Source organism: Haliotis cracherodii, unplaced genomic scaffold (assembly GCF_022045235.1).
Source record: "Haliotis cracherodii isolate W230 unplaced genomic scaffold, xgHalCrac1.p SCAF_19, whole genome shotgun sequence".
Taxonomy (NCBI): Eukaryota; Metazoa; Mollusca; class Gastropoda; order Lepetellida; family Haliotidae; genus Haliotis; species Haliotis cracherodii.
In genome coordinates this window covers 8,712,423-8,772,062 of record NW_027266274.1, presented here as the reverse complement: position 1 = coordinate 8,772,062, position 59,640 = coordinate 8,712,423, and the positions used below count along the sequence as shown (strand labels likewise).

Here is a 59,640-nt window from a genome sequence, read left to right as displayed (position 1 = left end):
GCATCAATCTACGCAATTTAGATAACATGTATCAACCAAGTCGGCGAGCCTGACTACCCAAACCCGTTAGTCGCCTCTTACGACAAGCATGGGTTGCTGAAGACCTATTCTACCCCGGATCTTCACGGGTCGGCAACTTTCTAACTGGGCAAGTAACGTTTTATGAGTTGCCAGTCCCGCTGTCTGGATAGATTTTTTAAATGAATATTCAACACTGATAACTGTCATGATTGCTGTTTAGTTTAAAGACAACAGAGATGAACATCAGTGAGTTAATATTGAACCACTCGTCGGCAATAGCTCAGCCATTATATAGCACGAGAGCACATTTTGTTTGATTAAAGCATGTACATTTAAATAGTTACGTAAAAATCACAGGTAAAATATAATACAAACAATACGGTTAAACGCAACACATATATCTAAGATCAACCACGTGACCGACTCTTAATGTATGTCGTGAGGGGGTCAACCGCCATCCTCCGACTCTAGGCATCCGGCATATCACTTAATTTGTCTTGGCATCTAGTTTAAGAACTCTGGAGTCATATCACTGATACAGCTGTACAAGTAAATTAGACTGGGATTTCCACATGGCACGAGGCCCAAGAAGACGCCGGGGTAGAATAGGTCTTCAGCAACCCATGCTTGCAGTAAAAGGTGACTATGCTTGTCGTGAAAGGCGACTAACGGGATCGGGTGGTCAAGCTCCCTGAATTGGTTGATACATGTCATCAATCCCAATTGCGTGGATCGATGCTCATGATATTAATCACTGGATTGTCTGGTCCAGACTGGATTATTTACAGACCGCCGTCATATAGCTGGAATATTGCTGAGTGCGGCGTTAAACAACAAACAATCCAACAAACATGGCACGAATGACAATGTGTGCTCATAAGAGATAAATATTTTGTTGATTTGCCACTCTTTGGAAGAAAAAAAAACGAAAAACAAATTTCAACATTGAAGTATTGGCATCCGCGAACCAGAAAAAAACCCCCATTTCATCCAGCGTACCGCAGCGCTTCATCCGGAGGACCATTTAACAGGGCTCGGCATCCGACCGCATATACCATGCAAAAGTTCCTAGAGGCTTCGGGAGAATTGATATATTTCTCTTTGCTGCTTATATCTAGTTTAAACTTGCAAAAGCTCGTCATACATTAAGGACGGGTATTGCCCAATTAACTCTTATATTATTGGGGGGGGGGGGGGGGGGGGGGGGGGGGGGGGGGGGGAAGCACGGGTGGCCCAGTCGTCTAAGGCGCCGCGATTCGCTGTGCAGAGTTGCGTCCCTTGGGCACGCCAGAAACCTATGATTGTGGGTTCGAATCCCGATTCGCCCCAGTTATGTTTCTAGGTTTGTCAGCACCATACCCGTGCTCGTGGGTTTCACCGAAGTGGTCAACGTCTGAGACCTGCATCACTTCGGGCTTTCCTCCCACATTAAGCTGACACGCCGTGATATAACTGGAATACTGTTAAAAGCGGCGTTAAACCCAACTCACTCACTCACTCTTATATTATGCCGTATTCGTATGATAATCATCTTTATATATCTTTTTACGATATGCACAATAACAAAATACAACATATGTTTTAATTTGTTTTGAAAATTCCTATTTGTCATTGAAACTATATATTACGTTTCTTCTTCTACAGATGTTGCGCCACTGATATTTATTATAAATATGCTATTTTATAGATGGGCCTGTCTGTGTAGGGCAATTTTGGCCTAAGACCAGTTGTTGCTTAGCGGCCCAAGCCAAAGTCAAGGTATCAGACTGAGTGAGTAACATTTAACGCTGCGGTCAGTTATATCACGGCGTCCCGTAAATGATAAAGTGTGGACCAGGTACACCGGTGACTGAAAACATGCACAGGGATGCACGCCGTCTATTATAAGACACCCATGCATAGTTCTATGGTTACTTAATTGGTACGACGATAGCCGTGGACATCTTCCCGAGGCAAGGGAGTTAGCTAACAGTAAAAGTCCAGTTTCCACGTGGAAACTGGACTTTTGTAGTCAGTTTATTCTCTTGCCTCGGGAAGATGGTTGTGCCTTTTTCCTGAAACAATTGGGGAAAGGTCGGATTTTCCACATGAATATTACTGCTTTGGTAAAAATATTTTATAGCAAGTATGGTAGGTTTACAACCACCAGTACCTAGAGTGATGACGTAAATTCTGCTCTGGCACACCAGGCCAGTAGAAGCAGGTTCAAACCTCCTACTTTTTCCCACCGAATTTTTTTTCAACACATTTTCAACCACTTCATCAACTACACACATACAGAGTATTTGCTGCGAAACCGAATTCACTTTGGGCTTTCCCCCATCAAGATGACACGCCGTCATATAACTGGAATACTGGTCAAAGCGGCATGAAACCCAAGTCACTCACTCACCCGAGGCAAGGGCGTTAACTGACTATAAAAGTGGTGGGAACTGGTCCCACTTGCACAAAGCGATCTTAGCGCTAAGATGATCGTTACTCCTATACTTTAACACAGGCTTACAATAGTCGTAGCGCTAGGATCGCTTTGTGCAAGTGCGCCCTGGACTTATATAGTCAGTGGACGCCCTTGATTCGGGAAGATGCTTGTCGTTAGACTCAGGCCGGTTCAGCTACAACTCGAAGTAATATATGTAATATAAATACAAACATCTCAGGAATAAATACTGTAAACCTCTTACATTTGACGGAGTCATAAACAAACTGTTATTTGCATAAACCGGCTAATCTTGATGAAATTGACGATGTACTGGATCATCGTAAGTAATGGGTCTTCATGGCTTAGTACGCCTACTCCAGCTTTATTTTGCAACATTTCACGTATTAGTATTTACTGCATTATGAAAAATTGTACCACGTTGTAAAAAATGTGTTCGGATCCTAAACACAAACCTAAACACATTCTTTGTCCCATTATTTTGACACGTTGCCAGGATTGTAAAAACAGTATGTTTGTTTGTTTGTTTTTAACGCCGCACTCAGCAATATTCCAGCTATATGACGGCGGTCTGTTACATAATCGAGTCTGGACCAGACAATCCAGTAATTGACATAATGAGCATCGATCCACGCAACTGGTATCGATGACATGTATCAACCAAGTCAACGAGCCTGACCACCCGATCCCGTTAGTCGCCTTTTTCGACAAGCATAGTCGCCTTTTACAGCAAGTATGGGTTGCTAAAGACCTATTCTAACCTGGAATCTTTACGGGTCTAAAAGCAGTATGAATGAATTGGTTTGTGGGTGGGTGGGTAACTAACAAAAAGAGTCTATCGTTGTAATCACATATACTTTCATCTTTCTGTAGAAGAGAATTACTAATGGTGATACAGCAACAACACATTTATGAATAGATACATTTATGATTCTCGGCGGGGTATGAATTTTAACATACAATCCCTTGATTTGTAGTGCTTCACGATACCACCTGTGCCACGGAGATTTGTTTGTACATTATTATGTTAATTGTACCAAGTTCGTTGTAAATCCTGGTGGTATATGTTGCTATGCAAGTGCCTGTGAATCTGGTTTGCACATCTAATTTCAATATATATTATGCATTTTATCCATATTTGACTTATTGCCTAATAATATGCACTTTAATTAAATAAGTAAAATTCTAGACATGTTTAAACATGGGCTATACTGCACAAATTCTGAACATGTCTAGACGTTTAAATTCAAAATGTTTAGATTACAGGGATGTTGTCATTAGGCTGTGAACGATTTCATGTGTTTATAGACCCTAAAGTGATAAGACAGAACACACCAAAATGTGTATTCCGTTTAGAATTTAAACATACCTAATATTTTACCCTGTTGTACTTATTCTACCTCTAACATGCATGGGATGCAACGGTTGGCACGTATAACAGCTTACAGCTTCAGTCCACTATAGATGGTTGGCGTTGCACCCCAATTTGCGATACTGAATAAATAACTTTATTTTGAACCTCTCTTAGTTGTTTTTACAAGTATTAATCATGATGTGTTGGAAAGTTCTATTAACATGAAAAGAATTGGTGAATCAATATCATATAATGCTTAAACGATGCAACAAGAACAAAACTTTCCGACTCTTTTTGTAAATGCAGTCTGCTTTAATTGTATGTTAAACATTTAGTTTATCATCTTCGTTTTGTTTCTTTGTTTGTTTTTTAACGCCGCACTCAGCAATATTCCAGCTATATGACGGCGGTCTGTAAATAATTGAGTCTGAACCAGACAATCCATCATTGACATGCATCGGCCAAGTCAGCGAGCCTGACCACCCGATCCTGTTAATCGCCTCTTACGACAAGCATAGTCGCCTTTTATGGCAAGCATGGGTTGCTGAAGACCCGTTCTACCCCGGATCTTCACGGGAAATCAATGATAGAACATGCACCATTACCACAGCAACCCATGCTTATCGTAAAAGGCGATTTACTTGTCGTAAAAGGCGACTGACGGGATCGGGTGGTCAGGCTCGCTGACTTTTTTTGGAGCACCTTTAGAATACAGGGTACCACAAGTTCTCGCGAGGACGATCTCTGCCGTAGGTCACATGTCTCAAGACAAGGAACCAGTTTTTGTGAGAATCCGTCGAACGCGAACCCGCGACCTTCGGATTGTTAGCCTGACAGCTAACCGACTGAGCTACGTCACAGGCTTCGCCGGTGTGACTGGCAACAAAATACTACATATTACGTCACAGGGTATGATCACGTGTTTGAAAAGTTTGTGATACTGTATTCTAAAGGTAGGCCTTTTTTAAAGTTCATGTTATCGTATCCCAATGCGCAGATCGATGCGCATGGTGTCAATCACAGGAATGTCTGGTCCAGACGACTAGATTCTATTTGCAGACCGCCGTCACATTATTGCCGAGTTCGGCATAGGCCAACGGGATTATCTCTCCAAGACCGTTCCCAAACGTGATCAGCTGGTTAGGCTTGCTGACTTGGTTGATTCTTGTCATCGTATCGCTTCTACGTAGATCGATGCTCATGGTGTCAATCGCTGGATTGTTCCCGATTCGAAATTCACTGACCGCCGTCACATTTATTGCCGAGAGCGGTAAAGGCCAACGGGATTATCTGCCAAAGACCGTTCCCTAAATTACAAATATACATGTTGAAATACAACTACAACCACCAGGACAGTTACGTCAATTAATAAAGGAGAACCACTCCCCTCCACACACCCTTGGCCGTGGCCTCAGCCTCCATATGTTGCAAAGGCTCATGGGATACAATAGTCCATCCAATCAAAACGCGTATCGCCAGCGGCGTTCCCTAGCGACGCCATTCTATCCCCCTGGGGCGTCAAAGGAAGGAGTCAGAAAGTCGTACTGGCGGAAAAATCAAACATGGCTCAGGTTAATCAAGACATGGAACCGCCTAAATGGTGTCAGGCGTCGACAGCAGCTTCACTTCAAAGATTTACACGTGGACCTGGGTGAGTAGAAGCATATGTTTGATGTTTTCACTCTTTTCATATTTGCAAAGTGAGCCATGACTTCCGCCCAACTCTCAACTTGCTACGAAAGCAGGAATCGGAAGTTTCGTGTGTTTGTTGAGCTTAAACATTGTTAATTGCTGCAATATAGCTCATCTCGAACTTAAAACGTCATATTCATTTGCCATGACAAGCAGATTTAACCAAATATGCACTTTATAAATATAAAATAATGGAGGTTTTCATTCGATGAGAGACCATATTGTCTCTTACTAGTCTTAGGCTGTCGTTTGTTCACTGAAGCGCTCTCTTGGCGAAAACAGTTTTCGGTTAGAGCTAAATCGCCTTTTAGTTCAAGTAAGCGCTCATAAAATATCTCACGCATATGCTGTAATTATTGCTTCTATTTAGTAGATCTAGTAAGCAACGATGCATAACTTCTTTTTTTATAGTAATTATGTGCAGTATAGCCCATGCACTATTAAGCTGTGTCATACATTTTTATAAAACAACTTGGTGGTCAGGTGTAGTTAGCAACAAGCCGAAAAACCAAGTAGACACATTAATTTATGGATAACAACTTCTTTAATACTGTGAAGTCTGTTATCCATAAATTGTGTCTGCTTTGTCACCTGTCAACTTCTGAGTGATGCCTGTCAAACAAATCAACCTTAAAGCTATGAGCAGCTGCTGAGAGGATCCAACAGTCCTCAGAAGGGATTTTTCTTTACAGTTTGACATGTCTCTATGGTTGGCCTGATGTTCAAAGAGTTGTCTGAAGAACAACAGGGCCTTATTACCAATTATGTATTCTTACTGGAACTGTTGGTTTGTTTAACAATGAATGCCAGATTATGTAGATATGAATATTAATCAGCAGATATTAAGAAACATTAAAGTATGTGTGACTATATAGACTATCAACTAACTCAGTAGTCCTAGCAGAGTCTTCGGAAGGCCCAATGGTAGTTTGGATCAAGAGTATGGTTTGTCTATCGATCTAAAATATTTGTCTTTATATATTTGTCCCAATCCTAATATACATAGTTAGCTGGTGAATAGTAACTGTGTGATTATTAAATTATTTAAAATTCATTAACAATCATGTTTGAAATTTAAGGGCGCCTGTGGTCTTTTGTTTGTTAGTTTGCTGCAATGGTATTTGAATCTGGGGACCCCCTAAATATTTGACTTTGAACATTGGGGTTCAATTTTATGCTTGATCTTTAACACTTATTAAGAATGTTTAACAATCATCCAAAATTGCTTGTGTCAAAGGCCCCTCAAGTATATGTACTGGTATTATACAGTCTTTGAACTGAACCATTTGGGAAGAAATTGCCAATGCTCTCTACACCAGCTACTTCAGTGAAGCAAATAAGGCAATGTCTTTTTCGAAGAGTGTCAGACTTAAGAGTAAGTTATGGGTTCGAGAACCCCCTGGTTTTTCTAGACTACACACATGGTTGTATTCACACAGGTGATTTATGCATGTTTATTGAAGTATTCAATCAGGTGCAGAAATGTCATTAGAACTATTACTTATTTATTTTGTAATACTGCCAATTTGTTGACTTGATATTACAAGTTGAATTAGTAATATTTATCCCAATTACTGTCCATTACTGTCCAATCAACTGACTTTTGTTAGGTCTTAATTTCATGTTAATGAAGTTGTAGTTGACAACATTTATCTTTGTGATCATGACAGCCTTTTAAATGCATGTCCCTGTTGGGATTCTGTTTCAAAACAGGTCACAGACAGTAGCCTGTGCTTAAATGTGTAGAACCTTACTATTGTGTAGCCTGGTTGATTTTATGTCACAGTACAGCATCAAACAGTCAGGCCTCAAAGTTGCAACTAAAACGGTAGCCAATGCGACCTAACTTTCAGTCTGTCTACTGTCTAAAATTCAGAGGTAGCCAAATGACTACCTTGAAAAATATCTTGTGGCAACTAAATTCTATTGCTACATGTCTGTAGACACAAAAATTAATAACAGCTGATATTGGAAAACACGTCTACTAATAATTGTACTCGCAAATAATTCCTTCTTAAGTCAGCAGTGAACCAAAATACAAAAAAATTAATGTAATTAGTAATTTATTTTGGTTGACAATGCTCATTGGATAAGCCAGGATATACCTCGCTATATAATCTAGTAACATAAATTGCATCATTGTTCAAGTCACAAGTAACAAAATTCAAGTTCAGTTTCCATTAAGATACAATTTCAAGACTAGGGCTGTAACCTGTACATATTATAATAGTTATTTGATAAAGATAATTTCAAATGCTTTTGGCTACCTACAATATTGGCTTGACTTCTTGATTTTACCACTGGCTACCTGGAAAAAATATACTTGTAGCCATAGGGCTACTTGGTAAAAATTTAAACTTTGAGTGAGTGAGTGAGTTGGGTTTAACATTGCTTTTAACAGTATTCCAGTTATATCGCGGCGTGTCAGCTTAATGTGGGAGGAAACCCCGAAGTGATGCAGGTCTCAGACGTTTACCACTTCGGTGAAACCCATGGGCATGGGTATGGTGCTGACAAACCTAGAAACATAATTGGGGCGAACCGGGATTCGAACCCACAATCATAGGTTTCTGGCTTGCCCAAGGGATGCAACTATGCACAACGAATCGGGGAGCCTTAGAGGACTGGGCCACCTGTGCCCCCTAAACTTTGAGGCCTGAAACAATGGTCATCCAGTTAGTTACCAGGCTGATACTTACATAGATGTAGGTGGATTTAGATATCGGACAAACCTCTCAGGATCTCAGGATCTCAGGACAATAGTTAACCTTGAATGTTGACTTCCTCACTCTCTCGAGCAATGTTCTGCAGTTTGGGATCAATTACTTTGCAGTGTATGAACTTAAAGATAAAAGTTTGTTTTTATCAGAGCTCCAGATAAGGTGCGTATCTGCGTGAAATAGGCATCAGAAATGCGGAAATGCGCAGTAAAATAAAATCCAAGCGTATCAAATACGCAATGAACATTACATTAACGCTACAAAAATAAAAATTGTGCGTATCATCAAAATATTGTGAAGTAACCCTGTGTATTCGATTAGCAAATCAGCAACTTATTTTGAAATTATAAACAGACATTCCGTCAACCTTGCCAAACTCCACGATGACACTTACATTATGATCATTTGCCATAACACTTTCTTGTGGAAGTATCGTGGTATACTTGAGTCCTATAAAGCTCTCGAACCCAGACGACACCAGTTTGCAGGGACTAGATGAATAGTGTTTTTAAATATTTAACTTAAATACCCGCATGTGTCAAAACTAGTGAGTAACAGAAATTTGAATACCCAGATAGAATTACTGATACCCAATAATTTTAAAATGCATGGGTAAAATACCCACAACACCAAAAGCCTATCCGGAGCTCTGTTTTATGTTTGAATACGTGTTTGCTTACATTAATGGAACATATTGTCAGTTCAATTTCAACTTTTCTTTTTCAGCTCAGTGGTCACTCTTCTGAACCTGCTCACAGACAGTGCAAAACTGGAGAAGAGAATCAGCAGAATTTACAAGGACTTTGATAACAAATGGAGACAGAGTGTCATGACCAAAATTGGTAAGTTTGTGAAACACAGGCATGCTGCCATGTGAATGCTGTCATGAGAATCTATATGATTGTTTCTGTGTACATTAAGGTGGGCAGGATTACCTGTATATCAGTGATTTCAAATAGCGATTTTTGTCATGTGTTTAATGTTAGACACTTGCCAAATACCTTCGAAATTCCCTATGTGTAATTCCCAAGTGCAAGTTCGCCAAGATAGAGGTTAATTCTCGGAGCATGCACATTTCCCACACTTCCCTCATCAACATCCGGGGCCCCAAGATGGCGGTGTGGTCAGTTGTTTCAAATGTGAAAGGCAAAGCCAAAGTGTGGAAGCACTTCCGTCTAAAACAATATATGGCAAAATTGATGAACGAAATATTGTAGTCTGTCGCGTGTGAGCCTCTGAATTTATGGTTTTATAATTACACAATATATTGTGATATGTATCGCTATACACACTTATGCATTACAATATATTGTGATTCACTGTTCAGCTCCTATACTAATCCATAGTGTACACTACAGGTTGCATACAACCACTTGAATGCTGGCATGAGAATCTATATGTTTGTTATCTATGTACATACAGGTAGCAACTTAGCATACGACCAGGTGAATTCTATCATGAAAGTCTGGCTGGAAACTGTAAAGCAGAAGGAGGATCTACATGCTAAATGCCTTAATGCAATGTATGCTCCAAGAGGCCCAATTGAGACACTTCATATGTAAGTATTTAGCCAGATAGAGTGAGTGAGAGAGTATGGTTTTATGCTGCTTTTAGCAATATTCCATCAAAACCACAGTGGGGGACATCAGAAATGGGCTTGATATCAATGTGGGGAATCGAACCAGGGTCCTCAGCCTGACGAGCAAATACTTTAACCACTAGGCTACTCTACTGCCCCTCCAGCCAGATAGAAATACATGTAATCATTTACTTGCAACAACCTAGAGCGTTTTAATTGCATATGATGTTGTATTCAGATTGGCTGACTGAAGTACAAATCACATGGCTATATATGTGTGCATTGTGTGACCTATCAACCACTGGTGTGTCAGGTAGTCAGTAGTGTACACAGCTGTCCTTGATAACTGACAAACAGACATTAAACAACTTTCACTCAATGATACTCTGTGTACTGAATACAAGCACCAGTATTCCTTTGAGTCAACTGCAACAGGATGACACAATGGCCTTTCAGTTCTTTTTGTGGCGACTGAATGAAGTCAATTAATGTTATTGAGTTGAAATATGAACTTTGTATGCTTTTGTTCTGATTACTATATAGTTTACCTATATGTTAATAAATGTGTATCAATAAGCAACTTGTGGAATACGAGGGCTTTACCAGTTAATGTTGCCAATGTGGCCTCATTGTTGGTTGGAAGTGAACAAGTGAAAAAAATCATGAAATTTGGACTTGGGAATTTTAATATGATTTGTTGATCCAATGATATATCTGCTGGGAGATGTTGTGAATATAGAATATTATCACTTTGGATAGTGGTAACTAATCATTTTTCTAATAAGGATACTCAAATAAACCAGTTTTGATACTTGAAATACACAGGGTAAACCATCAGGCCAGTGCTCATTTCTATCCCTGGTAACACGAAAATTTCATTTAAAGTTTGGGCTATTCAGAAACTTTCTCTGGCAAGTCTTGATGAAAATGTACCTGTAGTTTAGTTTTTGTTTCTTGAAATAACAACAGAAATTTTCTGTCTTTGGTGATGACTCTTGTATGGGGAAAACACAAGAGAGAATGGACTTGCCAGGACATTCTTTCCATTAGCCTTTTCCAAATTTTCCTAGCTGTAAATTGGTAATATTTCTAATGCCAGCCTGGGGCACGGGTGGCCCAGTCGTCTAAGGAGCCGCGATTCACTGTGCAGAGTTGCGTCACTTGGGCACGCCAGAAACCTATGATTGTGGGTTCGAATCCTGGTTCGCCCCGTTTATGTTTCTAGCTTTGTCAGCACCATACACACGCTTGTGGATTTTACCACGGTGGTAAACGTCTTAGACCTGCATCACTTCAGGCTTTCCTCCCACATTAAGTTGACACGCCGCGATAATACTGGAATACTGTTAAATGCAGCGTTAAACCCAACTCACACACTCACTCTTATGCCAGCTCCTCATCTTCATCTTAGGTACATCCACTCAGAAGATGTCAATGCTTCAAGGAAGGCCACTCAGTCACTCTATGAAAGGACAAAGAAGAAACAGCTTAAGCTGGAGAAGGAGATTGACCAGCTGAAAGAGGTGATTGCTTATGATCTGACAGTCTGCCAAAAACTACCCTAAAGTTTCTTTCAGCATCAATTACAGTAGATTTTAGTCATAACATGGAATATTACTAGTACTGGACTGATTTCTAAGTGAAACCAATAACCATACAATAGGATTGGGTATATTGGCTCTTTGATGTTGCAGTTCCTTCCTTTTTGTTGTAATTTCTTTCTGTGGCCATCAGGCACTCAATTCATGAATGGCTTTGATGTAGGCTTTCCATTACAAAATCACAGGGAAGTACCTTATTTTTTTTAATAAAGTGGTTGTTTTGCAATTACAGTCAATGTTGAACTGCTGATGTGTGCAGAAAGGCGATTCCTTTGCAGTGCATTTAGGCCATGTGACTTGAGGTCCTCCAGCCTTTTGGTGTGACTTGATGACTACCTTTAAGAAGGTTAACATTCATCATCACGGATAATGGTCTGGATAACAAGTCTCTGTTCTAGTCTGTCAATAAAACAGACCATGAAAACAAAACAAGCCTGTCACTGGGCTTATTCCTCCATTCTATTCCAGGACTTTTACCTGTCAAAGGACAAGGCAGTTGACTTCAAGCCACAGCTGGATGAAGCATTCAGAGAGAGGGAGGATAATCCTACCAAATTCCAGGTTCTCTTGGGTCACTGGCAGAAACTGGAGGCTGAATCTAAGGAGGCCAAGACATCCTACAAACAAAAACTGCATGAGGAAAAATCTCAACGAATGACGTTCATAGAAGTAGGGACAAAAAGATATAAACATATTTTCATTCGTGACTTTGAAAAATTTATATTGTATTATCCGAGTACCTGTTTATGATACTATCACCTTTGTATCAGAGTCACGATTCTTATGTAGTCATGATTGATTGCTTCACTTAATAAGGCAGATCTGTCATGCATTACAGGGGTAGAAACTAACAGTTTCAGTCCACTAGTCCTTATAATGATAACATATAGCAAAACCCTTAAAAATGGCAAATTTCTACTAGTCCTTAGGATACCTTAACTATTTGGCAGTTTGGCAAGGACTACAGGACTAGTGCCAATTTCTAACGCTGCATTAATGAATGCACTTTTTCATGAAATATTTGCCTGTAAAATGAAGAATGTATGGTAGATATAACTTATGAAAATTTTTAATGATGGATACAAGTTAATGTGTGTGGTTGATGGTTTTGGGATAAGACACACTAGCAGATGGGAGATCGTGTTTATAGGACACAGCCAAAATGGTCTCAGGCTTTTACCTCAATTTGTGTTTGACTATGGTTTTGGAATTCTATCAGAATCATGAGTGATAATTGTTTCAGGAAATGAAAAGATTCCAGAAGGATTCTGACGCCTATGAGATGGTTCGTCTTGAAAACCTCCAGTCTGTTTTGGGCTTGATGTTGAAGTGCAACAAATCAGTAGAGATTCAGAGGTGAGGCTTTACAGTATTGTGTTTTCTGGTATGCTTCTGGTATGCCTGAAACAGTAATTATAACTGGCATGAATAGTGTTATAGTGTCACATAAAATAACAGTTTCTATAATCCATAATCTTGGTTTTTAACTCTCTGATTGACTTTCCTAAAATGACTCCTTTGAAGGTCATGATGGGTCTTTTCTTTTGGAAATGGCAAGACTCTGAACACAGTATTTACATATCAACTCACTGGGTTTTCAATCACTGTCATCAATCACTTTGGGAGGGTGGTGGGATTTTGTATGAAGACCAGATATTTGTTCAGCTACAGCTGCAAAACCTGATTTATTTATTAGTTAAAACAAGTAACCTAAATATTCTTCTTTCCTTGTAACAATGTAATTTTTTGTGGCATTATTATTTTTTTCGAGCGCTTTCTGGTACAATAAATTGTTTTCGATAAAATCCCAGACCCACCCCACAAGAATATGAAATGGCCTGTCCCTACAACTTTGAGCATGTTGAGGCATTATGTAAGTACCATTTACATTTCTTATTTCAGGAAAGAGACACTGCAGCCAGTATTTGATGAAGGTATCTCCGATCTTGACAGGTTAAACATTGAGAGAGAAATTGCCCTCTTCAACCAGTTCTATGTGTATGAGCACAAGTTTCCACAGGACGAGGTGAGTTTAGCATCCCAGACACCCTTGTGAATACCAGCTTGAAAAATGATAGGGGTGGAGGTGGTAGGTGGGGGTAGTGGGCGGATCTTGTCACACATACTGTATGTTGCCTGTGTAAACTCTGTGTAAAGTCTGAACCAGATGCGCTAAATTGTTCAGATTTATTGTTGTGATTCCCTTTATTGTAGCATCATGTTAGGCAAGTAAAAAATGATCAGGGCAAGTGATATTGTTTTTTCAAGTTTGTTCACCCCTGCAGTGAATTATTAATTTAGTACTGATATCGGTGATTTTGTATCGATATAGCGTCGATATTACAAATATATCGATACATCAGTACATCAATCTAAAATAACATCCCTCATATATAGTATAACTTGGATTGTACTGATACAGCTTCACCCATCTGAAATCAAGGCAGAGAAGAAATCTGGCAAGGAATCATCTATGAAGGCATCCAAATCCAAGGACAATGATATTGTGTAAGTCTCAGTAGCTTTAAGTAATGGATGTTTCCAAGATGTTTTTTGGCAGTAGTTTACATTTGTGAAGGGGTCCATTTCCATAATACTAAAGTTAGAAATTAAAGGCTGGTATTCCTCAGATTAACATACCATAGTAGAAAATCTCAAGGACCCCAGAACCCTGTATATTGTACTTATGTACAATTCTATGTGTAACACAAACTCTTGTATTCCTACTGAAGACTATTTACAATTCATACATATGCATCATTTGTTATATTTTTATGAAAAAATTCTTACAAGATCATCAGTGCTATTCTTCTATAAGCATTGGTAAAATAAAAAAGAAGAAATTTCATTTAATGTTACGTTTACCCGAAATGTGGATATGGTTATGATACCGTCTGAGCTGTTTTGTCATTTGTGTGTGTTTGTTGCAGCCAAGTCTTGCCAGCCAAAGACAACACGACTGTGTTTGTACAGACCAGGGTAGACTCGGATGATGACATGGGTGAGTATTTTAGCCTTAAGCAATGCAAGTGGGTATTGACTTGTTTTGTGTCTTTGTACCCTGATGGGTACCTGGTAACCTTTCAAGGAGAAAAACTCTTGACATGGATGTGTCAGCTGTTGTGTATGGGGTGTGGCAAGGTGTATGGGGTGTGGCAGGGTGTATGGGGTGGGAGGGTGTACGACATGTGGGAGGATGTATGGGGTGTGGCAGGGTGTATGGGGTGGGAGGGTGTATGGGGTGTGGCAGGGTGTATGGGGTGTGGCAGGGTGTATAGGGTGTGGCAGGGTGTATTGGGTGTGGCAGGCTGTATGGGGTTAGGCAGGTTGTATGGGGTGTGGCAGGCTGTATGGGGTGTGGCAGGCTGTATTGGGTGTGGCAGGCTGTATGGGGTGTGGCAGGTTGTATGGGGTGTGGCAGGCTGTATGGGGTGTGGCAGGCTGTATGGGGTGTGGCGGGGTGTATGGGTCAGACAAACCAGTGGTTGATACCATGAGCAGCTAACATGTATGGTGACACGCTATCAGCCAAGTGACTGGACCAGACCACCAGATCCAATTTGGTCATCTCTTTATAACAAGCAATACTGCTAGGGACATATTCTCAATGTCGTTGGTGTTTTATATGTCACGGTGCTCTAATGGGAGACCACCTTTGGTAGACACACATCAATGTCCCTGTGTCATGGTGCTCTAATGGGAGACCACCTTCGGTAGACACACATCAATGTCCTGGATGTTGTGTGTGTCATGGTGCTCTAATGGGAGACCACCTTTGCTAGACCCGCACCAATGTCCGTGGTGATTTGTGTGTCATGGTGCTCTAATGCGAGACCGCCTTTGGTAGACGCACACCAATGTCCTGGATGTTGTGTGTGCCATGGTGCTCTAATGTGTGATCACCTTCGGTAGACACACATCAATGTCTGTGGTGATATGTGTGTCATGGTGCTCTAATGGGAGACCGCCTTTGGTAGACCCGCACCAATGTCGTTGGTGATTTGTGTGTCATGGTGCTCTAATGGGAGACCGCCTTTGGTAGACCCGCACCAATGTCGTTGGTGATTTGTGTGTCATGGTGCTCTAATGGGAGACCGCCTTTGGTAGACCCGCACCAATGTCGTTGGTGATTTGTGTGTCATGGTGCTCTAATGGGAGACCGCCTTTGGTAGACCCGCACCAATGTCCTTGGTGTTTTATATGTCACGGTCCTCTAATGGGAGACCGCCTTTGCTAGACCCGCACCAATGTCCTGGATGTTGTGTGTGTCATGGTGCTCTAATGGGAGACCGCCTTTGGTAGACGCACACCAATGTCCTGGATGTTGTGTGTGTCATGGTGCTCTAATGGGAGACCACCTTTGCTAGACCCGCACCAATGTCGTTGGTGATTTGTGTGTCATGGTGCTCTAATGGGAGACCGCCTTTGGTAGACGCACACCAATGTCCTGGATGTTGTGTGTGCCATGGTGCTCTAATGTGTGATCACCTTCGGTAGACACACATCAATGTCGTTGGTGATTTGTGTGTCATGGTGCTCTAATGGGAGACAACCTTTGCTAGACCCGCACCAATGTCGTTGGTGATTTGTGTGTCATGGTGCCCTAATGGGAGACCACCATTGGTAGACACACATCAATGTCCCTGTGTCACGGTGCTCTAATGGGAGACCATCCACAATCTGCCTTGGTTGCATTGTATGTCATTGTACTTTGTAGCTTTAGAATGAAATTGTCATTTTTGTAGCCATAACACTAAATGCAGCAACCTCCATGAAATTTCAGTATCAGTGAATCAGATAAAAAATATCAGGATATAGAGGTTAGAAAATCAGTGTTAACATATATGTTAGGTTTATGCATAAATCAGTGTGGATGTTGATCATATTTCTTAGTCCTACTCTCCTGTGGTGATTAAAGGGATTGGGTGGTCAGGCTCTGTGACTTGGTTGATTACGTGTCATCGATCACACTGTCAGGGGATGAGGCTCATAGTATCAATCACTGGTTTGTTTGGGCCTGACAACTGCTTAGTCAGTGTTACTTTTTAGATTTTCTATTGAATTACAAAACACTTAAACACAATTTTGTCAATGTTTAATAATTGGATCAGTGGTTTCAGTTTGTGTTTCAATTACAATTTTAAGGAGACATACGATTTTCGACAGAAGTTTTTTAAATTATGTTTTTTCACAAGCAGGTAATCAACCTGTAACAATGTGCTTTGGTTCATATTGCAGATCCTAAGAGCTGGTAGAGCTTATGCACAGTTTTAATGCAACTTTATTTCTTCAGACTCATGGAAGCATTCGCATCCCGTGACTCTCACTACCCCGAGGCCGGTGATTACACGCTACCTTCCTGATGTTGAGATTCCAAACATTGTGTCAGAGACTATACCAGACACAGCTCCCATCAGAAAGGAGACCATTGTGGAAAATTATATGAGCCTCTGTAAGTACTATATGTTGTTCTAGTTAGTTGGAGTCTGATTTCACTGATCAAAATTCACTTATAACATGGTTAACTGCAGTGCATAACACAACTCTGCTACCATTACTCTTCCTATTAGATAGAATATGAGTTGTTTGTTAGGAAAGACACCGAATCTGTAAGTACGTTATCCTTATCACCTAAGGCTGTTTAAGGTGCACATCATTGTGCAGATCTTGAAAAATCAGTGTGCATACACACATAACAAAGCTGTGTCATGTTCAGGGAATGACAGTGTTACATTGACCACTTGTCTGTTACGCTGAGTGAAAATCTGGAGGGACTATTTGTTCTCTCCAGAATCTACCAGTGGTTGTTTTCCATGGACTATGGTTCTAAATTGGCGTGGACTAGCTGACTATTGATGCAGCAATAGAAACTAACTGTTCTCGTCCTTATAATGATATACAGGGCTCACTCTAGGAATTTTCTGACATGGACCCTTTATGTGAAAATTTCATGTATATTCCAGAGGTACACCCACACTTGCCCACACAGCACAATGTTAAAATGCCCCGTTGTATTTGAAAATGTGGGCCTTTTTTCAAATTTAGGGGTTAAAAGCACAAGGCCCCACCCTAGAATTATCCTTGCAAAAAGCAAACCCTAAATAATGGTAAATTTCTACTAATCCACATGATACCTTAACTGTTGGGTACTTAATTTGGCAAGGACTATAGGACTAGTGCCAATTTCTAATGCTGTTGATGTCTACTCTTGAATGAGGCTGCGTTAGGTTTGAGTTCAATATGGAAATTAAATCTACAAGATGAAAACCTACACTTGAACACAAACACAATTGTCATGAAATGTGTTGATTCCTGTTTCAGCGGAGTCTGACTCTGATGATGAGGCAGTGTCTCCATCATTTCCAATGACACAATCCACTGACCCCAGATGCGTCATGAAACCTGTGGCAGGCCAGAAGATCAAAGTGTATGCTCTGAAGGACTTCACTGCTCGCTCAAAGGATGAACTGACATTCAAAGCAGGTAGGTTGATATAATTAAGGTGTTTGTCATTGTCATAAATACATTTGGCTTTGTTACATATGTTGACTTCCTTAAGAGACTATTCTAAAACAGAACTATGTATTGAGCCAATGATAATTAATAATTGAAACATTATTAGCATATTTGACAAAAGGTTTTATCAAAATGTATATTAGCATTAGAAACTAACATTTTTAATCCACTAGTCCTTATAATGATACCTTAAAGGGGCAAATTTCTACTTGTACTTATGATACCTTAACTATTGGGCAGTTTGGCAAGGACTATAAACTAGTGACAATTTCTAACACTGTATATATGTCAACCAAGGGAATGCTGTGACTCAACAATAGCTTTGTACTGTTTCTCAGTGGACTGTTTCAAATCCTAAGTCAGTAATACCCTTTGAGTTCAGATAATACCGTCCATCTCTGAAACAGAAATAAGACCATTTATGATAATGGACATTAAGTTTTTCAACTTGTTGATTTATTGAGTATGATTTTACGCCCCTTTTAGCAATATTCGCGCAATATTCCAGCAATATCACGGCGGGGGACACCAGAAATGGGCTTCACACATTCTACACATATGGGGAATCGAACCCAGGCCTTTGGCGTGACAAGCGAACGCTCCAACCACTAGGCTACCCCACCGCCCCTTGTTTAAAATCACATTCTGAACATTTGTCACTCACTACTGATCCAGTGGCTGTATTTTTGCTGACAGGTGTATTACACTCTCACTCACTTTCTCCACCCTCAAACCAGCTCAGCCATCCCATGTTCATTACCTTTGCCCTGAAATTATATTGTAATATCATTATTGTAATGTGATCTGCAAATATTTCAAATTCCAACTGACCTGAAGAGTCCCATTGTTTTATTTGTCATCGTTTTGAATTTTACAGGACAAAAGATTTACATCTGTGATCACGAATCAGCTGCTGATGGCCGTGCCTATGGATACATCAAGAAGGGGAAGCTGATCAAGAAAAAGAAATATGGCTTCTTTCCTGAACAGCTGATCACCACAACTAAGTTAAAAGTCAAGCATTCAATCCTGAAGAAGAAATCCTCCAAGAAGGGTACTGAGGATAGTAAGAAATCTTAGATATATTTACAGATGGTTTTTCCTGATGGACCTGGCTATGAACTCGATAACGACTTGGAACTGTGAAATATTTTTTTTTATATTTGTTGATTTGTTTTTACATGGATATATTGTTGACTGTTCTTATATGAACAGTGTATTTGATCTGTGATATTTCTTTGATAGTATTTAATGATATACAGATTATTGTATGGAGGGATGGTTTGAGATGTGATTTATTTGAGTATTTTATAAGAATACACAATCATTTTCTGATGCTGATTGATTATGTGATTAACAAGGCTCAGTCATAAGGAATGACGTTTTTGAATGATATGTTTTGGATCAATATATAATATACTATGATGATGAAGTTTTAATTTGAAAGATACCTGGGTGTGGATATATATATGGCACAGAACATTCTATTTTAAGCGATAACTTTTGTATTGTTATGACCACATGTTGAACCTTAAAGCATCAGTGGGTATTTACTCGATAGTTGGTAAATTTATTGTTTCTAGACTGTGTACTTTTGTGAAAGTTAAAGTTTTCATCTGAATTTCAAATTCATTAAATGTATATTTTAAAATTGAATACAATTGTGTTCAATAATATGTAACTAATATTACAAAGTATCAATATTTCTGATGTTATCATCTTTCTTTCTGATGTTGTTCACAAAATCTCTATCACTCAAGAAGTTTGTAGATGATTGAAGAAATGTTCATTCAATTCCAATTCAGACAGAAAATCTAAGATGGGACTGTATTTGTTATTGAGTTAAAGGGGGGGCTTGTCTCCATCAATAGACTGGAAGGCCAGTGACTATTTAAGGCTGTCATTGCAGCCTGAATTGCCTGTGGTGGGAAGCAAAGTACCTCCAGGTGGAGTAGGGTCAACGACCTGAATTGCCTGTGGTGGGAAGCAAAGTACCTCCAGGTGGAGTAGGGTCAACGACCTGAAATGCCTGTGGTGGGAAGCAAAGTACCTCCAGGTGGAGTAGGGTCAACGACCTGAAATGCCTGTGGTGGGAAGCAAAGTACCTCCAGGTGGAGTAGGGTCAACGACCTGAAATGCCTGTGGTGGGAAGCAAAGTACCTCCAGGTGGAATAGGGTCAACGACCTGAAATGCCTGTGGTGGGAAGCAAAGTACCTCCAGGTACCTTGGGCCGCCAGTCTAATTGGGACAGGCCCCCATGTAGGAAATGACAGACTCTTCACATCCAGAGATGAGTCAATGAGTTCTTACAGCAAAAGGATGTACTAACATGTGAGATTGATGAGAGATGTCAAGTTCCTCCTTTGAACTGAATGTGGTTAGTGCAGATTTGTAGTTAGGTGTAGGAAGGGGTTCTACGGACAGACTTCTTGACAGACATCCTTTTTTTAGCCCCAACCCCCCTCTTCTGAAACCTTCTACGATTTGCTTGAGCGATGATGAATGGTCATCGGCAGGAACTTGATGTTGATCGGAGGTCACACATGTTTAGAGGATTCGTTTGCAGTGAGCATTCCGATTGATATGTCTTTGTGACGAGAAGTTTCAGTTGTTCCGACATATTTATAAATTTTTTCATTCTGGTCTATTCAGGTAAATACAATTTCCAATTGAAGTCCCACCTTCTTTTCTTGTCTACAGATTTCTTGAAATTGTTTATCAAATACGTGCATCACCTTGTATGAGAGCCATGAACGACATGAGATGTGTTTATTGTTTGGTATTGTACACCTCAAGTTTAACAGAAGGACCCACTGTCATAACCATTCCCAGGTATCTAAAAACATTCATATAGGGTATAACCCCCAAAAGGATGTTTTCACCAAGATATGTAATATTTTGGATAATATGTCTTGTTCATTCCAGTATGTTGTTGGTATTATTAAAATGTTTGAAAAAAATGTGATAACATAAACTTTATCAAAACATTTTCTGTTGATTGTCTGTGATATATTGCCGTTTACATGTATATTTCTGCTGGATCAATCTCTTGCTTTTTTGAAGATTGTGCTGCCTCAATGTGCTTTACACAACCTGTGCATAATATGTCTTCTCTGTCCAGTATGATAGTATAAAAATATTTGAAAAAAATGTTATAACATTAACTTTATCAAAACATTTTCTGTTGATTGTTTGTGATATTGTCATTTACATGTATATCATGTATATTTTTGCCAGAGCAATCCCTTGCTATTTTGAAAGATTTTACTGCCTCAATGTGCTTTTACACTACTGGGGATGTATATATAGATGGATAATCATATTGGTGAACAATGGTGATGATCTTACTGATGATGATGATATGCAAGGTTGCATAGATATATGGATATAGTTGTGCTATAGCAGTGTGTTGATATTAATGAACAGGTTGCTGTGTCTGTCAAGAGGACAGTATGATGCCTTACACTCCATATGGTGCTGCTTCAGATGGCTTACAATATTGGTATACAATGATGATGATGGAATGATAATGATGCATCTTTGCATATTGTTGATGGATATATATAAAATGTACATGCCAATGAAACTTGGCATATGCATTGCTCAGCATAACTGGTGCCTTGTGCTATTTATATATTTTTCTAAATTATATTTTCTCATGCTTCCATGGAAACAATTTATACTTAGTCTGAAATGAGGGTCGGGTTTGTGGAAAACATTTAACATATTTCAATGAAACTTAGCGTATACATTGCTCATCAGCTTAACTGGTGCCTTTTGCTATTTTGATTTTTTTTCTAAATTTCATTTTTTATGTTTACATGGAAACAATTTGGACTTAGTCTCAAACAACTCTAATGAATGTTTTTGCGTGAAACATGTGCAATAACTCAATTCTAAAATATTGCTTTAAATGCTAAGAATTATCTGTTGATAGAAATGTTTTTGGTTTTATGTCTGGATGGTATTGGCTAAACCTCCTTTGTAGGTCTCTTGCAGAGAGTTTCATGATGTGCAATATAGAAAGGATGATATTTTTGTCTCAAACTGGTATTTAAACTTGCAATGTACTATATTCATGAACATCATATAATACTCATTATCTCTCTCAAGAGGATGTCATGTAACGTTATACGGTGCTCAATTTTGTTATATCTTGAAATACGAGATTTTCTGTGCTATTGTGTTTCACATTAGCAACAATAAAACTATGAAACTATCATCTTGTTCTTTTTTATTTATCGGACTCTTGGCTTAATAGGTTGTAGATAAAATCTAAAGAATAATTACTGGATCTTAGCCAAAGTTTGTTTTGTTTGTTTGTTTGTTGTTTAACGCCGCACAGAGTAATGTATGCCAGTGGTTTGTAAATAATCAAATCTGGACCAGACAATCCAGTGATTGACATCATGAGCATCGATCTATGCATTTGGGTAACGATCTCATGCATCAACCATGTCACCGAGTCTGACCACCTGATCCCATTAGTCCCGTCTTTTACGACAAGCATGGATTGCTGAAGATCAGTACTAAACTGATTCTTTATCTGTATTTGGCATGCCGTCCATACAATATGCCAGTCCAGAGGCAAGCCGAATATACACATATTTGGAGGGCATGCCATACAGAAATACTGCAAGCAATACAGTATGCCATCACCATGGCAAACGGATCAGTGAGGAGGAGTGGTGTATCAATGCCTATCACATTAGACCCATTCCTTATATCATCTTAGAATTTGAACCAGTACCAAATAATTCATATGACCAATATATGCCATGATAGTGAACGTGCCAAATGTGACCACACCAGCATTCATGAGTTCATGGGGAACATATTCCAGCTATATGACATCTTCCCGAGGCAAAGGAGTTAACTGACTCTAAAAGTCTTTTACAGTCAGTTATCTACCTTGCCTTCGGAAGATGGCTACGTGACAGCGGTCTGTAAATAATCGAGTCTGAACCAGACAATTCAGTCACTGACATGAGCATCGATCCACGCAATTGGGATACGATGACATGCATCAACTAAGACAGTGAGGCTGACTACCCGATCCTGTTATTAGTCGCCGCTTACGACAAGCATAGTCGCCTTTTACGGCAAGCTTTGGTTGCTGAAGACCTATTCTACCCCGGATCTTCAGGGGTCCCATTGAATGTAAAAAATGAAAAGTAACACCACCCATGGTCCTGAATTCATAAAAATAAAATAAAAACCCTACCCCCATCCCACCTACTGTCAGCTCCTCAAAGCCCAAAATTCAAATTCTACTATCTCTCTCTGGCCCTTCTTAGACTACTGGCCGCCTCCGTGGTCTAGTGGTAGAGCTTCCGCCCGTAGAGCGGAAGGTCCGGGGCTCGATCCCTGGCCGCGTCATACCATAAGACATTAAAAGATGGTACTAGTTGTTACCCTGTCTGGCGCTTAGCATAATGGGGCTAAAACAAGGACTGGTCGGCTCGGAGTCAGTATACTGTATCTGAGTGGAGTGTTCATGTTAAACTGCGGCATGGTATCTCAGTGTGCTAGCTCTATAAATCGACATCAGTCCGGACTAGTACAAGCAACCACACACACACACACAGACACACACGTGCATGCACGTCGCTATATAAGTGCAATAATATTGGAAACGACGTTAAACCCCATTCCACTTACCTCCCCTCTAAGACTACTACCCTTTCCCTGCCCCCTCTGACAGCACACAGCTCGCTTCTCTACATTCATGTGTAGGCCATTGTCATCTGGGACAATGCCATTGTCCGACAGCATCTGTTTCTGGTCAGAAGCTGGAGACGAAATTCATGGCAAAAACTGTTATACCCCATCATTACTTTTTGAAACCTGGTTTTCACGTTAACTTTTATTGTTTGGCATTCTTCTGAAAGCGTCTACTGGGACAAGTTCGACTCAAATTTACTCATGATATCAATCACTGGATTATCTGGTTATTTACAGACCGCCGTCAAACGTTAAACAAAAGACAAACACACACATATTGTGATGGGTCAGATGGATTGTGTAAGTACACGCTTCCTAGTAACACGTGACAATTCATTTTTCAAACTTTATTTTTGAAAGATGAAAATCTTGTTAGCACGCCTCCGTCTTCCAACGTCTTACTTCCGTAGTTTTGTAAGGATGGGAAGCTCTACTTCGCGTCTGGCTTCTCACTTCCGTAAGTATGTTTTAGGAAATGGAAACCTTTAATTAAAGGTATAAACTTTCTATTTCAGGGGTATTGGAAGCTAATATGACGGTGGCCACTTTCCCGTTATTTAACCCCCTTCAAAAATAACATTTTATGCTCGTTTTATATATATGTACTTGCGGTATTAGTAATACATTTGTTACCCCTTATGTATATGACTATCCCATGTTCTAAAATATGTAAACAGAATATTTATTTTTGAAATAGCAAGTGTCAAATATTTTACGTGCGCTTCAAATCGCAACAATAAATTTCCACCCTTGCCAAACTTGGCTGGAATTCCTGGGCTCGATCGTAGCGCCACCAGTGGCTATTACCAGTTATGTTCCTTCTAAGCCGGTGCACATGCTTTCCAAATCTTGCAATCGGCCGAAATCTGCACGGCAGTTTACGAACCGGATTTCGATTTCGTTGCGCGATTTTGATTGGACTATGCACAGACTCGTTAGTCAAACTATAATGTAACTCCATAATACCAGCCTAGTTTGGCAAGGGTGGAAACAGGACTTTTATAGTCTTGCCTCGGGAAGATGTGTGCCGACCACGGGAATAGAACTAGGGACCCGTTGCACACGAGGCCGACAATTTATTAATAGTCCAAATATGTTAAAATTATGTTCTTACTCACATGAACAGTATATGATAATTCTGCAACGCGTAATAAATATGTATATCCGTTAAAATATGTACGCGTAATTCACACATGACGAGAAATAATAGATTGGGTTCCTGTTATATAGTTTGACCATAAATTATTAGAATGAGAAAATTGTAAATTATACAATTATTAAGTCATAGTGAAGCGATAAGTTTGGTCCACCAATCACCGCTTTCATTAAGCTACAAAACAGTAACTGTTCAATAGTTGATCAGACCACCTCTTTTCCTAATACGTGCCTTAATGCGGCCAGGCATCCCGTCTGTCATGTTTTGGTTTGTTTGTTGTTTAACGCCGCACTCAGAAATACTACAGCTATATGACGAGTCTGAACCAGACAATCCAGTGATTGACACGATCCCGTCAGTCGCCTCCTACGACATGTATAGTTGCCTTTAACTGCTGCCTTTCAAGGAAGTTAGAAAATTATGAGTCATACTATCCCAACACTTCACCACATCTGCTTTCATATCACATATATTTATGATATTTTTGTTATTGATATTGTCTTTCATGACTCCCAAAATATTTTCAGATGGGTTCATGAGTGTAACATTTTGCTCTTGAAATAATTCCTGAGAATGCTTTGCTCTATTTCTTGAATCATTGTATCGTTGGATTACCCACCCGTCACCAGGCTAGCACTCCAAACCACACACACACGCATGCACGCACGCACGCACGCACGCGCACGCGCCGGTATGGAAGTGCAATAATCTTCTACGCGATATTAAAAACCCATTTCACTCACCTCACCTTTAGTAATTGTGAATTTGGCAACAACACAAGAAAATGATAATTGCAATAATTTTATTAGAGAGATATTCTTCAATCACATAGGTAATTCCGCAAACACGCACAATCCAACAAAAATTATAACTTGGACATATTGACTGATCTGCTGGCAAAGTGTCTAAAGGGTTGATGACATTTTCTATTCGTCAGTGTTCCTCTTGGTGAGGCTCACGTCATCAGGAAACGTCATCAGCTGGGCCTAAATGTACGTTGGAGATTTTCCCCCGTTAGTCAGTTTGCAGCAGCTTTATTTTCAAATTAAAAATATTTATAAATCACATCCGATATGAAAATAATGATAACAAATTACTTGTTCTATCTAACTGACACTGCACACATCATTAAACATATCAGTATATTTTTCACCAAAATACATTTAATTCTTGCAATGACGATTAAAGCAAAACTGCTAAGATTTCTTAACAATTTGTTGTTGTCATCTATCAGGAGTTTTAAGAATGGTAATTATACAGATTAATTCATTTGACAATATGACATTTGGCTCATTTGACATAAGCGACGACACACGATGGACGTTTGGACAGCAGGCATTCGGTGCGATTCCTGGGTCGGTCAAAATCGGAATGCAGTAAGGACGAAGGGAAGAAAGGAAGCAATGGTACTGTACATTCTCAGTGAAGAAGCTCCGGAATCTATACAGAATGAACACAAAACATGATACAGGGAATAACTGTACACACAAGACACATTATATTGACTCTGGTGCGTATGCAGTATAAGAAACATTATTTAAGAAACTTTTACTGTCTTCAGACAACGATGTAATATATACCATATTTGTCAACATATTTGGATATTTGTTTGTTTGTTTGTTGTTTAAAGCCGCACACCAATATTCAAGCTATATGACTGCGGTCTGTAAATAATCGAGTCTGGACCATACAATCCAGTGATTGATATCATGGGCATCGATCCATTCAATTGGGATACGATGACATGCATCAATCAAGTCAGGGAGCCTGACCACCCGATCACGTTAGTCGCCTTTTACGACAAGCCTAGTCGCCTTTTACAGCAAGCATGGGTTGCTGAAGACCTATTCTCTACCCGGATCTTCTCGAGTCCATATTTGAATAAATGCATATTTTCATCAACCTATACCGTGGGGCAAAATAGCGACTACGTGTAAATAGCGCGTCAATGACTTTCAAATCGCCGAAAAACAATCTATGTAACATCATTGGGTATAATGAATGTCTTTTCATGTTTGAATAAATCAGGTGGTTACAATGTGTTTCTTGCTCAGATCCGAGTATTCACATGCCGCCGTGATGAAGCTGTTTTAATACCCATTGCGGCGTCAACAAAATTCAGTCCCTCACTTCACATGAGGTATCAATATTATGTATATATATTCAAATAAGATACTTGTGAACAAAGCTCATCTCTTGAAAACGAAAGTCTTCCCCGTAACCCAGCCACACAAGCACAGGGCAATCTTGGCACAATGTAGTAATTTTGAACTTTACCTTTTTGGCTTGCTGGTGTTGGTGTAGTAGTGGTACCTGTTGTGGTTTTGTAATAAAGGTCATTGATGTTAATAATTAAGAATTGACCTTCACTTTGTGTGAAGCTTGCGACGACGTTCATACAATATTTGGCCCCTTACTCTATGAAGGTTCATACTCCAATTAACTCACACAAAGTGAAAGTCAATTCTTATAAGGTGTTTTAAAAAGTTATTCCCTATTGGCATTTACACGGGTCTCTTTGGGGCTTTGTTACGTGCATTAATATGTACTGCACTCTAAATACGTGATATAATGGGTTGATAAAATACTTTATCATTCTTATACTACCCAGTCATTCATGTAATCGTACTGTCTTGTCGCAATGACAAAATATATCATGCACTTGTTAGGATTTTGTGGCAGTAGCATATGTTACAAAAACCTACGAATCTGGTACATTAACAGTGCTTCATTTAAACAAAAACGAATGGTCACTACATATGTATATATAAAGTATTGCGACAACATAAATATCAGTCCCATACGCTCTGTAGTACATCTGTAAGAAAGTGATCATGAAGAATGCAACCAAAGTATTTCATCTATTTTTCTAATCGAAACAAGTAAACCTGGTAGTTTTCTTCTGTCTGAGTAATGCGATAAATCTTCTTTGTATAACTATCTTTAGCATGTCACCTAGCTCATAGATAAAATATGAGGTTGAAGTTCCAAATGTATTTGTACGTTGCAGCGTGACGTTAATATTTCTGTTCATTGGTACCTTAAAACATATAATTGACTGGCGCCATGACCTTTCACAATCTTAGAAAAGAAACCAGAATGAAATCTGACAAAACTGATTTTCCAACTTTGTACACCACTATTCCACAAGACAAAATGAAGGAAAACCTTCATTCCTTGATCCATGGGGCTTTTGTTACAAAACGTGGAGACCCATGGATATTGTTACATATCTGTCCTCAAAGGCTCAGGTCAATTTGTCAAAAAATGAAAGCAAATGGCATCTGAAGTTTACTGAGAAAACAATATATGAAATGCTGGACTTCCACATTTATAACATTTATGTAAAACGTGGGGGATATACTACAGGCAAGAAGTAGGCATCCCCATTGGCACCAATTGCGTCCCCCTTGCTGATCTGTTTCTTTATGCAAATGAATCAGAATTTCTGCTCGTATTGGCAAAGTCTAAAGAAGGGTATTTGCCCATGGAGTTTAACTTTTAAAAGCTTCAGGTTTATCGATGATCTGATGTCGTTCAATAACCATCATATAGCCAATTAACTTCCACTGATGTACCCACTTGAACAAGAAATAAAGGAGACCAGTGAGACCGCTTCATCTTTTTATATTTTGATCTATGCAAAAAGATAAGGGCGACAAAACACTCTCCACAAGACTGTATGACAATAGGGATGACTTAAATCTTGCAATAGAATATTTCAATGCCTCAGTAAAGCTTTCAAAACGTTTTATGGTAGACATGTTGAGGACATTTCCACATTTGACGCATCAGTGACAAAAATGATGTCCGATGCAATTCCCTAATTTGACTTCAGGTGAATAAGTGACTTGCCTTTGCATGTGTTTGTGACACTTGCCATCGATGAGGCAGGATACGCTCACCTTTTCGTAAACACCTTGCACCGTGACTATTTGACAGTGATTCATAAACACATGTCATTATATAGTCGGAATCGTACAGTCGGCTTTTTCTTATGAGTATGGAAAGGGTTTTGTCGCTTTTATTTAGCAGATGAATTCTTTTATTAATTTACATTTTGTACAAATGATGACCATTGTTTCTCGTTCGACTTCTTTGGGTATTTAAGTCTATGATCCCAAAGACAAACAATTTTTGGTTGATATTTCACTGTTTCAAAGATAAATTAGATCTGGTCAAACCAGAGAAGTTTCAATAGAATTTAATAAGTGTCTTTCGGAAGTTTGTATCCCCATTTAGCACGCAAAAAATGATTTCAAACAACAATCTGGATCAAAACGCTTTTTTGAAAATGCAGAATTATATTGGATAATAAAGAAAACCTCTCCCTTTTTCATATCAACGATTACATTTGTCGATTACATTTGCTTTGTATTTTGCAAAAAGCTACACTGCACGTGTGCAACCGATACTTACTGCACTTGGACTCCGACCTCCCCTGCGGTTTGGTAAGCAGTTCAGAGGCTGTTGTTCCAGCTGCACATGCTGGTTTAGTTCCGTCTGTTTTGAGACAGCCGATGTAGGTCTTCAGAGCCCTAAAACAACGTGACGTCTGTAAACACAGTGATGTATAAAAAGCATTTCTTTTGTTTATTCTTATGCTGACGTCACAAATTAGACATACATAAACTATTATACACATATTATTTTCATGTAAATATGGATGGAATATATTGATTTTTAAAATCCTTGAACTTAAGTCCAAGAATGAAACCCCCCTTATCATCTGGAACTTACGCGCATTCCTTGTTGCCAGTTAGATCGCTTCCCCAGAAGACTTTTTGGCATGTGCAGGGTGGATCCAAAGCTGGCGCTGAAATAGAATTGGAATCCACTGTATATCGGTCTGCTACAACATTCTCAGACTACTTATCGATTACAGAATGAACAATTTCTGAAAATTCTTACCTTATGGGGTACCTAATTCTATTTTGAATTTTAGGACATTTCTATTGCCACAGGGATACCTAGATTCAATTACTACATCTGTTTCAGTCTGTGCCTTATCTCAAACTGTTCCCGGGTGATATGTAGGTAATGATTGCCCCCTGTATTGTTTTCGACACAATGCGTCCATAAGAAATCCTTTACTTTCGTGCTATTTAGCCAGTCGGACTGTCACAAATCTTTTGCGATCTTCACCATGGGAATACGTATTACAAATTTTGAACAAACAGTTGAAGGGGAGAACTGAGTGAATAAAAGCAACAATGTCATCAGCATGTGTTTTTGAAGTCAAATCGTACAATGGACCCTGGTTTGTAGCAGCAGAGATTTCTTGTGATTAAGGAAAGGGTTTGTTGCTTTTATGTATTTGCAGTTTGTTTTGTAAACTCGCAAGGGAATAGGCTGATGCATGACCATAAGTTTCTTTTGTAGTCTGAAATATGGCCTCATGCTCCAATATGGACGATTAAAAACGCCAGATTGAGTGCTTTTGAGGTAACCTTGAAACAGGAACCGTCTTTTGTATGCCAATACCCGTCTTTTGTATGCTGCACTCAGCAATAGTCAAGCTATATGACGGTGGTCTATAAATAATCAAGACTTTAACAGACAATCCAGTGATTGACATCATGAACATCGATCTACGAAACAGGGATACGATCGCGATGACATACATCAACCAAGTCTGTGAGCCTGACCACCCAGTCCCTTTAATCCCCATTTACCACAAGCATAGATTGCCAAAGGCCAATTCTAAGCCGGATCTTTACGGGGCCAATCGGCGTTTTAAGATCGATGCAGTGAACATCTAGTAAGGCATCATCATTATATTATCATGAAATAAGAAATATACTCATAACTAAATGTTGCACACTGCCACTTCAGCGCTGCCAGTAAAAAGAGACTCCCGAATACTTTGTCAAGGTAGAAAGGCGTAAAAAACACATTCTTTTGGTATGTGAGCTGTGTCACCTGCACTTTGGACATCACTTCCATTTGAAATATCTATTGATTATACATCAATAATGTTTATTATTCTATGATCACAGTTACTTAGCCACTAAGTATGTTATATAGGCAGTAATGTGTATGTTGTTCATATAACCATTGAGATTGATTAATTGATGTGATATAATTTCACTATTGATTAGGAAAAAAGAAAGCAAATGCTTTGAAAAACGTTTCCATTGTATCAAAATGCATTACATCTAATCATACATCATATGTTGTGGAACTTGAATCGCACCAATGCGTAAAGTGCCGTTATCTTTACAATACATATTTCCTAAATAGGAATGTAACTACAGTAAAAACTTAAATTGACATGAGTAATCTCTTACCAGTCATTCGTCATGTCAGTACGTATAATCCTCAAGAACTAATTCGCAAAGTAAATTATAAAATAAAGGGGCAAATGCAGGCGAATAACGTAATACGAACGATAGGGAACTTTGGCTTACTGCATTTAGCGTCTGTGATTATCTGGGCATCTGCTGTTGAAAGTGTGCATCCTTCTGTGGTTCCCGCAGCAGTTTCGAGACATCCAAGGTACGTTTTCAAATTTCTGCAAAGTACATCTAGATAAGACCCCAATATCTGTTGTATCATTTGATGTCTTATACACTATATCAGCATACAATTATATGGATAAATATTTTATGTAAACGTTCTGAAAGACGATAATATTTTAGGGCAACCATCAGAACTATTCCCGCCATATTGTGTGCACGAACAACAACGAACGCTGTCGGGGCATGATGATACACAATAAGCCAAGTCACCCAATCTGATGATACACAATAAGCCAAGTCACCCAATCTGATGATACACAATAAGCCAAGTCACCCAATCTGATGATACACAATAAGCCAAGTCACCCAATCTGATGATACACAATAAGCCGAGTCACCCAATCTGATGATACACAATAAGCCAAGTCACCCAATCTGATGATACACAATGAGCCAAGTCACCCAATCTGATGATACACAATGAGCCAAGTCACACAATCTGATCATAATCACCATAGCCTTTCAAGTCGACTCTTATGATAAGACATGCATGGTATATATCACACTCATTTTTGATGTTCCATTGGTACTCCAAAACATTTCACATTTATATTTGAAGGCAGATACAGACGGGGGATGTACACAATCGTTTTGTTTTCTGTTTATGTATCTCATTTATCATATCACTTGATGAGTTTGATGTACTTACGCACAGTCCGCTCCAGGGGTATATGCTGCGGTGCAGGCAGCACAGTCAGCAGCAGCATCAGCAGCAACCTGAACCCTGATAAGTTTTGCAGTGAAGATGCCTGAAAGAACATATACCTCTAAAATATCATCATGATCAAAGTTCAAGCCCATTCACATATTATCTTTATTCGTGAAAACTTAGTGACCATAAACATTTACGATTTACAGCAATATTTAATTATACTTTAAATATACTATACTTTAAACATTAGGACTGCTATTTTAGACATGGACTGGACCGGAACTGGAAGTGGTTTCCAGAGAAAACGTCTGTAAACAGACTGATGTGACCACATCCAGAGAACATTTAGAAACAACATATAAAATGTTATGTATGTCAAGCTAAAGTGTTCAGTATTTAGAGAAACGGGTCCTTTCATGCATTGAAGTATGTGATTTTCACACTTCATGCTTAAGCAAGGTTGGTGACGTGTCAAGTTTAACTCCGTTCAACTCATATTCACTAAGACAAAACGATTTCTGGCTTATGAAAGTATTGCTTCTGACACATAAGAAGGCTTAGTTTCGTTACATAATAAAACCTACTTAGAGTATGTGTAATGATACAAAACTGATATTGCATGTTTGAATTACACATCAGCTGTTATTCTAACTTGAATGAATACAATGTAAAATAGCAAATCTATATCTCAATCTACAGCCAGATGCATAGACGCAGCGTTATTAAGTATGTTATAAATATTGTGCTTGACCAAACGCAACACTGACAAAGACATTATTCGCATAGAAAAGCCAGAAAAAGGAACACGTCGCATTGAGGCATCTGACGTTAAGATCAGCTAATACACATGTAACTTACACATGAGGAACGATAATGTCATCATTTTCCACATCTTGATGAACCTTGGTTTCTCTATCCGTGTCTTGGCTAGCTCCTTGGACTCCCACACTTCAAAGCTGGGCGTCTTGCCGCTTTTATAGGGTGTGTTCCCATGGTGTCTTCTGTTGTCAACAACACAGGTATGGGGCGGGACCTACGCGAAAACACTTGACAGCATGATCCACGTATATTTACAACCTATCGAACGAACACAAGACTTTTTATGCTTTCACGAATTTACTCAACAGCCCTTTTTTTTAACGTCACGTACGACCGAGGATTGCGTGTACTTCCCTGTCGACCGAACCATTTCTGGTGTTCCCCACCGTCATATTGCTTGAATATTGCTAAAAGCGGCGTAACACCAGACTCACTCACTCGCTATAAATACTCAAATTGTTATTATACAGTTGGTAATAAGTTAAAATAGGTCATCAGCCACCTATGCTTGCCGTAAAAGGCAACTATTCTTGTCGTAAGAGGCGACTAACGAGATTGGTGGTCAGGTTCGCTGACTGTCATGTCATCGCATCCCAATTATGTGGATCGATGCTCATGATGTCAGTCACTTGATTGTCTGGTCCAGACCGCAATCATAAAGCTGGAATATTGCTTAGTGTGCCGTTAAACAAACAAACAAATGATATGATGTTTGCTTTGGACAAACCTCTATTATTTACTACTATTTTAAGAGCATGGGTATCAGATTGTGTAAGAAGGGATGGATAAATGAATGAACACCTGTGATGACTCAAAATACTTAATCGTGGGACACACTTTATATGGGGCAGTATAATATGGATAAATCTCTTATTTCAAAATAGGATGACTATTCATATTGTAATTATAACTGAGAAAGCGAGTGCTACATAGCTGCATGGTAGATTTTCATTTGGCATAATTCTAAAAAAATAATGTCAGAGTAATAATTTAAAACTTAGATGAAAGAGGAAATTTTGATCTAAAAGTAACAATTAAAATCAGTTGGTTTATTCTGAAGGTTATTTCGGCTTCAATTATTTGTAAAGGCACGGATGTATACTAACTATAGATTAGTGGTAAAGGCCTGTCAAAGATGTCTTTTGTGAGCTACAAATGTATGGGTATCTCCAATTTTATTCCATTGAGGTCCATGGTAGTATGAGAACTAATGTTAAGATTTGCATGCTCTGATGCTTGGGATTGTCATGGGAAAAAACACTACGGGTGATGTTTCATGGCGTTTTTCCCGCAATCTTCTATCGTGACAATACTATTCTTAGCGGAAGACTCAACAAATATTGATGTTCTCAACTAATAATCACTACAAAATATGTGCTAGTTAAAAAAAATCAGTTGTAATCGACCGTTTTTGAATGAAGGTACCACAGGGTAACGTGTTAGCTGGGCTCCGTCTCTACATGTTACTAGTTGTCGCAGCACATATTGATCCGGGAACAAGTCCGGAAATCAAGTCAAAAGAAATGTTAATGCCTGGAACTGATATCGTGTGGCGTAAAATCGACTTTAACGATGGAAATAATCATAACGACTTGACAGACACCTCATTATATTTATAATGTAGGGTGGATAAAAGCTGAAATTCCTGCTAAAAGCAGAGTGATTTGTAAGATGTTTTATTATACCATGAACATGTGTTTGGCATGTGATACCAGGTGTTAGCAAAATATGCAAGCGTATCCAATCCCACCGGTTACATGAACTAACAGCGGCAAAACCCTTTCCATATTCATAAGAACTATTTTTCCTGCTTTATCATGAGCATGTGTTTATGAATCACTATCAAATAGTGATGATACAAGGTGTTCGCCAAAAGGTGAGAGTATTCTGCCCGACCGGCGGCAAAGGCTAGTTAATTGTCCACCTGAACAAACACGGGACTAAGTCAAAATGGGAACAGCATCGGACATTTTGGTCACTAAAAGCCATAAAGCCAAAAAGTCATAAGTCAATACGCTGATGTTATTTTCCATGTCCAAGTTCGTCTGTTTTGTTGAAACGCAGCACATTATTGATATGTTAAATTGATCACTATAACTCTTGTGGCTACTTCAGGTACTTCGCTTTATGTAATTATTCAAATATTTAAGAGTCAGGTACCAAACTACATCTCGTTAACAATCACTGTTCAATTTCCATGTTGCATTTTGTCATCCCCAACCAAACTCAGTTTCACTCGAGATAAACCGGAGTTAAGGCCATCTTCCCCGGGGCAAGAGTATTCACTAGCATATATCAAGGATTAGTTTCGACCTTAACCATTTCAAGCCTCCTTTTGCTTGGCTCGATCGTGGCGCCACCCCGTGTGTTGCGTCCCTTGTGATGAAAACGTGATATCCATTAAGACTGCTCTTGTTAAATATGTTTGCTTCTAAAAATAACTTTGTATATGTGACGCAAATGTATATATCAACTGTCGGCCAAAAGAAACGTCACCATAGTTTTAAATCACGGTTGTAACGAACTCAAAGGGAGCACTAATTCCAGAGCGTTATAACCGTAGTTCGTTATAAGCCAGAAAAAGGCACGGACCAAAATCACAGTTCATTATAAGCGTGTTCGTTATAAACGTTGTTTACTGTACTTACAAAACACAAAAGATAGATGCATGGAATAAAATGGATTGAAAAGATCAAAATCTCAATGAAATCAACATTTAAAATTACAATCATACAGCATCCGATATTGGCAAGACAATTGCCCGAATTGAGGTTGGGTAGCAAAAACAAGCTTCCAACGTAATGGTTGGTTGGTTGGTTTGTTGTTTTACGCCACACTCAGCAATATTCCAGCTATATGACGGCGGTCTGTAAATAATCGAGTCTGAACAAGACAATCCTGTGATTGATATCATGAGCATCGATCCACGTATGAAATTACAAAATAATAGACTTTATCAACTTTTATCTTATTTCAAATCCCGTCAATTGATATGACCATTTATCATGCATGGAATTTAAATAAACAAACAAACAAACAAATAAACACACAGTGAGTGAGTGAGTGAGGTTTTACGCCGCTTTTAGCAATATTCCGGCAATATCACGGCGGGGGACACCAGAAATGGGCTTCACACATTGTACCCATGTCGGGAATCGAACCCGGGTCTTCGGCGTGACGAGCTAAGGCTTTAACCACTAGGCTACCCGACCGCCCCTAATAAACACACAGACAACATTTACTAATCACACACACATACACTCACAGACAGACAGACACACACCAACACACATCAACACACACACACACACACACACACACACACACACACACACACACACACACACACACACACACACACACATATACACTCACTGTTGTGTAATTATTTTGTGAATTTCTTAACATATGTGCTACTGTACACCAGTGCATCGCACCACTGTATATATTTAATTATGATTAGTATACATTTTCTCATGCTTCCATACATATATACATGAGTCTATAGTGTAACAGTTATGTGTTGATGAACTCTGTGATAGAAAGCGAAATTTTACTGGTCCGGTTTATCCACCAAGCAATTATATTCATAAAATTTACGAAAAACCCATATTTTTATGAAGTACCAACACTGCGTTTAAGTAGATCTTTGATCAAGGCGTGTAGTGGGTGACGAATGAGTGAGCTTTGAATAATATATCAGGTACAAGACTGGCTACTGTCCTCGTGAAATTATGTGCAAAGGCCATTGCCAAGGTTGGGAACATCCAAAATTAATTCAGTCGAGAGAGATCACCCTTAATTCTTCAGAGATGGTACTTTTACTTGTACTATTTATCCACCAAGCAATTATATTCATAAAATGGGTGTTTTATTTAATGCTGGATTGAATTTATTAATGGCATTATACCTTTAAAGTTCTTTCAGCTATACCATAACATACTTCACGTTTCCATCTCTAAACGAACGTTCAAGTAGATCTTTGATCAAAGTGTGTATCGGGTGACGAATGAGTGAGTTCAGTTTAACGTTGCTATGAATAATATATCAGGTACAAGTCTGACTATTTGTTCCTCGTGAAATTATGAGCAAAGGTCATTACCAAGGCTGGGAACATCCTAAATTAAGTCAGTCGAGGGAAATCACCCTTAATTCTTCAGAGATGGCAGCGTATTCTCTATTTACACGATATTTAATTAATGTATTTACTTGGAATGTCACAGGGGTGCAGTATGCATATTCAACCTGTATAAACAGCTTCGTGCTTTATCTAACCCACGTGCACTATGTGTAGTCCCTATACACGCACCAACACAAAGTAATTTTCTCGAAACTTTAGTCTTCAACACAAGTTTTAGTTGCTATGAAACCTTGTATAAAGAGAACCTGGTAATCTATTGAACATGTGTTTGTGTCGCACTTGCTAAGATCCAAGGATTACAATGTGTAATTCCTTAAGACGCTTGTGCATAACGCTGTCAGGCTTTTATCACGAACGTGAAACAAATTCTGATGGTGTCAAGTTTTGCTTGTTAGAGAGTCAACATAGATTATAGATAGTGCCTCCCAAATAACGTTAGATTGTAACTGTCAGTTATAAATAAAGTGCACATAGTGGTTTTAGAGATTATATATTGAGGGTGCTATCGCTGTGTTCATACCAACAGGTATCAATAATTCGTGCGCTCTAAGCATGAACTAAATGTGAATAGGTACCGTGACTGGACCTCTATCCATGATCAGTAAGCCCCAAATCGTGCTTGTGGATTTCACGGAATTGATAAATGGGCGTCATTACAGGCTTTTTCTCCCGCAATACGTTCATAGGGCGTTAAAACCCAAATCACCCCCAGGAAAAAAATAAATATAATTGTGGCATCAAAATTAATGATGTTCGTGTATTGAATGTGTCACGTTACGCAAACACAACCTTACTCAATAAGGGATAAATTAACTTTGGGTAGCTTCACATGCAATTAGCAACCCCGACACGAGACCAGTACAGGGTTCTTTTCACTGATGAAACGACATACTATCTCGACTTCACAGATCGTCGTGCCTGATCGTGGCATAGGCAAGGATTCCAACGTAGCCGAACATGCCCGCTATGGTTGGGGCTCAATCATGATTTAGGGTGGGATGAGTAGAGCTGGAAGAACCGATCTCTATGACCTACAGCGAAGCACGATGACATTTGGGCGCTACAGGGATGACATTCTGGACATGTACGTCGGACCAGACTTCATCCTAATGAATCGTAACGCACGACCTCATCGTTCCAGGGCCGTTGGTGCTACTGAAAGTTGAAGACCATTTGTCCGCATGGAGTGGCCAGCCCGGTAACCATTTAAGCCTATCGAACAAATGTGGCATGAGCTGCAGTTTAGCCTGTCACGACGCCATGTCCTCCAGGCAACTTAACATGTACGGGAACTCGGCAATGCTCTTATTGAAGAGTTGAACAATCTTCCTGAGGCAATAATCTTAACACTTATTGGGAGCATGAGACGACTGTGCCAGGCTGTGATCGCATCACATAGATCACAAACGCGCTCCTGAGAGTTGTTTTCCAAGGACAATGGATTTGCTTTCAAGATTTTTTTACTTTAAAGTTTTGGTCAGATACTCTCATTCTGACTGAACTGACTGGTTATTGGTCAAATGGTGCTTGACAACGGACTTTTGTTGATTAAAACATGTCTTCACGCAATATTGTCTATGGCTAGTTCAACACCTGCACACAGTTTGTTGTACTGAATTTTTAAATCGGCGATCCTTAACAAACTTTGAGTAGGTTACCTAAATGGCGATAAGGGTTGCAATTATGCCCAATCCCGTTGTTTTGACTATACAATGTGTTATACTTAACTCGAAGATAGTACTCTGCTTTGGAAGCTAATGGCCAATTTCAGTTTCTGAGATACATCTACAGGCATATTTATATGTTTCCCACCACATCAAACGTCAGTTGCATTAATATCGAAGGTGCAGATGATCAAATCGTTAACAAGCTAAAATGATCATGAGAAAATATCCTGACTGCAATCGGTGACACTGATCCATTAAAAGAGATGGTGCGATTGTGTTGTATGTAGGTATTATAAACAGAAAACAAAAACATATAAGTTCTCATTTGGCATCAGTTCTAATATGTCCTTCTATTTCCGGTGATTTTTTTAATATATTTTTTATTTTCAGTTTTCTTCAACTGATTTCAATCATTGCTCACATACTCACTTTGTTATGTTTTGAAGAAGTAAGTTTTCACTTCTCATTGTCATTGTACAAACTGCATTGAGTTATCACCCGTTCTAGGTTGATTTTTTACAAGAGTGATTGTACTATTTTGTATTCATTCATATAATAATATGTTTGTATGAAAAACATTTAAGAAATAATTTCCTATGTCAACTGCACTCATAACAAAACGTCAGTGCGTGCTTAGGAAGACATGACTCGTGAAATGAAAATGAAGATCTCGAGTCTATTATTGAATATACTGTCACATTTGCTTTATCACAACCTCAACGAATATACATAAATGCTATCATGGAATATACTGTCACACTGCTTTATCACAACCTCGGTGTATATGAACATAACTGCTATCATGGAATATACTGTCAAACTGCTTTATCACAACCTCGGTGTATATGAACATAAAAGCTATCATTGAATATAGTGTCACAATTGCTTTATCACAACCTCAGCGTATGTGTACATAAATGCTATCATGGAATATACTGTCACACTGCTTTATCACAACCTCGGTGTATATGAACATAAATGCTATCATGGAATATAGTGTCACGCTGCTTTATCAGAACCTCGGTGTATATGAACATAAATGCTATCATGGAATATACTGTCACACTGCTTTATCACAACCTCGGTGTATATGAACATAAATGCTATCATGGAATATACTGTCACGCTGCTTTATCAGAACCTCGGTGTATATGAACATAAATGCTATCATGGAATATACTGTCACGCTGCTTTATCACAACCTCGGTGTATATGAACATAAATGCTATCATGGAATATACTGTCACGCTGCTTTATCACAACCTCGGTGTATATGAACATAAATGCTATCATGGAATATACTGTCACGCTGCTTTATCAGAACCTCGGTGTATATGAACATAAATGCTATCATGGAATATACTGTCACGCTGCTTTATCAGAACCTCGGTGTATATGAACATAAATGCTATCATGGAATATACTGTCACACTGCTTTATCAGAACCTCGGTGTATATCAACATAAATGCTATCATGGAATATACTGTCACATCACTTTATCACAACTTCGAATGAGCACACGGAATAGTTATATTGAATTGAATATTTATACTCTTCTAAAAAAGTAGATGACCATGAAATATAAGAACAAAGACGAGTGTTGACGACAAATATGCTTTTGAAGAACGTTTATGTCTGTAAAACATAACTCAAAAACACATCCGATAGTTTGCGGCGTCAGCAAAGCATGCAGTGTCTGTGGGCTGTTGGCATCCTGGAAACTGGCTGAAGTCAGCACGCAGGGGCCATTACGTTCAATGTTTCACAGTCTGATTAGCAACACACCCAAAATGCTGACAATCGACCTTGTTCAGGGCGTCCCGGATCAACGACAAGAGTACAGGATCCGATACCAAATTGAGCTCAAACGGCGAATCAAATGGCTGCAAAAGTTCATCAGGCTACTGGAGTCCGAGTTTCGGGTCAGATGATTAGAAATCATCTACTTGCGGCTCGTCTCAAAGTTCGGCCACTTGTTGTGCCGCCTCCAACAAATCGCCATATTCCCAACAGACGTCAATGGTGTACACAATGTCGAAACAGGGGTTATTGCCGTTAGTCACGTGTCATGTTTTCAGATGAGTCTCGATTCACTTAGCACTTCCTTAACAAGTGTGGTCGTGTCTGGCCACGTCGAAATGAACATCCAACCAATGTCAACCTGACACCTCATGACAGATATGGCAGTTATGAAGTTGAATGGCGTCCCTATAACTTAGAGAACCCCACTCCATATTGAGCAAGGAAGGGTCACTAGACAGTACTATCGGGTCAACATAATGACGCCCTTTGGTGTCCCGTTTGCAGGGCGTGTGGGTCGACGTTTTGTCTTTCAGGACGACAACGCCTGTGCTCACCGAGCACGAATCGTCAATGCTCACCTCTAGCAGCACAACATCCACAGAATGAACACGTCTGGGACATGATAGGGGGTAGTGTGCGTGAACGTCATAGGCCGCCGACCACGTTGGTTGAATTTGGCCAGGCGGTGCAAGACCTAATGATCCGAACGAATTTTCTGTTTATCCCGCACACGGGGAACATATTTTCTATGCATATTTAAAAAATTAAGCAACTATTAATCTGAGTTGAGTTTGATCACTTAATGTTTAATAGCGTGGAAGATAACACAATGTAAAATACTATCATAAGAGTGTGAATGAGTCAATTTGGATAAAAGCTGTTCTAACTGAATTTCAGCTCTATTTGCTTTTTTGGCTTGAAAAGAAGCAACCGTACATGTTCATACGTTAGTGAAATTACGAAATTAAGTGAACAAGGAGCATGACAACATTGGAAAATAAAAATAAATATACGAAGAACATATTTATTTTAAATACCTAGCGAGAACATCTGGTGTCATCTTTGATTTTCAATGATCCATTAATATAAATTTCATCGTTATTTTGTCTTTTACGCGGGATACTAGTAATCGAGACTAGTTATTCTCTGTCGTTGACGTAATATTAAACGTTATCATTTATTAAATCCCACAAGGCTAACATTTATACGACCCTCTTGCATGAATGATACATATTTACACACGTTTAGTATGGTTTAGATTGCACGTCTTCACAGCGAGCTGAGGATCAGTGGTTCGATCCACTGGCCGCGTCATACGAAAAGACTGGTCGGGGTATCCATGTTCAACTGTGGCATGTTATCTCAGTGTGCTGGCAGCATACCACATACACACACACAACTAAAGCTACGTAATGGTTATAAATGATTGAAATTAAAAATGTTTTGCTTCACATCTAATACGTGTCTGCAATAGCCATACGTGTGTCAGGTCTAACACAAGTAAACGTATACGGTAATACATGATTTCAAACTGGATCATGCATTTGACCTTGATGTAATAGCCGACATATGGGGAACTGTCTACGTCATGAATAGTAGAAGAAAAGAATAAAAACACAGTCAATTTAACATATCCTAAGTAGCGGAGAAAAAGAACATTGCAAATGTGATTGAAAGTCCTACCTGGGTGGTTGCATAACTTAGTAGTTAAATGTTCACGCGTCACACCGAACAAGCGGGTTCAGATACAATCATAGGTATTATGTGTGAAGCACACACGTTGTAGCCCCCGCGTTGACCTGGACAGAATATTACACAATAATATTAAGCCTAAATTATTTCTTCCGTGAAATAATTTATGACCAAAGTTGTTAAGATAAACAAAATAAAGCCGTAATTCAAGTCTCACCTGGCGTCCTGATCTCTTCTGCTGTTATGAACTCAATAAATAATTCAGCTACTGTAAGGTGTTCCGTTTTTATGGGGTAGTTAATCATTTCCATGTCGTTGCATGGGCACTTTGTTTGATCCAACTGCGTTTGGGAAAACGAAAATGTTGAACATTGCTGCATAACACTTCATAAATCAGTTACCTTTCTCGCTGGGGTTTTCTACCACTTGTTGTGTGCTGTGATTCAATTAATTTATTTCCCTTACTTTGACATGCGTAGGCTGTCGAATTATGTTTCTGTTCCCATGCGTAATTCCTGTATCGACGAGTTCTGCATATACCGGTGACTCCCCAGTCCATCTCGTCTTCACGTTAAGCAAAATAGGTTGTTTTTTTATGATTAATGATAATTTTTTTTATATAACCATGACTTTACAAACGCATGAGGACGCACCCGACTAACGATTTTGAAGTGCTTTCAATCGTTAGAAAGATGTCCACGCATTTCAATTGTATATTGACACGAAACTAGCGTACCATCATGATCTAAGTATATTAAAGTTGACCTATGTTGACCATTTAATGGAGTATGTCTTGTGAAGTACAAACTATGAATGTTCAACATCCTGTCATCAACCTGACGGCGTGTTATACAATATAAGGCCATTATTTATACACTAGATCGCGTCAGATTGTAGTGGTAATAGGTCCGGGGTTTCCAGACGTCTTTGATTTTGTCAAAGTGGTATAAGTTGCTGTCAAGTGCAAACAGGTCCGGGGTTACCAGACGTCTTTGATTTTGTCAAAGTGGTATAAGTCGCTGTCAAGTGCAAAAAGATCCGGGGTTTCCAGACGTCTTTGATTTCGCCGAAAATTTGCTTGAAATTGAACCATATAGTGTTCATGTTTGTTTGTTACTTGAGTAGGTATAAATAAAATATATACGGACGAGCTTTCACAGTGGTATTTTACCTGACATGGCTTGCATGGTATTGTTTCATGAGAGGTAACTTAATATGCAACACTGTATTTCGGATTTGTTTTCGGCCTTTCTGTGGTCGAGTTATCATGCGGGGTGATGGGTCATGGGATTCTGCTCATCATGTTAACCACTCGTTTGTCTGGTCCAGAGTTGTTTATCCACAAGCCGCCATGATATTGCATGAATATTACTGACCGTCGTGTCAAACAACAAACCAACACGATGGATGACAAGCAATGCGATGACAGCCAATAAAAAGAGAGGAGCTTAATCTAGAGACGGTGTTCCAACAGTCTATCAACGAATCCAAACCTCACTTGAACGCGACTTAAAATAACTGTTATTGCAGTGCAAGTGTATATTGAGCTGTTCATATGGTATGTGCATAATATGGTAATAAGGCAGCTTACTGAAAGACAGGAGATGTCTTGTGATAGATGTGATGGTGTGTGGAGTTTTGTTTACAAAAGATTGATATTCGTCATGCTGAATCAAATTATGACGTGTAATAATATCTAATAATATAGACTGAAATCGAATGTGAAATAATAAGAAACATATGCTGGACATATTTTTACATACTAGCTTAGCAACCAAAACAAACAGAATTGTTTACCCTCCAAACATATAGGTGATAATCGAAAATAACAGACGATCAGAGAAATACAAAGAAGTATCATGTGATGGATATGGATGGACAAGAAAAAGAAAGGACCAGGTGTAGCATGACAATCAACAGAACATGTTCACGGTGTCTTGTCAGGATGAAAACAACCACGAAAGGCGAAAAGGGATGCGTGATCAAAATATGAATGTTGGACATGACTTGATTACGAATGGGCCATGTCTCCACGACTGGTAAAAATATAGTCAGTACGGCCTGACCCACTTCGGCTGACGTAGCGGGTGGCCTTTGACGTCGGGATACACGTCCTACATTTTGTCTCAGGTGTGTTCCTTGGGGAAAATGTCAGGGCCGTCGCTGGTCATTGCATTCTGGGGATGTTTTGCTGCTGGAGGTAGTCTGTTACGAAAGTGGGCACAAGTATTATCGTCTTGAAAGATAAGATGTGGATCAGCATGGCGCTCAAACGGCATATTTATTTGCCCGATTGTTGTCCCGGCAAAACCATCCAGTGACCTTTCCATGGACAATATGCTGTGGCGTTCTGACAGTCATGCATCCCCTCCTTGGCAACTTATCAGACCGGAGGTGGACTTGACTCTCACACAATTTAAAAAACAAGACACGAATCAATTAGTATATCAGCAAGAATATTTACAAGTTAGAGCTAAATACGACTCCCACCGTTCAATTTTTACAGATGGATCCAAGGAAGGCAGCACAGTCTCCAGTGCTGCTGTCATTGGATCCAAAACCGTCTCATCCCGCTTACCAGACCATAGCTCGATTTTCACCGCTGAAGCCAAAGCAATATTAACTGCTTTGGAATATATCCAAAACCAGTACAGTTGTAAACGGTTCATCATCTTTTCAGATTCACTTTCTTCTCTACAGGCAATCAAATCTAGCTCTTCAAATCATCCATTAATTTTAGATATTTTAGAATTATATAATGACCTTGCTATTGGGCAATACGACATCGTCTTTTGCTGGTTGCCCAGTCATGTTGGAATCACAGGTAACACTATGGCTGATGCTGCAGCAAAGGCAACTCTCAACAAAACTGTGACACCACCTCTTCTACCACACAGTGACTATAAACCTGTAATTAGATCCTATATCAAAGACCTAATGCAGAAGAAGTGGGACACCCTAGTGGGTATAAATACATTACGTGCAATATAAGCAAATATCGGTTATACCTACCTTGGTTGTCAGTCCAGATTTGAAGAGGTTGTATTAAGACGATGTCGTATTGGTCACTCACGTTATACTCATGAACATTTGTTGAAAGGTGAGGATCCTCCATTTTGTATCCCTTGTGATGATAGAATCACGATCAAGCATGTCCTGCTTGACTGCATTGATTTTTCCATCGCTAGGGATAAATATTTCAAAGTTCCATCACTCAAGGATCTTTTTTATCAGGTAAGTTCTCATTTAATTCTTGCTTTTTTAAAAGAAATTGATTTAATTCATAAATTTTGATTGTTATGTTTTGTAAATAAATAACTTTTATGATCGGTTGATTAAATCAATAACTGAGATTGTTAGTGGCTATATCCTCAAAGGGGGTTAAAGTAGTGTAAAATTATTGCCCCCCCGAGAGGATATGTAAGACCACGTCTTTCAAAGTATATTTATATCTTCCACTTTTTGATCGTAGCATATATGTTCTTTTAATGTTTGGCTAAATTATGTCAGTCGTCGCTAACAACTGGAGGGATGATGTAAATCCAACTGGGGTCCATGCAGGTTGAAAAAGTACTGTAAGTCCCCATGGTCCCCAGCGCGGTGATCAACCTTCAGTTGGTGGCGATCTATAGCCTGTTTTTATAATGTGTTGTCAAATGATTATGTTAGTTATCTCTTTTAACATATTCAAACTAGTTTTACGACAATCTGTGATATGCTAGTTTTTATACTGCCCTTCGTCGGCAGAATTTTGTGTTACTTAATATACATTGTTAATGTCAATTTTGTTTCGTCACGATATGGCTGAAATATTGCCGATGTGACGTTAAGCTTTAACTCACTCACTCACTCTGACAGTCATGATTCCGCCCCATATCCTAACAGACCAACTCCTAAATGTGTCATGTTGCCTTGTGAATCTAGAATCATCTTTGATTCCTCCAGTTTCTACGCTCTGAACACCACTGGCGCCTGCCTATATGTCGATTTGTTAAGGGTTGTACAACACGTGGTCGCCGAGCATGCACATTAGCTGCATGGAGATTCCTAATCGTCTGGTCAGCATTTTGAACACCAGTGGCATGGCGCATCTGAACAACGATTTGTTTGAGCTCGATTTCCCATAGCCTCGTTCCTGGTTCCTGGTCTTCTCTTGTTGACGTTGTACACCATGTGTGAGGCCGATCATTAACATTCTATGTTGGCTGGAACATGCCAATTGAATACCAGTATATCGGCTGCATTAGACTGAGTTGGAAGCATGCCAATAGCCCATATTGGGCATTATTCACATTGTAGACGACGCCAAATTGATCACAAATACTGCATCAAACAGTAGAGCGCTTACGTGTTACTGTGGTTATTGAAAATCATCACTGATGGCTAAGGTGAGATGAAATGGGGTTTAACGTCGCGTCCAAGATTATTGCTTTCATATAGCGTCGTGCATGTACTGCTTGTACTAGTCCGGACTGATGCTGATTCATAGTGCAAGCTCACTGAGATACCATGCCGCATTTGATCATGAATATCCCACTCAGACACAGTATACTGAATCCAAGCCGACCAGTCCTTGTTTCAGCCCCTTAATGCCGAGTAACATCTTTTAACGTCATTTGGTATGACGTGGTCGGGGATCGAAACCCGGACCTTCTGCTTTCCGGGCGGACGCTCGACCATTAGACCACGGAGGCGGTCCTGATAGGTCAGAGTGTTTTGACGACCATTTATTGAAGTGTCAAATTCAAGAATGACCCTCTACCCACGTGCACGGATCGGAGGAACTGCATTTCTCACATGCAATATTGATGGTGTGTGCGGTTTTGGTTACTGAACTCGTTTAACTCTGTCAGTCCGTTTTCAAAACTGATCTTGTGCCTAAGACCGATCATAACATTTATATTTCATGATCCCCTGCTTTCTTTGGAGAGTATATTATATGGTTTGATATGACATACTTTCAGTTTCTAGTTCTCACGAACGTTCGTGAAGATCTATTTTGTTTAGCAGCTGTCTATTTTACCATTGAAGTTACTCGTCTTATTTTGGAATCAAATGAATGGAAATACCACAACGACATAGACCAGATACTCACGAAATGCACACAGGCTACATGATGCTATGGAAGTATATGGTTGTAAGGTGAATTGAGTAAAATAGTTGATATATCCCTCTACAATTCACTTGCATTGATATAATATATCAGGATGCCAGGATTTCCAGCCAAGGTCGCCGGGATAGCCTAGAGGTTAACAACGTTGTCAAGTCAAAGGCCCGGGTACCATTCCCTGCAAGGGTACAATATGAGTAGCCCAACTCTCATGTTTGCCGGAATATTGCTAAAAGCGGCATAATACGATACCTTCTCTCTCACTTACAAAATATGATCGACTTTCGTAAGGACGAGTCCGGAAGACTATCTGCAACTCCTATCCGTGATTATTAAGAATTCCTTCCCGGATCTATTTATGACTTCTGGGCCTGAAGGGATGATGTAAATCCTGCTGTGGTCCATGCAGGTACCCCACGGTCCCGAGTATGGTGATCTACATTCAGTTGCTGGTGAACGCTTTAACCGCTAGGCTACCCGACCGCCCCAATTGGAGCAGGTGTGGACCATTAGTCTAGGGCAAGGCAATTTACTGCGCAGAGTAGGGGTCCTTGCCATTACCGGTATCTCCTTATGGTTTGTTCGAATCTCAAATTCATGATAAAGATCCGTGGTTTGTAAACCAAGGTGTTGGTTTCGCAAAGGTGCAACTGTTTAGCTGAAATGCCCAGATACAACTCAAATACTGTTCAGAGCGACGTGAAACCCAGCTTACTCAGTTAGTCCGACATAGCGTCCTCAACGAAGCAGTCATACAGGATGAGATGTTGTTTCGGTCTCATGATGTTATAAACAGTCAGTGGATACAATTTTCCCGTCAATGGGAAATTCCTCTTTGTTACTCTCGTTTAGCTGACATACTGTCATACAACTGAAATGCTGTTCAGAGCAGCGTAAAACGAATTCAACCAGTCAGTCCCTCTTATCACCTTCAACGAAGCAATCATACAGGGTGACATGCTATTTGAGTCTCATTTTATATTCAGCTTGATGGAGAATTTCTCTTCGTTACTTCACAAACTTAGCAGCATGTACATGCGATTGCTTGTCATTTTTTACCATAACCTAAGATCGGACGCGCACAAGCGGATACAACTCGTCATTATTTCAGTTTTCAGATGTATTATCTGAGGTTCTAAAATTGGACAATCAATTATTTGTTTTTTTATCAATTTCTGAGTTAAAGCGAGAACCCTTTTCCACAGCAGTAGTTATGGCCGGTACTACAGTACCGCTCCTGGCTTCTGATTGGTCGAGAGGATCACGTAACCTCTGTGACGTCACTTCCGGTCAAGTGACCTGCGCATGCGCACAGGGCATGATGGGACCTGCGCGCGCCTCCAAGATGGCGTCGCATCCGTTCCCGATGGCGTGCGCCTCCAAGATGGCGTCGCATCCGTTTCCGGTGGCATGCTCACCTCCAAGAGGGCGTCACCTTCGTTTCCGGTGGCGTGTGCCTCCAAGATGGCGTCCTCCGTTTTCCGGTACCGTGCGCACCTCGAAGAGGACGTCGCCTCCGTGTCCGGTGGCGCGCACACCTTCAAGTGGACGTTGCCTCCGTTTCCAGGGGAGGAGGTGGAGGGAATCGGGGGGAAACCCCCCTCCCCAAGGGAAGCGGTCGTAAAAGGTGAACAAGATCGACATGGTTGTTGTTGCTGTTGTTCTAAACATAGACGTGGTGGTGGTGGTGAAGGGTGGGTGATGGTGAAGGGAGGCAGGGAGGGAGGGAGGAGGAGGCGGGTTCTTTGTTTGGGTTTGAGGGTCGTCAAAGCAAAGGATGAAAGCGTTCTTTCGGGAGAGATGGGTGGCCCTGAAAAGGGCCGTTGGAAAACAAACTGGAAACTGGAAACTGGAAACGGCAGGAAACGGTAGGAACACTGGATCACTTGAAAACTGGAACACTGGAAAAACTGGAAACGCTGGGAAACTGGAAAAAACAGTGGAGCAGCATGTCCTCCCATGCGTTAGTCACTTTGTTCAGATGATCTATCTTCTTCATCCTCTACCTCCATCTCATCCTCAGACTGAAGGTGTCGTCGGCGCTTTGAAGAGTGTTTTTTTGAGAGGCTTCTGTCCCGTTTTCTTTTCTCAAGACGAGGTGTGATGCCCACACGGAGTTGTGCGATGTATTCTTTTAGGTCGAGGACATCGACATGCACGGCTTATATGAGATGAAGCACTTGTGTCACGGGTGTCACGTATGTCGACGTGGACGGTGTTGCTGACGTTTTCTTTCGACTGGGTTCTGGGCAATCTGCAGTGAAATGACCAACGACTTGGCAGTTGTAACAGGGACGCTGGGGTGTCTTCTTTCGACTGGGTTCTGGGCAATCTGCAGCGAAATGACCCACGACTTGACAGTTGTAACATGAGCCCTGGTTCTGCTTCTCTTGACTGCTTATCTTCAGACAGACATAGTGACGGTGGCCTTGAGTGTGACACTCGAGACATGTCACTTCAGGGCAGTACAGGTAGCTGTGACTGTCGGTCTGACACTTCATACAACTGTATCGAGGTGACATGGTTGGTTTCATAGAATTCAGTGTGTGAGTGACTTCGCTCTTGTTTTTGTTTTTATAGGAGAGACACTGACACCCTGCTTCCTGATTGGTTCCCCAGGCAGCACCCCCGATTGGTACCTTCCGGTGCCTGACCTGCACCTCGGTTTTCAAAAACGGACAGACCCCTGTGTTTCTTTTCCATAGGAAATGGATTTTACCATGGGAGAGAAAGCACAACCCCGGTTCGACCATTCAGAGTCCAGCATGACCCGAGGGCGGCCTCTGATTGGTCGACAACCCATGCCACGGATTCGTCAGATTTCGATCCGTTTTTTTATCGGGGTGTGCATTTCGATCCTGTTTTGTTTTTTCTTCATCCTACAGACAACATAACACTACTATTGGTTCAACTTTTTTTTAATCCCCCGCTCACATGAACCAACACCACAAAACAAAAGTCACAGGATTGGGGGCGTCACTGTGATTTTTGTGAACACGAAGGTGACCACGAGGGTGACCACGAGGGTATGAACGTCTGTACACTTTGAAAAAAACCCAACTTTTTCACTTGGGGTGAACAAGACACTTACTCGACTCTTCTCTTCCGTGCTTCTTGTTACACCAAACGTCTGTATTTTTCGTTCACTTCTCCATCAGGACAAAACACACACGAGTATTCGCAGGGGACTTTGGCGTGCTTCAGATGTTCTTTCCAGGGTTTGTCTGTGGCTTCCCATTGGCAGAGTGTCACACCGCAGCAATAACAGATAACATGGTCACCTCGTCCTGGATAGAAATAGCCAGCCATGGCCATGTCATAAGGCGTCTGGGTCATCTGTTAAGGCCACGTTTGAAAAGACCTCAGACGTTCTTGAAATGAATCATAGTTAGGATGAGAAGGATGACACAAGGTGTAAGAAGGAAAAGGTCCCTCCAGAATGTGTTTCCAGATCAATGGAAGGGAGAGTTGCCAGGTTGAGCGCTTCATGATCATCACTGTCACCAGTCGTCATCATCACAGGCGCATTCGGTGAATAGGTTGGCTCCCGAGGGGTTTGTTCCCACCACTGTTCTAGCACGGACTGGGCTGAACTGACATCTGGGGTCCTGTCAATAATATGACATAGTCAATCATATGAATAGTCATAGTCATGATCAACATCAACATCATCATCACATCAAGAATCACTGAGACAAAGAAGAGTATGGTACTTACAGCTGTTCTTGATGAGAGATGTTCAGAGACAAATTCTTCTGCGGTCATCTTTTGGCAGGTGTTGCAGGTGTTGCAGGTTTCAAAAAGGATGTCCCCTTCGTTTTGGTGTCTGCTGCTACGACTGTTGCTGTTGCTGCTGTAGTGGTGGTGACTGGCGCTGTTGTGGTGGTGGTGGTTGTGGGTGTTGCTGCTGCTATGGTGACAACACCTGCGGTGTGGTGGTGGTTGATGCTGCTGCTGCTGCTGGTTTGCTTGTTTTTTACTTCTGGGTCTTCTTTATCGTCTTCTTTGGTGCTACTTTCTTGGGTTCAGTCAGTTTCGGCATCTTTGAACGTATCTTGGCGTACGCGTCGTCGGCCTTTTTCTTTGCACACAACATGTCGTACACTTCACCCAACAGTTCAGCAGTCATGTCACCGTTCCCATCTCCGATGCTTCCTTTACCACCCATGTCGCTCTGTGTCTTGGCATTCAACCGTTTCGACATGATGTTGTCCGGATTTTCTGTTTGTTGTTGTTTCTTTCCAAGTCTTCACGGATGTGTGTCAACACTTGATGGTACTCTCTCCAAACACGTGTTTCTTCCAGATAAAACGCCAACAGCCAACACAACGTGAGGAACATCAATCAGAGGGACGATGTTGTTGCTTGGTCCGTTCAGTGAAAAGTGATGACCGGAGAGCGTTGGTCGTATTAAAAGGCACCAACGTCCTGCTTTCTGATTGGTCCGTTTCAGGGTCTGGTTTGAGTTTCAGGTTTTCCAAACTGGACCGACCCTTGTGTTTCTTTTCCATAGGAAATGGATTTTACCATGGGAGAGAAAGCACAACCTCGTTTCGGCCAATCAGAGCCCACCATGGTCCGAGCACGGTCTCTGATTGGTCGACAACCCAGGCTTCGGATTGGTCAGATTTCGATCTGGCTTTTCTGTAGGGGTCCATGTCGATTCAGTTTCGATCCGTTGTGGCACCCCCAATGGTATGACATATTTATAGAAGTCGTCTCTGTACCCAAAGGGGAGCGTGTTTACAGGCAGCCCTGTAGTTTCGTCGTAGACGAGACGTCGCTTGTCGTACACGGTACGATAGTCTTTTCAGGTGGGTCGGGTCACAAGAGCGTTTTCGTACCGAGGTCCTTTTCGAATGATCTGATGAGGGTAATCCAAAATGATTTTCTCCCCCTCTTTCCCAGGCCGTTGTCCCAGTATCAGTCCTTTCATGGTGTCAAAGTTGAGATGTTGTTGGTTTCGGTAATTCAAAGTGAACCCTCGCACTTTGCAGGTCGTACGCGTTCCATCGGGTCTGGGGTTCATTAACTCATAGCCATAGTTTTAGGGGCCTCCTGACACAAACGTCTTGATGATGTTTCCATCCAGTTCATCTGTAAACTCACCCAACGAATGGCCCAGCTCTGGATTCGCGTCGTGGGGTCGATGAATGTAAATGACACTGTCCGTGTACAAGACCCTGCGACCCTACGACCCACCATCTCTTGGTGGTGACCCAAGCAGCGATGGCGACATAGAAATGAGAATGAGGGGTTTGGAATTCTTTCTTCTAGGTATAGGTCACTTCCACCATGTGTTCGTTGACAACGGTAACATCCCCGATGGTATTGCGTTCATTCCTCCACAAGGTAAAGTACTGTACAGGATCATTCATATAGATGTTCTGACTGTAGTCTAACTGTTGTCCAAACTTGCCCCAGAGCGAATTCAGTTGCATCTTGGCAATCGTGCGACGTCCTGGATTTTTTACTATGCGGTCCTTATCCAACCCAATGCCTTCTTTGTCGTAGATCTCCTGGATATAAGCGTCGTGATCCGTACATCCCTCAGGGTATCCGCTGGCTTCTAGCTTCTCCTTGAAATGCTGATCAATATAAGTGTCAAAGAGTCCTACTTGCTGGGTGTTGGGGTCATGCTGTGCAAAGGTGTCAAAATGCCCAACGTCGTAGATCTGAAGCACCTGGTAGTCATACTTCTTCACGGCTTCCTGGAGTTCTATGGTGGCGTACATACCCACCCATGACCTCTCTTCGTCCGTGTGCTTGCAGGGGGAGTCTGACTGGGTATCGGCACACGTACGGCACAAAGGACAGAGCAGTTTGCCACCCGATCTGTAAGCCAGTAGCGGATGGTAAAGTCGTTTCGGGGGTAGGACACGGCATTGTTCTTTCAGTTCAAACAACATGTCCACAGGGGGTTGATGGAGAAGGGTCGGGTGTCCCGTGCGAAATGCTCCGGCCTTACAAATGTAAGGATAAAGGGAACAAATATTGATGTACTTGATGGTTTCACCTTCTTGGGTTTCGTAGCATAATCGCGTGGCATTGGTGCGTCCTCCATAGAAGGCGTCGTTAGGGTTGAGCAGCCCAGGGACGTGGATACAGTGGGGCCCGTGCAAGAAGGCACGCAGAGTGGAGTCCTCCTGTTGCATTTTTGTAAACTCGTGCTCCCACAGGGTGACGATTCGTTTTACCTCAGGGTGTTGATTCAAGATAGTGATGATAGCGATGCATGTCTGATGAACGTCTGTACTAAAAGATGGACTGAACGTCTGATTTATGGACAACCCTTCCTCAAAACAGGATCGAAATCTGACCAATCCGAAGCCTGGGTTGTCGACCAATCAGAAGACAGCACCGACCAATCAGAAGACAGCATCCGAGTCGAGTTGTGCTTTCTCTCCCATGGTAAAATCCATTTCCTATGGAAAAGAAACACAAGGGTCGGGTCGTTTTAGAAAACCGAGGTGCAGGCCAGGCACCGGAATGGACCAATCAGTGCGTTGCGTTTTGGACCAACCAGGAAGCAGTGCTTTTCGATCCGGTTCTTCTCGTATAAAACAAGAGAACAACCATTCGAGTGGGTCAGTGTCACTTGTAATAAAGACAATCAAGAATGGCTGAGACAAAGAAGAGTTGTACGACGACACGTGACGGAGATGTGGTGACGGATAGTGCAAATACTCGTGGATGTTGGAGTAAGAGTATGGATGCTGAGGATGAGATGTCACCACTCAGTAGCACGCCATCGCCCTATTATCTACGGTTTGAAAGAAGGCTCGCTTCGTTTGAGACGTGGCCAACGCAAATGAATCAGACTGCTGAAGAGATGGCCCATGTGGGCTTTGCCTACACAGGGGGTGCCGATGGCGTGTACTGTTTCCAATGTGGCGTGCGGCTGAGACGATGGGGGTCCCACGTCGATCCTTGGGTGGAACACCACAAGTGGTCCCCACACTGTGACTACCTCAGACTAACCGGTCTCCACGAGGAGAATGTGAATCAGAGGAACACGAATGGCTAGGAAGGCCGGATGCCTAGGAGGATGTTTACCGTTTCCTGTGTTCCTGTGTTCCTGTTCGAGTTCCCGTTCATCCAAAAGACAACTTTCATTCTTTGCTTTGCCAACCTAACAATCCAAAACAAAGAACCCACACCCTCCCATAGACATCTTGGAGGCATACGCCTACGCGTGATACCACCATGGTACGTCTCAAAATAAAATAAATAAATATATATATATATATATATATATATATATATATATATATATATATATATATATATATAAATAGAGACACGTAGTACACTGTGTTTGCATGGAGACACGAGTCAACCATCACGTGTGCATGAAAACACATGTCACAGTACGCCTGTAGACCTACACGGGCGTCAACACCTCGGTATCATTAAACAAGTGATAACGTCATGATAATATGGGTCAACATCTGTTTGAGAGACACAAACAAACATGACACTACGTTTTTTTTGTGGTTTTTATTTTTGCCTGAAGACACGGATGAAACACGACGTTCACATCGCGACACGTACATCACGTGTGCAAACGTCACGTATGTGTATCGATCTTTCTCTATCCATCTAAATACTAAATAAATGTTTGTAGTCACACACACACACATACATAGGACACCACGTTTTGCCTGGCAACATGCATGAAACACTGCGTGTGCCTGGCAACATGACGTACATCACGTAGGCATGGCATCATCATTCTATGGATCAACGTCAACGTCTGTTTGAAGACACACACACATGACATTCTGATTTGCATGGGGTGACACAACGTACATCACGTAGGCATTCCCACATCACGTTCATGCCTACCTATGACGGTCCACCTTTAGCATTCAGATGACCGTCTACCTAAAAAATACCAAGGCTACCCAAGAAAAAAACAACGGATCGAAATCTGACCAATCAGAAGCCTGGGTTGTCGGCCAATCAGAGGCCGCGCTCGGACCATGCTGGTCTCTGATTGGTCGAATCTGGGGTTGTGCTTTCTCTCCCATGGTAAAATTCATTTCCTATGGAAAAGAAACACAGGGGTCTGTCCGTTTTGGAAATCCGAGGTGCTGGCCAGGCACCGGAACGAATTAATCGGAGCTGCTGCCTGGGGAACCAACCAGGAAGCAGGGTGTCAGTGCCTCTCCTATAAAACAAGAGAACAACCATTCGAGTGGATCAGTGCCACTTGTGATAAAAAAGAACGAAAATTATCAGCAGCAGCAGCACCATCATGCAAAATAATGAAAAAACTGGGATCTGGAACTGGTTTCTACATCACCACCATTGTCTCCTCCATGGCAATGTGGCAGGTGCCAAGGGTGCCTGCCAGTGTATCCCCTCGGTACAAGGGCATGGGATGGGACATTCCAATGCGTGTATTGCAACACTGTGCTTAAGGACACCTACATGCGTCGTTTAACACACACAAGTAGGTGTCCTGTAAGACGCCAGATGAAAGCCCACCCGTGCCTTTGTGGCACACCCCCTTTGTGGGTGAAGAAGTAATCTTCTTCAAAACGGCCCTTTTCAGGGCCACCCATCTCTCCCGAAAGAACGCTTTCATCCTTTGCTTTGACGACCCTCAAACCAAAACAAAGAACCCGCCTCCTCCTCCCTCCCTCCCTCCCTTCAACACCACCCACCCTTCACCACCACCACCACGTCTATGTTTAGAACAACAACAACAACAACAACAACGACAACAACCATGTCGATCTTGTTCACCTTTTACGACCGCTTCTCTGGTTGTTTTTTACCCCCAATTCCCTCCTCCTCCTCCCCCGGAAACGGAGGCAACGTCCTCTTGAAGGTGCGCCACCGGACACGGAGGCGACGCCCTCTTGGAGGTGAGCACGCCACCGGAAACGGATGCGACGCTATCTTGGAGGCGCACGCCATCGGAAACGGATGCGACGCCAGCCTGGATGCGCGCGCAGGTCCCGTCATGCCCTGCGCGCATGCGTGACGTGACCGGTCACGTGACCGGAAGTGACGTCACAGAGGTTGCGTGATCCTCTCGACCAATCAGAAGCCAGGAGCGGTACTGTAGTACCGGCCCCAACTACTCATAGCCACAAGAAATCTCAGCTAAAAGTAGAGTCGATTGTTCGATTGTGTCATGAGCATGTGTTTATGAATCACTATCAAATAGTAATGATACCAGGTATTTGCCATAAGGTGAGAGTAAAGAAACGCGGTTCGGTGATAATTTATGAACGTTTCATTAGGTAAGTACGGATTTTACGTCGCGACATTGCAACATCAAGACGGCATTATGGAGTGTGGACTGGGCAAAACAATGATAGCATGATCAACGATGTACATTAATGAGGTACAATGAAACAAATGAAGCCGAGTCGACTGTGTTAATGATCCACCTTTCTAAATTGCCCTTGCTCAATTTCATCCAAGAAGAGCAATCTTCAGTGTCTCCTCTCCTGGGTCATTGAGTTACTGATATTTGTATCATTTGCCACAACTTAGGTTCTATTTTATTGGATGAAAGCCTGAAGGATGCAAACAAAGAGTCGTTATCAGCGCGATCTTGGATTGGAACCCACGTTCTTAGGATTCTGGTAGGGACGCATCTATGCACAGACACTGGGCCATTGGTACTGCCAGACGCAATAAGCGGAGGTGAGGTGAAACGGGGTTTAACGTCGGGTTTAAAATAATTGTACTGATGTGGCGACGTGCGTGCACGCGTGTGTGGTATAGTGCCAGCCCACTGAAATACCATGCCATAGCTTAACATCTATAGCACACTCAGACACAGTATGTTGACTCCGAAACGACCAGTCCTTGTTTTATCTCCACAATGCCGTGTAAATGTCAATGGACACTTATACAATATTACTATGTTCTTTTTCGTAAGTTTGCATTAGTCATGGACGGCCCAGTCATCTAAGGCGCTGCAATTCGCAGAAACCTATGGTTATGGATTCAAATACCGGTTCGTTTATGTTTCTTGTTTTGTTAACACGTGCTCGTGTGTCTCAGCAAAGTTGTCGACGTGAGCGACCTGCATCACTTCGGGCTTTCCACCCACAATTCAATCATAAGTTTTCTGCTGCCGCCGCCTTTTTTAAACTTGCAGAAGAACAATGGTTGTTACTATCGATATTTGCTATTCCCTATTCGAAACGTTTCTCTCACCAGGGGCAGTCGGGTAGCCTAGTGGTTAAAGCGTTAGCTCGTCACGCCGAAGACCTGGACTCGATCCCCGGACTGTGAAGCCCATTTCTGGTGTCCCCCGCCGTTATATTGTTGGAATATTGCTAAAAGCGGCGTAAAACCATACTCACTCACTCACTGTTTCACCAGGTCTTGGCCTTATCAAACTACATTATACCGTGCCACACGTTTTATGCAATTTGAAACTGGACAGAGCTACTATAGTTTTCTCTCATATTGTTATTATCGCCAGAATTCCTCACAGTCATAGCACATACATATGTCTCTGGGGGATTGAAATGATAAATTTGACAGTTCATATCTTCACATGCACTCACATGTAAATAAGACCACCCTGAGTCAAAGTTGTTCTCGGGAAACGTCATAGTATGGTGAGTGAATAAGCAAATTGTGGATGTTGTTTGCAACAGTAAGCAATGCTCCACCTCTATCCCAGCAGCCACGCTAGCAGGCTGAAAGTACGAGCAACCATTCCCGGTCCGAATTTTTATTGGTTATTTTACGTCACACGTGAATACTGGGTCCCCATACTAACAGAATTGAAAGGATTGCAGTTGAGCTAAATCAAAATTTTAATCAACGTATTTAACAATGTGACTTGCAACAAACATCAGATGACATCGATCCACAAATAATCAATAATCAATGTGCTTAAATACACACTTGTCAGTTAAATGTAGTTATGATCAGAGTGCTGCTGTGTGCGCACATTGTGTCCGCAAGTTGAGTGCAACCGAATAAACGACATTGACGAAAGACGTTGAGCCATCACTGTATTAATCCGATCTAAAACTTGTCTTGAGTACTGCTTGATTCGTCAAGTGCATCCAGCTAAATCACCGAGCAGCAAATCAGACACAGTAATATACTCTTATAAATAAGACACGCAAAACGGATATTGTTGGCTATAAAAGCAAAAGCAGCAGACGAAGAAGTGCAAAATGAAGAGGTTTAATGTGTTACAGTGTCAGTGGCAAATTTCCCGGACCAAAATGATCACAACAATGACAAGGAAACCATTAGTCGGGACACATGTACAATTGTGGACGACCAAGAGTAACCACCCCCGCCCAAGATCGCTACATCCGACTGCGCCGCCTACTTGAAAGGACGACCAGATCCATCTCAACCGCATCCCAAATACCCGGACTGCGCAGAATCTCCGACCAGACGGTACAAAACCGTTTAAGAGCAGCTGGTCTACGAGCAAGACGTCCTGTTCGACGCGTCTTATTGAGTCGACAACGTCGTCAACAACGACTGCATTGGTGTCGTCAACACAGGGTATGGCCTCAACTGCGATGGAGATATGTCTGGTTCAGCGACGAATCAAGATTTCTCCTCCGTCGAGGGGATGGAAGAGCACGGATTTACAGACGTCAGAGAGAACTTTACGCCAGAAACTGCGTACATGAAGTGGATAGGGTTGGGGGAGGTAGCGTTATGATGTGGGTGGCTATCTCTCATCATAACAGGACAGGTTTGGTCCATATCCAGGGCAATCTTACGGCTCAACGATACATCAACGAAATTCTCCTACCACATGTCCTCCCAATTGCACCGAACAGCAACGGTGTATTCCAGCAGGACCGCAATCAGCACGGATCACAGGAGCATGTCTACACAACAACAACTTTGATGTTCTCCCCTGGCCCCCAAGATCCCCAGATTTGAACCCGATAGAGCACCTGTGGGATGAACTGGATAGACGGCTACGCCGATGTCAACCACAATTACGCAGGTGGCTTTTGTGTTGCAGGTCGAGTGGGCTACCATTCCCCAGGATGTGATTCGCCTACTCGTCTCATGGGCAGGAAATGTCAGGCCGCGATCGATTCCAACGGGGGACATACGCTTATTGATGGCAGCTGACCTTCACCTTGGACTTTTCCCATGTACTGATAACTGAGATGACAATCACCAAGTGTTCTCTCAACAACAATGCTCGTATAAATGTATTTTCCTACCTCAGACAAATCTGTCTTTCCGTTTCTTTTTTTGAAGAGTATATATGTTGGTAGTTCAGGCTGTTGTTAAGTGGATTTGTTTTACTCCAGATACCATTGATGTGTTTTTGTGTGCGGGGTGCCCATATGGACATGTGTGTGTCTTCCCCACTGCCGACTTCTATATCTCCTTTTCATCGTGTTATTCAATCTAGTCCCAGCAATCATATCCTGTTACCTAAAGGAGAATTTAGTGCAAGGTA

General features: G+C 41.0%; 3 protein-coding genes across 3 annotated transcripts; 2 read left to right on the top strand and 1 right to left on the bottom strand.

Moving 5' to 3' along the window:
* Positions 1–5,368: 5,368 nt before the first annotated feature.
* LOC139467079 (protein kinase C and casein kinase substrate in neurons protein 2-like) lies at positions 5,369–19,000 on the top strand. Its single transcript, XM_071248798.1, has 12 exons — positions 5,369–5,463; positions 8,951–9,066; positions 9,647–9,782; positions 11,215–11,326; positions 11,873–12,073; positions 12,648–12,760; positions 13,307–13,430; positions 13,827–13,912; positions 14,335–14,405; positions 16,698–16,856; positions 17,726–17,887; positions 18,798–19,000. The coding sequence occupies exons 1-12, from the start codon at positions 5,375–5,377 to the stop codon at positions 18,998–19,000; spliced, it is 1,572 nt and encodes a 523-aa protein (XP_071104899.1). The 5' UTR covers positions 5,369–5,374.
* Positions 19,001–19,807: 807 nt separating this feature from the next.
* On the bottom strand, positions 19,808–32,866 carry LOC139466920 (uncharacterized). Its single transcript, XM_071248644.1, has 7 exons — positions 32,833–32,866; positions 31,972–32,071; positions 31,212–31,315; positions 29,542–29,617; positions 29,221–29,339; positions 23,583–23,713; positions 19,808–19,894 (listed from the first exon to the last, which is right to left on the bottom strand). Exons 1-7 carry the CDS (start codon positions 32,864–32,866, stop codon positions 19,808–19,810), a joined length of 651 nt encoding a protein of 216 aa, XP_071104745.1.
* A 20,960-nt stretch (positions 32,867–53,826) lies between these two features.
* Positions 53,827–54,234, top strand: LOC139466919 (putative inhibitor of apoptosis). The gene has a single exon (XM_071248643.1). It carries the CDS (start codon positions 53,827–53,829, stop codon positions 54,232–54,234), a length of 408 nt encoding a protein of 135 aa, XP_071104744.1.
* The last annotated feature ends 5,406 nt before the right edge of the window (positions 54,235–59,640 follow it).

Coding starts and splice junctions, on each gene's coding strand:
- LOC139467079 (XM_071248798.1), top strand. CDS start 5,375: ATGGCTCAGGTTAATCAAGACATGGAACCGCCTAAATGGTGTCAGGCG. Junction 11,327..11,872: donor AGATTGACCAGCTGAAAGAG/GTGATTGCTTAT, acceptor ATTCTATTCCAG/GACTTTTACCTGTCAAAGGA. Junction 13,913..14,334: donor TCCAAGGACAATGATATTGT/GTAAGTCTCAGT, acceptor TGTTTGTTGCAG/CCAAGTCTTGCCAGCCAAAG.
- LOC139466920 (XM_071248644.1), bottom strand. CDS start 32,866: ATGTGGAAAATGATGACATTATCGTTCCTCATGT. Junction 31,316..31,971: donor ACCCCTGGAGCGGACTGTGC/GTAAGTACATCA, acceptor TGTACTTTGCAG/AAATTTGAAAACGTACCTTG. Junction 19,895..23,582: donor GTAGTAGTCTTAGAGGGGAG/GTAAGTGGAATG, acceptor TTCCCACCACAG/GCAATTCAGGTCGTTGACCC.
- LOC139466919 (XM_071248643.1), top strand. CDS start 53,827: ATGGCTGAGACAAAGAAGAGTTGTACGACGACACGTGACGGAGATGTG.